Raw genomic sequence first — 72,089 nt, forward strand, 5'->3', positions numbered from 1 at the left:
TGACGACTGGGCGTCTGGTTGTTAATACACATTCCCAGGACGCCATCTACCAAAAACATAATCAGTTATCCAAAATCTAATGAAGTTATCAAACGTGTTGGTATGTCCACACGTTTCTGAGATATGGTTTTGAAACCATTTTATATGAATTTCCCATAGGCACCAAGTGCAAACGCTTCCAGGCGCTTTATATCCATCTATGGTCATCAATATCTCTAATAGCGCACACACGTGAGACAACGGGATATCTATGGTTATAATTAAAATGGACTTTGGCCCTGTGGGAGTATTAGGATACCATCTTTATATCATCACGATTTCAGTTGTATTTGATATAAAGCCTGCCCTCGGAAATTAGGCACATATTATATTCGCTTGCATTTACCCCATTATGCGACTGTGGCTAATGCGAGACAGTTTAATCCAATTTTACGTTAGGGAAATGGCAAACGTTAAACTCTCTAACGATGTTTCGTGGAGATCGTATTAAAACCTCTGTAATTGTTGATGAACTTTGAAAATGATACCAATTCTTTTAGTTTCATTTGAATTCGATAAAATGCGCATTTTATTTGCATTGAATCACAAAGCAAACAATAGAAAAAATAATACAAAAAAATATATATCCCGTTATTGTAATACGCATTTTCAACTTGTTTTAACAATAAAATGAAATTGTCACAAATGATTCAAAACAAAATAAGGATATGTGATAGTTTACCATTTTTGTGTTTTTTTATAAAAATATGATTTATTACTGATCGGCTGAACATGTTGTGGAGGAGTGCATTAAATTAACTAGCCATCACAGTCGTCGTTGTGTTGTATGAGATAACGCTGGCACGCTGTGGTAAATGCTCATATAATACAATTTCACTGAAATTTTGACTGTACTTCATTATCATATGATTTGACACAATGTGAAATTAATGTCAAATCTCATTGTCAAAATGGCTGGTGTAGTTATCCTAGATCGTTCAAATTTCATGTAATATTGGTTTCCATCGTTCTAACACTAAACTAAGAGTATCCATGCAAGGAAAACAGAATTAGTGTGACAGAAAATTGGGTTGTTTCCTGGCGAAGAAAAATATGACCCCCGAAATTTCGAGGCCAAGTTGGTTTATCGTTCCACCGATCCCACAACACAATTTTATCGCGATAAAAACTTCACAAGTTCCCAAATAATGTTAGAGTTATGACCGATCATATTGACGACAAAAAAGGTTAAGTGCATCGAAGCTTTGAATAGGGAAGGACAGACTCTACACGGTGCGAATCACACAAGCGGAAGTCCAGACAATTTGATGGATGACGGGAACTCCCGAAACCACAAAGCCAATATGGCGGATCAACGCGCTGTGACATCGGTTTAATGCACAAACAGACAATTTCATGTCGCGAGCTGACTTCACAGGCTGGTCAAGAAGTAACGGCGACTCGTTGTCATTCATCACCGTGATTACAGCAGGCGTGGAACTATTCGGGCGACCGCTGTCCTCTCTATGGTGTTCGCCTTCTCGCCATGCTCCCTTAGCAGTGGTTTCCTTCCACTGCCCGCTATAAATCACTGCGTCTGTTCGAGCGACAACTCGATTACACAGCTGACTAGTTTAAAATTGTTATTTTATTATATCGATGATGTTGCCAATAGGCTGAGAAAACTGAGGGTGGCTAACGGGTCCGACTAACGGGTCCAGCTACGAATTAAACATAGCTTCCGTCCCATAACTCGGTAGTCATTTTCCCGATTTGTGCAAAGTGAAGCATATCGTTAGATGTAAGCTCGTTAAACCTGCTGGCTCTTCTAGTACATGTCGATGTTTGTACGTCGTAAACGTAATTGATGGTCTCGACGTTGCGTGGTGATTCGTTCCCGTGTGAGAGATCTATATTCGTATGGCGAACCAGGGTAATTTGCACCGAATTCTAATCAGGAGTGTATCGATTGACAGTGGTGTAATGTATGATTTCTGCTGATCTCAACACGTGATAAGATATGATGATACGCTTAAGTACAGCGCCGCGAAGCTTGGTCAAGTGGAAGTTGCTCAAATATTCACATATTGCATTCTGAAATCAAAATTATTTCGGATCAGCTATGCAGTTTTTTTAGGATATCGAATGCAGAGTTCCAAGATGGATATGCAGGCGTTCCAATGAACTAAAGAAAATATTGAATGCACTGACGGGATTTATGAAAGAAGAGGATACCTGATTCATAAGTGCGCAATATTAGTACTACATTAGCATTATATTGTATGTATGATAACAGTATAATAACAGGCACAAAAGAACTGTTAACCGGACGTGGGCAAAGTGAGGTGAATGTTGTTGGTAGTCAAATCTGGGACCACCAAGTAGGGAGAGGGTGGCTGTTAATTGACATTCATTCATTCATTCATTCTGCTAACTGAGCTGAATATTTTATGTGGTGAAATCTCAAGTGGGCGGGGGCGGTCGGGCAGCCAAGTAGTTAAAGCCCATTTCTGGTGTCCCCCGCCGTGATATTGCTGGAATATTGCTAAAAGCGGCGTAAATCCATACTCACTCAATTGGGTGTGCGTGATGTAGTCTGAGAGAGGACGGTAAAATATCAATGTAATATTCTTTCAACTTTAAGTGGCATGTGTGTTGTAGTATGTAAGAAGACCTTATACTATCAATGTGATATTCTTTAAACTTTAAATAAAATCTATATGTTAACTAAGATTCTTTGAAAGTGTCATTGCATTGTTAAAGCAGTCATGACATATACATTTATATTTTCAGCTCCGTTAACAATGGCCACAGTTGAGCGCATATGGCGATGTCTTACAGTAATTTAACACTATTATTATTTATAATCTACTCAAAATTTCAATTAGATCACTATGATATTCGTAAATATTTGATGTTCTTTAAATGCAATATGTGTTGAATTATGTAAGAAGACCTTAAAATATCAATATAATATTCTTTAAACTTTAAATGAGTGTGTTGTAGTATGTGAGAAGACAGTATGATATCATACTTTTTTCAGCTCCGTTAACAATGGCCACAGCTGGGCGCATACGGCGATGTCTGAGAGTAATTTAAAACCATTATAATCTATATAAATTTCAGACAGATCATGATGATATTCGTAAATATTTGTTATTCTTTTCAACTCATAAATGAGTTCAGTTCCTAAATGCCATGGTTAAATCTGAGCCAAGTGTGGTACTACGTATACCCCCGTAGAGTGAGTGAGTGAGTGGGTTGGGTTTTACGCTGCTTTTAACAGTATTCCAGTTAAATCACGGCGTGACAGCTTAATGTGGGAGGAAAGCCCGAAGTATTGCAGGTCTCAGACGTTTACCACTTCGGTGAAACCCACGAGCACGGGTATGGTGCTGACAAACCTAGAAACATATTCGGGGCGAACCGGGATTCGAACCCACAATCATAGGTTTTCCGACGTGCCCAAGGGACGCAACTCTGCGCAGCGAATCGCGGCGCCTTAGACGACTGGGCCACCCGTGCCCCCTACTTCCGTAGAGTTAATTATGTTTGCACACTTTCCACAAGTGAAGAATATTTTTTTAATTTGTAAACCCCAAACAATTCTAAATTCCAATGCACACAACCCCATTGCTATCCGGGTTAGAAAAAAACGTACCAAAAATATCAAGAACTGGTTTGTCTGGCCCAGACACGAATATTACAGTTGCCATATAGCTGGACCTAGCTGAATGTGTCATTAAACAACATACATCGGGTCAAGTCTGAATAGGTCTGTCCTGTGTCATTGTACTCGTGGATCGGTGCATATGATAGTGGTCATATCTGCATATCGCACACAAGAGTGGTTTGGGTTAGCGTCCCTTCGAACAGAATTTCAGTTCCATCAGGCGTGTCAGCTTGTTTGGAGGAAAGTTCCACAAGCAACTAAACAATTCCAATCCGCGTCTTGGTCCTTCACATCCTCATGACGCTGGGGCTCTTTAGGTTTCCAGAAATGGTGTTTAGAATATAAATTTTATTCCTACCTTGTTTAACAATATATAACACTGTCATCATATCACTGTCTTTGAGGATGAAAGATTTGTAACAATTTTTACAGAATAAAAACTTTTTTTGTTAAATCACATTAAGACATAACCTGCGCCTTCTTATGGTGCTGAACCGTGAAGATTTCGGGTAGAATAGGTCTTCAGCAACCCATGCTTGCCGTAAAAGGTGACTAACGGGATCGGGTGGTCAGGCTCGCTGACTTGGTTGATGCATGTCATCGATCCCAATTGCGTGGATCGATGCTCATGATTTCAATCACTGGATTGTCTGGTCCAGACTCGATTATTTAGAGACTGCCGTAAAGCTGGAATATTGCTGAGTGCGGCGTTAAACAACAAATCAACTAAATCGTATGGTGCTAGCCACCCTTTTAATAGTTCATGCTAGTAGATATCATTTCAGCATGTTCATGAGATCTTAGGCCTTGGTGAGCTAAAAGCTCAGAAGGCACCACCCAGGGACTATGAGGGAACCCCACTCAGTACTCTAACTGACCGTCATTCCCCCTTCCTGATTCCGACAGCAGGTTTGTCTGCTGTGTGTGATGGAACCTATGTGTGTGTAATGACAAGGAAAAAGGGAACTTCTCAGATCTACGTACGGGGTACATAGTTTTATTGAAGAGCGCATTCACCCTGTGCTTGGTTTCAAATTTAAGTAAATTACCGGTCTCTATGTTTTTTATCACTTTCCATGTGCCTCGTTTAAGTACATTATCAGTTTCCATGTGCCTTGTTTAAGTAAATTATCAGTTTCCACGTGCTTAGTTTAAGTACATTACCAGTCTCTGTTTACTTAATTTAATTAAATTATCATTTTTGATGTACTTAGTTAAAGTAAATTATCAATATCCATGTGCCTCGTTTTAGTAAATTATCAATATCCATGTGCCTCGTTTAGGTAACTTATCAATATCCATGTGCCTCGTTTTAGTAAATTATCAATATCCATGTGCCTCGTTTAAGTAACTTATCAGTTTCCACGTGCCCAATTGAAGTAAATTATCACTTTCCATGTTCCTAGTTTGAGTACATGATCAGTTCTCATGTGCCTAGTTCAAGTAAACGATCAGTTTTCATGTGCCTTTTTCAAGTAAATGATCAGTTCTCATGTGCCTAGTTCAAGTAAACGATCAGTTTTCATGTGCCTAGTTCAAGTAAATGATCAGTTCTCATGTGCCTAGTTCAAGTAAACGATCAGTTTTCATGTGCCTAGTTCAAGTAAATGATCAGTTCTCATGTGCCTAGTCTAAGTAAACGATCAGTTTTCATGTGCCTAGTTCAAGTAAATGATCAGTTCTTATATGCCTAGTTCAAGTAAATGATAAGTTCTCATGTGCCTAGTTCAAGTAAATGATTAGATCTCATGGGCCTAGTTCAAGTAAAAGATCAGTTCTCATGTGCCTAGTTCAAGTAAATGATCAGTTCTCATGTGCCTAGTTCAAGTAAATGATCAGTTCTCATGTGCCTGGTCTAAGTAAACTATATATTCAGTCTCCATGTGCCCCATCAGTGTAAGTAAATTACCAGTTAAATTATCCGTCTGTCTGTGCCAAGTCTGGTACATTATCAGTCTCCACACAGTCTCAGACCCGTGAAGATTCCGGGGTAGAATAGGTCTTCAGCAACCCATGCTTGCCTTAAAAGGTGACTATGCTTGTCGCAAAAGGCGACTAACGGGATCGGGTGGTCAGGCTCGCTGACTTGGTTGATGCATGTCATCGATCCCAATTGCTTGGATCGATGCTCATGATATTAATCACTGGATTATCTGGTCTAGATCGATTATTTACAGACCGCCGTCATATAGCTGGAATATTGCTGAGTGCGGCGTTAAACAACAAACCAACCAAACCAACCAACCACACAGTCTCAACAACTTCTGTTCTTGTGTCGGTGTTAAAAACAATAAATAATACTTTATACGCATAACCAGTTTAGAAATACATAATTCAAAATGGGTTACATTTATTGATCCTTAGTTGTCCTTCCATTTTGGGAACATATTTGAAGCATCTTAACCTAATTCCACATTGGTGATTCTCCTCATGTCTCTATGTCACATATACCCCTGAAGTTCCCATGGAATTCGACCGCCACCGTGGTCTAATGGTATAGCGTCCGCCCGGAAAGCGGAAACTCCGGGGTTCGATCCCCGGTCGCTTCATACCAAAAGACGTTTAAAAAGGTACTTGTTGTTACTCTGCCTGGCGCTCGGCATTAAGGGGCTGGTCGGCTCGGAGTCAGGACACTGGATCTGAGTGGGGTATCCATGTTAAACTCGGCTTGGTATCTCAGTGGACTAGCACTATAAAAGTGGCATCACTTCGGACTAGTGAGTGACTGAGTGAGTGAGTTGGGTTTAACGCCGCTTTTAACATTATTCCAGTTATATCACGGCGTGTCAGCTTAATGTGGGAGGAAAGCCCGAAGTGATGCAGATCTAAGACGTTTACCACTTCGGTGAAACCAACGAGCACGGGTATGGTGCTGACAAACCTAGAAACATAATTGGGGCGAACCGGGATTCGAACCCCCAATCATAGGTTTCTGGCTTGCCCAAGGGACGCAACTCTGCACAGCGAATCGCGGCGGCTCAGACGACTGGGCCACCCGTGCCCCCTAGTTCGGACTAGTACAAGCAACCACACACACACACTTGCATGCACGTCGATATATAAGTGCACTAATCTTGGACGTGACGTTAAACGCATTTCACCTCTCCTCGCCCATGGAATTCCAATTTTGAATAGCTCTCCAGCAACCGATGCTGGTCGTAAAAGGCGACTAAAACTAATGGTCAGACTCGGTAACTTGGTTGACTGCGTGTCATCTTAAACAGACTGCGCGGATCGTTGTTCATAATATCAATCACTGAGTTGTCTGGTGCAGACTTGATTACTTACAGACTGGAATGCTTCGGCGTTAAATTACAAACGAACAAAATGAAACAGTTGGTCCAGTCGCTCGTGTTTCATGTAACAAACAAATGAGCCACGTGTAATCATCCATCAGTCGCTGCAAATGGCAGTGTGCTTTATCAATGTGGTAAATGTGATAAAAATTGAATAGGAATTAAACCGGCGTTAAACCCGACCGACTCACTCACTCACTCATACATGCACATACACAACACACGGACGATACAATAAAAACACACTTTAGTCATGTTCATTTTCTTTATTTAAAGAACAACTGATTCAGAAACATATCACATAAATTACAAACACATGTTCTTGATATGAAGATCCTTTTTACAGCGAGAATAGTGGTACAGAAACTCGCTTTACACGTGTATATGGAAGACATTTACAAACTTGATGAAATATTTACAAGTGATATATGACTATACATCATAAAGATTTGTATTTTCCTGTCGCTGTGTCTGTTTTCTGGTTGATTTGGAATGGAATCACAGCATGCCTATGTTGTGGTCACTTTGTGCATCCATCACGTGTTCACAGTTAACTAGTTAGTGAGTTTAGTTTGTCACCGCTTTTAGCAATACTCTAGCAAAATCACGGCATTTCCTTGACCCATTGTACCTATAAGGGCAATGGAACCCGGGTCGTCAGTGTGACGAACGAACGCTTAGACCACTATACTATGCCACCGCCCTCACAGTTAACTAATCGTTAATATTCGTGTTCTCATAAATCAATAGCCGGATAATTTACAGATACAATAAGGATAATAATAATAATAATCAAGTAGCTGGTCATTTCGAGAATCATAAATATTTCAATAATCAACAAATAGTCATTGACGACAATAATAAACTAAGATATCAGTTCTCGCGTTGTCTCGTGAGCTGATTAAATGTTCATGCAGTTCTGACTTCTTATATTACTCATAAAAAATTAACACAAATACTCATAAAATCTTCCCCGAAATAATCTGTGGTCAAATTCTGCACATAACAGCCATTATAGATGAAAGACATGTTCCCAACTGATGCCGTCTCCGACTCATTTCAATAACGACCGGAAGTGTAACATATCGGTGTGTGGAGCTTTCAAGTCACAATGTGAAGGTTATCAGGGGTGACAACCATCAACCACAGTTGAGTCTGGGCTTTTTAGTTTATCAGGCGACATATATGGATGGTATCGGTTGTACATGCCTAGGTGGTGATGAGGGCTTGGTGAGTGTTCCGAGGGGGCGACAGATGCACTGGGCTGGGTCATCTCCCTCATAGGCGGGTACCCGTTCACACCTGAAAGACCCGGATGAAACGCTACAGACGGAAAAGGTGCGCTCGAATTTGCAAGTCCAAGAAAGCCTCCATAGAATGTGTAAAACGGCCGACTGGCTGTGTAGTAGGACGAGTTCATCATTGTGGAGCAGATCGGACGCCATATTGACCAGGTAGGGGACGGGAACACACCGTTCTTATCCATAGACGACGGGTCATCTGAATAAACAAGATTCCGTTATTGGTATATAAACATACAGCCAGCATGGTTACTTTCACAAAAATTATTTTTATTTCACATTGATCAAGAATTACAACTTTCTAATGTGTATCGTACACTGCTGGGCAAAAGAAAATATACACCCATGCTTGATGGTGGCTAAAAATGTTCGCGAATGAGGGTCTATGATATTAGTGAAGTTTAACAACGCTTTGAACAATATTTCAGTTGTATCACAGCGTATGAACTTAAGACTTGGTAAATTTAATTTCCTGTTGACCCACCCGCTCATAAATATTATTTTTAAGCACTGTAAAGAAATATCGTTCAATTTCGTTCTAGCGCCAGTTTACGAAGTGTGTCTGTCAAATGGTAATTAGAAAGACTTTTTAATTTTCATAGAACATTCTAAAGAATGAAAATTAAAGAAAAAAATCCTCTCTCCTTTCCAAATAAGTTTTGATGAAAGTCGTGAGGAGCAAGACACTTAAGACATGAAACTTGTAATGGATAACAACTTCTGTATTCTTTGTAACGACGTTTACAACTTCCTTATTCTTAGAAATGATGTTTCAGGCTAGTTTTTGCCCCCGCTAAAGAATAGCAGAAGTCTTGATGTTCTTCCAACTTCTAATGCCTATCAAAGACTAAACATGAATAGTTTTTAACTCGTCACTATGTGAGGCAAGTTCGAAGTCGGACGTACATGTTTATCAACACGGAGCAAACTAAGTATCACAATCGAAGCAAATAATGTCTTAGATTTCTCAATCCTTTCATTGGATAATATTTTTTCCTGTGTAATTCTGACAATTGAAAACACTGTTAAGATGCTCCAAAGAAGGAAACCACAGTCTGTATCATATTTACGGAATGGCTGTTTCGATAAATGTGTTTGATCGTTATCGCCTTGATACGTAAATATGATCTAGACACCATTAAACTTCAAAGACTATCCAGACCACTGACTGCTTCGGTATTGCGTGACGCTTGGAATGAAGAAGTTGAGCTAACACCTGACTACACCTGGCCGGGTAGGCTACACAACCAGTTGGATCCCCAGCTCAACTGGGCTACATAAAATGCCATTGTCTCGCGCAGGATAGAACAATGGTGTCTTTATTAGGTGGTGTCTTTAATAGGCGTTGAATTCCAATACAGTGAATTAGAGTGGGATCGGTCGCTTAGCTGGGCAGGGGACACTGTGAGAGAACATTCTGTTCGTCAATGGTCATGCAAGGTAGGTATGTGGACGATTCGGAAAACAAAGACAAATCATAGGCTGGTATATAAAAACAAAATTGATACACCGCTTCTCTTAGTGACACATAAATGCTTGGATAAAGTGTATTAGTTCAGCTGCGTTTGTCACAAGTCATTTGTAACCCTTTGTTAAACTGTGATGAGGGACTTGTGGAGAAACTCAATAGTAGACTATGAATTAGTGATAATGGAGCTGGCAAATGAGCCAATTGATGGCAGATATAGCCTTGTCATCGAGCTGTGCTATCGGAGAGTATATCGCGTGTAGCACACAGGCTATTCCCTTAGTCTTAACGCGTCTTTTGTAAAATAACCTGGGTATTTCTTAGACAAGCATTCAAATATCTTGCTCCTCGTTTACGATTACAACCGAGGGCGTCGCTATCACGCAAGAAATACATTTAATATAACCGCCAGTGTGTTGCTTTTGACCAAGATGACAAACGGATGAGACCTACTTAACGACAACCAGTCCCCTTTACGACAAGGGTCAATCCACGTGACCTCTCGCGAGACCACCAGGAGGACATACGTACAGGTGTTGCTTTATCTCCCCCTGCCATCAAAACTACTGACAGAACTGATTCTAATAGTTCGTAAGGTATGGGTCAAGGATCGTTTCTTTGCCCCCTCTCATTTTGTATTTCATTTCTTATCAGGCTATGTTAGAATTCATGTGGCCGTGTGCGCACTCGCACACCACGCCGTTTAAAAGGCTCACAGAAACAATTTGGTGATCATCACAAAGCCAAAGTTGATAGCGAAGCTTAGAACAATACCACGAATGTTTGATCACATATTATCATTCAACGAAAGGTTACACGCGGTAATAATGTCATTAGAAATATGCAATGGTGTAAATTTAGACCTTACTCAAAAGAACAATAGCTGTTTCATAAGGTTTGGGGAGGCAAATGATCAGCGAGGATCGTTTACTTGAAGCTATTAGAAGAATACCTCAATGTGAAATATCAACCGTATACAAAGCCTAGCCCCGAACTATCAAGAAAATCGTGTTTATAAGGGTCAGGGGAGGCTATTAAGACTTGGTGGTAGGTGGGGAACTGGTAACCTCTGCTTATTCGGACAACTACCATGAGTGACAAAATACACGCAATATATGAATTAACGACACGGGAGTGTTGGCCTAGGAGCCAAGCCTTCACAGGGTATTTGACAGCTCATTGTCAGTATCATCAACGCTATACCAAGATGGTATTGTTCAAATGAGCATTTCCAACGATAATGCTTGAGTGTTATACTTGGCAATTATGTTCATATTAGCCTTAACACAGTGTGTGAACTGTACGTATAGTGCAGGGCAAACTGCCCGCCATCGTTCTTATATCGGACAATAGTACGCGAAGATCCTATAAAATCACTACGTCATTTACCTTCCATCTATGTAAGGCGTTGATATATGATGTCGTGTGTTCTTCCTTCATTGTTGAACATATGAATTATATGAATCACCCACATTAATAGGATTTAAAAATATGATATATATGTGTTTAATATACAGATACTAATCTCATTAAGCTTTCATCTGTCTGCGATAACTTATGGTGTTATATAACAACAGGGATTTATACATGTATTTTGTATGTATATGATTTAATTGATTTATATTTTGCTATCCCTTTTCCCCCTGATATTCGACAAGGTAATAATCTGCTGCGTATATGCCAAATCTATATACACTTCAACAATTAGAGTGTCGTGTAAATATCGCGTTTAAAGAATATCGAAATGTCGAGCTCGACATCTCCACAGAGAGTATCATCGCCATTATAATGAAGAGGATTTTATTGTTTAACACTGTCTCGCTACCAACATCTCCATGGTAAGTGAATGTACCAAGATAGTATCCAATCTTTAGCAATGTATCTAAAACATGTATTTAAACTGAGAATATGTATTATGCTATGTTCAAAATCACGTTGATTTTCATGTATCTGTTAAAACTGAACTGTACTATAGGCCATATGGCCTTGCATACCAATAAACTGTCCGCCTGTCTGAATGTACCAACACATCTATAGCACTCCAAAATTAACTTACCAAAATTATTTCTTAAATTAACATTATGTTGACATAATATTATATAGACGTGGAAAAGAGTTAAACACCGTTTACTTTACATAATAAACAAAAACGGTAAGGGATCATGAATATTTATGGGGATATTTTTTATGAAATTGTTTGTCTTCACTACAAAAAATATCCCCAAAATGTTCATAATCCCTAACTTTCTTGTTCAGTATATATCTGTATTAAATAATATTTTAAAAATGATTTTGTAACGAAAGCTATTTTTTCTGTTCACGATGTGACATATTATATTGTAGTACAGAAACGATATATCGATTATCGAATAACACGTGTTGTAACTGTGGCAACCGTTATTTGAGCACCATTTTAATTGTTTCCTCTGTTTATTCAGATCATATGATGTGAAACAGTACGGGTGTCCACCTAGCATGCCATACCGTGTTTCTCATCATATCGTACACATTGATATAATGAGATCAATGTCAATGTAAATGTAGCCAAATACACCATGGCAGTTTGGCTATGTGACAACGAATAATGAGTGGTCCTAAGCGTTGTTCCAGGTATACATATGCAATAACGTTATAACTGCAAACATATTATGATGGACTCAACCAGACTAACACATAGTCTATGAAATCTTTTATTACAAAATACATTTCTCCTCTAAAATTAATACAAATAATTTTCCCGATGTTGTGGAATACAGCTGGGTAGACTTGCTTTTATATAAATCCAGATTGGTTTTGTTTTCATAAAATACATATATTCCAAAGCCATGGTAAAGCTGGCTAGACTTGCTTTTATATAAATGGTTTTAAGTCTCTGAAAGGCATTTAGAAGTGATACACACAAGGAAGAGAATTTATGGATGTCAACGTCTTTATAATAAAGAAGTTGGCGTCCATAAATTCTCTTCCTTAGTTTTGTTTTCATAAAATACATATATTCCAAAGCCATGGTAAAGTTGGCTAGACTTGCTTTTATATAAATGGTTTTAAGTCTTTGAAAGGCATTTAGAAGTGATACACACAAGGAAGAGAATTTATGGATGTCAACGTCTTTATAATAAAGAAGTTGGCGTCCATAAATTCTCTTCCTTAGTTTTGTTTTCATAAAATACATATATTCCAAAGCCATGGTAAAGTTGGCTAGACTTGCTTTTATATAAATGGTTTTAAGTCTTTGAAAGGCATTTAGAAGTGATACACACAAGGAAGAGAATTTATGGATGTCAACGTCTTTATAATAAAGAAGTTGGCGTCCATAAATTCTCTTCCTTAGTTTTGTTTTCATAAAATACATATATTCCAAAGCCATGGTAAAGTTGGCTAGACTTGCTTTTATATAAATGGTTTTAAGTCTTTGAAAGGCATTTAGAAGTGATACACACAAGGAAGAGAATTTATGGATGTCAACGTCTTTATAATAAAGAAGTTGGCGTCCATAAATTCTCTTCCTTAGTTTTGTTTTCATAAAATACATATATTCCAAAGCCATGGTACGTGATAATGACTTACCCTTGGCCAGGAGGTATTCTCGCTGTTTGAGCATCACCTCTTCGAGCTCGGCGTCGGTGTAGGAGCGGATGGGGGAGCGGGCGTAGGTGTGGTTGTGGAGGAGGCTTTCCATGCTCTCTCGGAATATTGGGCTGGAAGAACGAGCCCACATATACAAAATGTTGCTGACAAACTGCTTCTTTATAAATTAATAGAGGCGGTAGGTAGCCGTGTTCGATTCCGAATATTGGTATGCAGTGTGTAATTTCTGATGTCCTGATGGGACATTGCTAAAAACGGCTTTGCGCCCAACCCACTCACTTACACAAATTATACCCTGTTTACCGTTCAGACAATCCTATCTGTTAATACCACTACGACATCGGATAGTCCAATTATAATCACTCCCAGATCAAACAGTCCTCTATTATATTTTTTATCCTTTCCTGTATAGATTTTACATTTCGTTTAAAACAATCAACTTCCTTATGTCGTATCTGTAAACGACAGATGGTGAACGTGCTAACGTTCTGGGAAGGATCACAACAGGTTTTCCGCAACATACCTTATGTCGAAAGAATAATACTTTTTTTATTCATTTGGACATTTAAAGTTATCATAAAATATGGAAAGTTAGAAGGTAGTCACAAAATGGCTGAAGTAAAATTTAAACGTTAAATTTTAACCCACTCATCCACCAAAAAGGCAGATTTGCGTACTTTATTACACCCACTGAATGACGCGGTCTTAGGCTGCATTAGGGCGATGTCACCTATATCAAACATAGATTGCATTCCTAATTGTCAAAGTACAAACAAGATACAATTACTTCTATTTCAAGATGAATCTTTTATTCATCTTTTAGTATCGAGTCTGGTACACGTATGGTAAAAACACGTCTCTACACCGCTCAACAAGCAGACAGCTCGCGTGTTGTAATGAAGCTGTTACAAAGATATCTTCTCACTTCAATAGAAACGTATTCTCCCAAGACTTTTCTTCAATGTGATTCGGTAAATCTTTTGTCAAATTTGGTTTTATAAATCATACGTCAAAAGTTTAAGCCATATAAACATCAAGCAGTTCCGTTTACCCGAAGCAGTTTTCCCTCTCCAAACACCACGGACGTCCATTTCAAAGAATTTTTATATATTTTTTTACATATAAAATATTCCCGGTTGTCCACAGTGTGTATTTGTGAAGAGAAATAAATTACAAGCACGTCGCCAGTGAACATAATCTTGACAAGAAAATAACAATTTGGAAGAAGGATCGCAAATCCCCCACTTTCACATTCACTTTCAAACACGGTCTTCATCTTCCTATTTGCATTTCCAATGTGGCGCCCGCCCTTATTCCCTCTCATATCGCTCATCCTATATCTTGACGTTAGTTATAGAACGGCTGCATGCTGTAATTCCTAATAGTAAGTATATAGATAAAGACCAGATGACTCCTATTACCGTCATTTATCATGTCTTGTTTAAAAGCAGACAAGCTGTCTGTAGATTATCACCTCCCGTCAATGTCAAATCACATCCGACACAATTGCCAGGCAACGCTGGCTTCGTGTGTTTATCACAATTTCAGCATTTCGCCAATATTTTGCATAATAACATTTTACGACAAAAAATATAGGATCGGTTTTAACTAAACACCCCTCCTGTCAAAATGTGCAAATGTGTCTGGTATGTTATTTCACATGAATAGGAGTTATAGACAGAAACCGTGATGTCTCGAGACAGTAGTAATTGTTGGACAATGCTAGTAAATCAATTACTGTACATAGTATAGGTACGATGTTATTCCACGAGCGTAGAGCAGGAGACGAGAGAGAGGTATGTATTTACACTTGCATGCGTAAAATAATTATAATATGTCAAGGAGGATACTAAATGATAGCAAGCGTCTAGCCATGTTAGGGAGTATTTCATATAAATGTGAGGTTTGTGTAGTGTGCATAACCAGTTCAGTTTAATACCTTTCAAATTCCGTCAGCCGAGTCGAGTCACGGAATCCTTTGGCAAATGGGTTACTGTCGATCTTCAGTTTTGTTATCTAAAATGTTAAAAAAATATTAACGTAATATTTTACATGTTTATATACCGACACTGGTTAGTTATACATTCTACATTCATGTATGATTCATTCCAACTTGAAATAATAATTAGCCTTGAGAATCAGTTACAAACTAATGATCCGTAGTTTAATTAATGTGAGCGAAGACCACTCGCATTAATTTCACTCGCATTATTTTCAAGATATACGGTATACAGTGAAACCGTTATTCCGGAAACCCAGCCTTTCGGACGAATATTGCTGCGGACGTCTCTGTACGCACAAATAATCATTACTCTGTACACTTACTATTTGTTTATCCGGACAATTTCCCCGGAATGGTACTGTCTGGATTAAGGAGGTTTCGTTGTATTTTAATAAAGGTTCGTGCAAGTTATCAATTATTATCAATTATTAATATTTAAATATTACTGTAAGTAATGGGTAAACCAATAATTAAAAAATATTCAATTTTGAACTTTGACATAATCATTAATCGAAACGTTACAAGGCGATGTGTGGGACATAGACAACTCACCAGCTGGTTCTGGTAAGCCGTGACGGCGATGAAGACACACTCGGGGAACACGAACGTCCTGAACTCCTCGGCGTCGAGACTTGTCAAGGATGGCTGATTGGGCGTGGCATCCCGCTTCTTCACTATATGGATACGAGGCTGGTATTTGTGCATCGAGTTTAAGATGATCTGCAATTAAATTTCGAAATTGCTTAATTTTATTTATGCATTGACGAATCACTGCATATGTCCCGATGGTAATTGTTTATAATGTTTGAATTTTAAAATTAGACAAATGATAGATGTATAACAAACTAAACTATGAAAATAATTAATACATAATAATAGTCCCCATGTTAACAATATCTTTATTATACAGCATATGTATTATTTATAGAACATGAGGTGAGGACGAAACCACACATTGGCATTTAAGTTAATACCATCCACGTTTCTAAGGCTATCCACTTTTCATTTTAAGCTATCCACCATTCACTTAAGGCTATCCACTTTTCATTAAAGGCTATCCACTTTTCACTTATGGCTATTCGTTTTTCTCTTATGGCTTTCCACTTTTCATTTAAGGCTATGCACTTTTCACTTAAGGCTATCTTCTTTTTATTTAAGGCTATACACTTTTCACTTAAGGTTATCCATTTTTCATTTAAGGCTATCCACTTTTCACTTAAGGCTATCCATTTTTCGTTTAAGGTTATCCACTTTTCACTTAAGGCTATCCACTTTTCACTAAAGGCTATCCAAATGTCTTGGGGCAGAATATACAACCTAAAACCTTAACCGTAACATACCTTAAGCGAAAACAAATGTATGAGGATTTGAAATAAGCAAACTTTAAAAGAATGCAGCACTGTTTCACATGTATATTGTTTTAATCTCAGGGAAATTTGAACCAAACTCAATAAAATATTACATGTTTCTGTTGTCAATGCTACGTAAATCTGAAAAAGAATACATCATCGCTACATTGCCAAATGAAATAATTAAGAAATTCATTATTATTAGTTTGTTCATATAAAAAACTAAAAAATACAATAGTATGTTGAACATAAAATCACAAACAACAAATAGATTAGTTTAAAACACGCTTACACCTACATGTCCATTTTTGTCCAACATGTTATTGGTCAGTTTCAGCTTTTCAAACGAGACTGTCTGCTTCTGAAGCTGGTCTCCTGTAAAGGGGGAGTCGGGATGCACGTGAAATCTGGTGGGAAGAGGGGGGTCAGCTTTCCCCGCCACTAGCCACGATGACCGGTGATAGGCGTATCGGTAGCGCTTGTTGTCCACAGGGATGATGTCCATCAACACGATGTACTTGGTGTCGGGCTCCAGCCCCGTGAACGACACCCTCAACGTCGGAAACATACGTCTGGAACGGATAAAAGAACCATTTACAATAAGACAACCGTGAAATACTCATATCCTTCGCCTACAGCCATTTCCAGTCTAAGTCAGTTCAGTTCACCACTAGTCCTACCTATATGCCAAGTTTGGTTAAGATATATCTCATGGTTTTTAGGTTCTGCTCCTTAAAGGAAACGTGACGGACGGACGTGCGGACATCAACCATTCCTATATCCCCCTTCCCCCTTCCACTTCGTTATTCATATACACCCACTGAGGGCTGGGTACACACGGTGGAGGCATCATGCATAAAATAAAACAAAATAGTACTTTATAATTGCAATAATGATAATAAATATGATACACAGAATAATGACCACGTGACGCAATCCACGTTCAGTGGGTAACACTTGCTGTGCACTAGACGCGTTAATACAGAAACGCATTTTGGTAAATGGTTTAATATACTAGTATATGATAAGACTATTCAAATACTTAGTGAAGTTCTATTCGTTCCGACAAACATTTTTTTATCAAACACTCGTTGATTTTTTCAGAAAATGTAATATTCGTTGTATATAATAGTTGTGTCGGTACATATATACTTATACACACATTTTCGATTCTTTATCAATCATGAACACTTGCTCACTGATTATTCCAATAATAACGATGACACGGCATCCATTGATTGATTTCTCTGAATTGAGTTAGTATTGTCTGAGACCAAAACCCTGAAAGCTACAAATTATCTTTGAAATGTATTTATTCCAGAATTTTCATAAAATGCTTTCTATAATTGCATGGTATTTGTACATTCCATTTTTCATTTCTGGTTTATATCTAGTGTTAAATATACTGTAGTAGTTTCACTAATAATGTACCATCGATTCTCGAAACGCCTTCAAGGAGATAATACCACTGTGATTTTCCAGCATTTTTCACCTTTACCAAGTTCGTATTGTCAAATTATTCTCTGAATCATACTTAAATATCCTTTCCTTGTCATACAGATAAATCAGTTTGCAACAAAAAATCCTTGAAAACGTCAGAAAAATCTGAACAGCATATATCCGCAATCTTCTATCAATCAAAATGTTGCACTCAGCGTTTACTGCGAAAAGAAATCCTGAAATAATCACGCAGAGATGGAAAATCAAGTTCATATTACGATATCAAAAACCCAATAAATAATTCCGAGTATCTTGCCACAAGGCGAACCCGTAAACAGTGGAAGGGGTTAAGACAGAACTCCCCAAGCCCTCTCCTCCCTTCATAGATTTCGTTCCACCCTCTTCCCAGATAAACAATGTGTTTGATAGACTAAATCATCTAGCACGTTGACGCCGAGATCTACCGCCCCGCAGGGCAAAACTTCCCAGAATGGATGATACATATTTCTCAATGCACTTAGCAGATCTAAATCAAGTAATCAAAGATCAGCTCGCAGACAAAGTGTGGCTAAAAGTCCATAAGGCGATACATAACAGATATCACTACCCGCTGTGAAATGTGATGTTTTAGAGATACATTATATCATAGCTTTATTTACCGCCTGTCGCTGCATTGAGAAATGTATTTCAAAACCATCAAGCGAATTAAAACAATATACAACTCTCAGTAGATTTATCCTACCGAAACGACGTGCCCCGTGGATATAGGAGGAAACGCTCTTTGGATTATGGCCGCTTTTGGACGGTTGAGTAAAACCCGAACGCATAAAAAGTCGAAATGATCTCCTATATGTGTAAATCGATTATGTTCAAAATACGGCGAAATTTTTATTTAATAATTCTCAAATGTCTAAATATGTTTGTTATATAGTTTCTTCCTTTCGTTGCCTAATTTATATTTCATTGACAGATTGTGACTATGGGAAGGCAGGAAGGCAGGTCAATCTATGTCGACTAAGAAAATAGATTTTAAACGAAATTTATTATATTTTAAAATTTATTTTAACATATCATCCTCTTATGCAATATGTGCTTTATGAAGATGACAGTTACTTTGTCTAGACAACAACCAACCATTTGATGTTGATAAAAGAAAATATGAATTCCATATTTTTGAATAGTTATAAAACGGTTTATGCTTGTTTGTTTTTATTAAAAAATGTCTTTATTTATTTCTTATGTCTACATGTTATAACGTTACTAAGAGTGGTTAAGAAGTGGAAGTAATATTGAATATCGGTTGTTCCGACAAGTCGTGAAGTCTACGTCGAGAGAGGAGTATCTCCTTCTGAACTATACCACTCTATCTCGGTACGTGAAGTTAGGGAAGTTCATGCAGAAACACACTGGGAAGTTCGCCGACAACTGACGGCAAATGAGGTTTGAAATCGATCTATTCTGCCTGTAATCTGCACATCTTTCGGTCATTACATCTTTGGCGTTTGAAGCATCCTTGTTCGTTTCCGTGTTGACGGAACAAATTCCGCATTTTAGATTGATCCTCGTCAGCGATGTGGTGATAAGCGAGCCTTGGGCGGCAAGTTCTGATTTTAATTCAGTTGTAGTCAATTTATGGCAATGGAAAGGGCAGCAGCGCGCGTTACAGCCATGCCGGACCGGTGAAATCATAATGGTCTTTGTCATATCATAATAAAAGGATAACGAATGAGAGTGATAAAAGTACGATTACACACCAACATCAACAGCCTTCCAAAGGAGAACGGTCGGCGAAGTCGTCATGGAGACGTGGCCCCATCAGGGCAGCCGTGTTGGACGGTCCGGGAGGGACGATGGCACAAGTAGGCACAGCAATTTACACTTTGATATTGATTTTTACACTCGACAAAGACGCGACCCTCAAATTGATATAAGATTGCTGATAAAATTCTATATTCTCCGGATAATACATCCATTATCGGTTTGTTTGCCAGCGACTTCCAAATGCGACCCTATGACTATGCGGCCTATGAGGTACGATGCTATTTCGACGAAAACTGACAGAGAGATTTATACCATCAGCTTCCTGTGCCGGAAAACCCAATAATCGCAAACTATACTATCTCTTGTGCCTCAGTGAGAAAGTGGAAACTCCGTTAGTTAGATCTGCTTATTTCACGTTTTAATCAACTGTCGGTTTTTTGTTGTTTAGATTAACGTTTTAAAGATTCTATACAACAAAATCATATTTCTAAAAACTAAACATAAAATATGTCTCCAGAGTACTTTATTGTAAAAAGCACATTTATATAGAAAAAAATGCTCAAAGAATATTCGTCGCCACGTTGAAGGGGCTGGGAGAGGGGCTGGGAGGTGGGAGAGAGGGGATGGAGTAGGGGTGGGGGGTGGATATTAGCGGCGAGTCACCTGTAAACCTGTTTGAAATACCCACATAGGTAAATATGAAGCCCATTGTTCGTGTGCCCATCCGTGATATAGCTGGAATATTACCAAAAGCGGCATTTCTCTAAATATGAAAGATATAAACTGCATCGTAAATGAAAGTATACACTTGAAAAATTGATTTGACAAAAAAAAATCAAATGTTATCAAAACGTTTTTAGGCTGACAACAGTCGCTGAAACTCTTCAAACATGACAATGACACCCGTGTCAAATACATCACCATCGAACATCCATTTCTTGTTTAAAACCTTTTTAACCCACCATTAAACATGGGTTTATATTTTCTTTTACCCGCAGTTTATTGCAATTATTCCAAAGATGATATAATGTAATAGTCTGAAATTAGCTCTTTCCCTTTTTGTCTACGCAGCTGGTGAACAAGCCGATGGTAGATTTATTCCCTTTAAGCATGTTAACCGCACATGAATCAGCTTGGCGGAAACTCGTCCCCGTATTAAAGTACTGAGATGCGACATCGTAAGCCGTGATGTAACCTGTTCTGCTATAACGACTTCTACAACTATTCACGTGCGTGTCTCACAATAGCAGCACGCAGATCTGGTCACCCTGTATCAGTCCTCTTCTTGACATCAATGATGATGCTTTAATAGACACTCTCCTATTACAATCAAGTACCCGGTCACGTGATAACTACGACTCCCCGATTTGAAATTGACGAGACTTGACCCCTGTTTTATACAGTTCGCGGAATCACGTCGTTCAGAGTTCGCTAATGTTCACCATGAAGAAAATAAAGCCGTCGATCTACTTACTCGGCCAGGATCAATAGAAAATTACCAGAGGTTGTTTCGGTGCAGCAGCCTACCCGTATTGAAAACAAAATTGAGCAGGAAACATAAAAAGAAACGGTAGAACTATCGCGATTTTTACAGGAATCACTGATGTAATACTATACGTCTAATACCCGCAGATATGCGTCTTCCAATTATTTACTGTAATCATCTGAAAATTAAACTTTAATTGCGGAATCATTGGCTCGGCTCGCTCCCAACCACGCTGCTGGCTCGTCGCAAGTCGTCAACGAGAAGCGTAATAAACTAAGATTAATAGCCTCGACTCCGCGCAGCCCCATCCGTGGAAAGTAGGGTTAGGCAAGGGTGGCTTTTGAAACCCTGTCCGTTCACAAGGATCGTATACTGGCCTTGCGTGTAGGCTGGCTTTCAAGCCTGAAGATTTACGGTCTACCACTGTCTAATGACGCTCGTATTTTTTGCACCGCTTCGACGGGTAAAAATTAGTCGGAGGTCGAATTTCAAGGTGTAGATGTTGAAACATATCATTATTTGCCCAATCTAAGCCTTCAACCAACTTCAAAACTGAGCAATTTTCCGGCCGGTCTTCACAGGTGCAAGAACCACGGTTGGTGCTTAATTGTCAGCCAGGGTTAAATGCAAGTTTACCAGGTAGAAGAGGTGCGTATGCTTATTTCACCTTGTGCTCGAGTCTAATATCACTTAAATAACACGTATTTGATAATAACACACCGCGCAAAGCCAGCCAGTTTGCAAGCATCGAGTGCCGTCTTTGACTCTACCCGTTAATATAAGGGAAAAGATTTGACATAGGATCAGGGTTCGCACATTGGATAATCTCAGGTAAACCGGGCCCCAGCGCTAAGGTATGGTTCACATAAGCCCGGGGGTAGATCGAATTCCCCCTCACCTGTCCCTGGGCAGGCTGCTGTCTGTTCTGGGGGGTATAAGGTCTCTGATAAACGCCTTCCCCCGCCCCAGACCCCGAGAACGACATCATCCATCTAACATGGCGCTGACCCTTGGGACCCCACCCGCTAAATCTTTCCTCTTGGTGAATTTATACTGTATCTTTAAAATTAAATTAGAAATTGAAACTATGTATCAGCTCATTGAAAACACGCTACACTACTATTATCACCCTCTCGTCGTGGAATAATGTTATCTTGGATGTGTATATGGTTTGGCAGGTCGAAGATTAAAATTTGATAACATCGCCTGGATTATCAAATTACATATGCGAATATTCAGTGTGTTGAAGACAAAACGACCACAGCTATCGTCTTGGCTGAATCGGATGCGAGAGTGTACAACCGGGCTGCCTGTTAAAAGATCATGATTTGGTATGTAGATATTAACGTATGCATAAACAAACTAGTGGTCGTATATTTGAAAAAGAATCTAATAAATTCCTGACATATTCCCTCATTTTCTGGACTAATCATTCTTCGCTTGTGAAATCAAGAAGTTGTCATCGTACTTCTTAAATGTTGTCTGTTTATGTTTATATCTATCGTTAAAAAGCTGTCTAAATGATGTTAACCTTATCGGTACATTGAGCTCTTCATAAACAGATAACCTCAAACTGCCTGACAGCCAAACATCCTGTCTACACTCAGTCGATGCTGTCATTACATACACGGCATATCACTCTCACTAAACATGGGTCGTGATAGGAGATGAAAGCAGGGGTGGGGGAGAAGTGCTCGATGTGTAAACTGAAAAGGAATGGGTGATGGTTAGAGCGACGCTTTGGACATTGGATTTGTTCAGACAGGGACTGGGATGATGTTGATCGGATCACCCTGTGTGTGAGGTTATCCTTGATGGAGGTTGGGGGAGGGGGTGTGTGTGTGTGTGTGTGTGGGGGGGGGGGGGGGGGGGGGGGCATCGTGAGGCTGTAGGAGGGTGTGGTCCGACCTTGATGGAGGTTTGGGGAAAGGCACCGTGCGGTTGTTTTTGTTTTGTTTTGTTTTTTTTGGGGGGGAGGTTCGAACATGATGGTGGAATCACGTGCTGGTGTTAGGGGTGGAATCACGTGGTGGTGTTAGAGGGTGGAATCACGTTGTGGTGTTAGAGGGTGGAATCACATGGTGGTGCTTAGGGATGAAATCACGTGGTGGTGTTAGAGGGTAGAATCACGTGGTGGTGTTAGAGGGTGGAATCACATGGTGGTGTTAGAGGGTGGAATCACGGTGTTAGAGGGTAGAATAAAGTGGTGGTGTTAGAGGGTTGAATCACATGGTGGTGTTAGAGGGTAGAATCAAGTGGTGGTGTTAGAGGGTGGAATCACGTGGTGTTAGAGGGTAGAATCACGGTGTTAGAGGGTAGAATCAAGTGGTGGTGTTAGAGGGTGGAATCACGTGGTGTTAGAGGGTGGAATCACGGTGTTAGAGGGTAGAATCACGTGGTGGTGTTAGAGGGTGGAATCACGTGGTGGTGTTAGAGGGTGGAATCACGTGGTGTTAGAGGGTAGAATCAAGTGGTGGTGTTAGAGGGTGGAATCACGTGGTGTTAGAGGGTGGAATCACGTGGTGGTGTTAGAGGGGGCAATCAAGTGGTGGTGTTAGAGGGTAGAATCAAGTTGTGGTGTTAGAGGGTGGAATCACGTGGTGTTAGAGGGTAGAATCAAGTGGTGGTGTTAGAGGGTGGAATCAAGTGGTGGTGTTAGAGGGTAGAATCAAGTGGTGGGTTTAGAGGGGGCAATCAAGTGGTGGATTCGTAAATCATCGTCTTGTCTAGAAAGTTTCACATAAGCCAAAGATCTGTGTCTCCCGTGACAGGGGTTGCCCAGTCGTCTAAGGCGAAACAATTCGCTGTGCACAGTTACGTCCCTTGGGTTATTGTACGATCGTGTGTTCGAATCCAAGCATCACTTGGGCTTTCCTCTCACACCAAGCTGACACGTTGTGCTGCAGCTGAATACCGTTCAAAGCGCTACCTCAGACTGAGCCACAGAAAAGTGTTCAAAATACAACGATGCACACTACCGGAAAATGTAATCGCTCTAATAGAGGCGAAAAAACAATACACGTGGTTCCAGATATTTAATCTGTTCCCTTCTAACCGTTCCAGTTTCGATAAACAGTTTCAATTTTTAATCGTTCTACAGCATTCATTGCCATGAATATGAACATGCCTCTATATTCCCTACACTCGTTCACCGAGGAAAATGGAAACTATATTTACTCGACAAGGTGCTGTTTAGTGTCTACGACAATCAAATTAGTATAGCAACGAGGCGGTTAATGCATGTCGATGTCAGACAGAGGGGAGGGGGACTTGGGGTGGGGTTAGGCTGCACAGTCGACACTTTAATACGATGATCTGACATGGAACATTTCACTTGTGTATACAATCATAGGATATGTCGTTAGGGTTACCATGTGGTGAAAGTGTATAGCCTGGAAGATAAGATAGCGTCGGACCTCTCTCCCGCCATCAGGGGTACGGCAAGGTCCTAGCCTCGGCCCGTATCTCTCTCTCTCTCTCTCTCTCTCTCGCTCTCTCTCTCTCTCTCTCTCTCTCTCTCTCTCTCTCTCTCTCCCTCTCTCTCTCTCCCTCTCTTTCTCTCTCTCTCTCTCTCTCTCCAGGGGAACTTCACCAGTCTAAAGTTAATGTCTGTACTGGATATGTGTATTTCAACAGCATTACACAAAAAGGAATCTTTACTTAGAGTCACTGAGAGATTTCACGGCCGTCCGTTGAAGAAATCCTGTATGGGTCTTGATATTGTACTGAGTGACACCGTAGCAAGGGTCATCATCAACTCTGCGATTGATATATACTACTAAAAAGAAGTTAAAGAACACCCAATTCGTTCATATAACTATAGTTAATCTGCAATACTCAAAAGAAGTTAAAGAACAACAGATTCGTTCATATTACGATAGTTTATCTCTGATGCAATGGACCGCCTCCGTGGTCTAGTGGTAGAGCGTCCGCCCGGAGAGCGGTAGGTCCGGGGTTCGATCCCCAGCCGCGTCATACCAAAAGACGTTAAAAGATGGTACTTGTTGTTACCCTGTCTGGCGCTCGGCATTAAGGGGCTAAAACAAGGACTGGTCGGCTCGGAGTCAGTATACTGTGTCTGAGTGGGGTATTCATGTTAAACTGCGGCATGGTATCTCAGTGAGCTAGCACTATAAATCGGCATCAGTACGGACTAGTACAAGCGGCCACACAAACACACACACGTGCATGCACGTCGCTATATAAGTGCAATAATCTTGGACGCGACGTTAAACCCCATTTCACCTCACCTCTGATGCCATGATAGATCAATTATAGTAATATGACAGAATCGCGTGTTCTTTAACTTCTTTTGAGTAGTATGCATAATATAATTTGAGTTTAAGTCAATGTGGGTTTTGAATTATTTTTTATAAAAATGGACTAAGTTTAGTTCCTCTTTTAGTGAAAGATAATTAATGTTAAAATAAATTGTCGCAGATGAACCAGGTAATGTGTCAGATTTAAATAGAGAGAAAGGCATTCATGTCACACAGTTATGTGAGTGTGTATATAGCAGGGCACAAAGTGTTTTTGCCGATTAATATAGACCATATATTGCAAACGACTCTTAACCAACTCCATTGTCGCACTGTCTCAATCTATGTAGAACAGGAACGTAAGCTTGAACCTACAGACATACGTTATGTTAGATTGTCCCTCCAGCAGATTAAGTATATCTGGGATGGCCCCCAGTCTCTACTCAACCCTCATCCCAGTTTTAACCTTTCCTCCTAAGATGCCCTAGTCTATACCACGACTCTTCCCACAACTCTCTGAATTCTGATACCTTTTAATTAAATGGCGTCAAACAATTACTCCTTGCTATCCTCCTCAGATTAAAGACGTCTTGCTGTAATGGTGGGCTAAATGGACCCGGTGGTGGCCTTTCCCTGCCTCTTCTCCCCTAGGGAACCTCTAGCCCACATCCCAAACACATTGCCCAGAGGGTGAGTTATGGCTTCATGACCCCTTCTGAAGTCCAAACCATGGCGCCATCTTGAGGCATTATGGCCGAGGATCTACCCCTTCTTCTTCGTTAACGACCCAAGATTTGGTTGTTAATTAATGACAGGGCAGGTCATCTTCGAGGCCTGTTTGGTTTACACATGCTAATTCCTTGCCACGCATGCTCAAACGCGCGTGCTTCCACTTAGGTGACAAAATGGCGACTAGTTGTCGTCTGCTCTCCTGGATGACGCCTCTTTACGACTTCACGGGAATTTAACGAAGGCTGTTAACTACTCTCGGACGTGGGTTTGAAAGAAATACAGATAGTGATAACCTACGACTGATTGTCTATGGGAAAACATAGATTCGTCACCTAATGAAGCGAGTCTTCAGGAAAACATGATAATGTCCCTGTTGTCTCCTCGTGGGCTGGAGATAATGTTGTGTGACTCTTCACATTAAGATTGTCCTGGCTCCTTTTACCCCGCATCCTTTTTGATAAACAGGGTAATTGTCATCCAAGCCGGGATAGCCTACCCTACTATCATGAACTTGCACAAAGGCTAACATGCGGACATTCGTTAAAGTTTCTTTTTATTTCAGGATGCAAATAATTGCCTTTCAAACAAGATATAAAACTTAACTGACCCTTTGAAGATTTAATATGACTATTCCTGTTTCAATAATGTTCCGATCAAACAACAGAGTGAAAGGATCCGGCAAAAGAACAAATTAAAACGTGTGGATTACATAGCATCGTTGCAAAATAGCTAGTCCTGCGCCATGACTGTGGAATATATATATATACTGTATGAAAACAAAACCAGATCTAGATTATAAAAAAGACCAAGTGGATTCAGCTCTATTCCATCAGCATCGGGAAACAAATTAGAGGAGAAAACGTATTGTGTAACAAAAGAGTTAATAGACTATGTTAGTTAATTAATATATTTGTTAATAAATACAAATATGTTAGTGGTCTGAAGCGGTCAAGCACGATGTTCGACAGAACTTGGTGACAATTGTTGAGTGAGTTCACATTAATAACTTTACTTTCTAATATTTAAGTAGTTGTTTAACAAATACATACACTTTAGTAACTTTCATCCCGATTATTTCCTACACAGTGACACCTCGTTAATCCGGACAATGAAATCCGTTAATCCAGACAATGAAACCCGTTAATCTCTTCAGCGTCGTGAAACCATCCCCCATTGCAAATTTCCTATTTAACGAATTACGGGTACTGAATAATGTGCTTTGTACATATTTAGACAATCCAAACAGAAAGTGGAGTTTCGGAATTAACAGAATCCGGAATAGCGGGGTTTCATGGTATTTTACACGTAATTCTCAGATGATTTTAACCTAGTAACTATTTGAGGGCGGAAATAAAATGCAGTGAAGAATTTAACAAAGAGTTTTGAGTTACCGGAAACAATCTTGCTCTCCAGATGCTCCCTTTAAACTTCTCATGTCGTTTAACTGTGGTTTAAAACATTTTTACAGGCATTAAACGTGTGAACTCGAAGTCCGTTAAGAAAATTCAAACAATGGAAAAAATGGAAAGACACGGTGTAATTGAGCAAAACGAAGCTGAAATCAACCTCTCCAATCGATGAAATGAGTAATCAACTTGAAACTTTTTGTTCAAATCGAAAAGGACAAAATTGGGTGTTATTTTTTCAAATGAATTTTAATTGTAGTTCGTCTTGTTTTCAGTGCACGTAATGCCATATCACACTTCACTAACCTCTTCCACGAGTGGCTATTTTCCGACCACGCTTTAACCGAGCCATTGTTTCATTTCTAATTAAAAGCGGTGTATTATCATCAGTTATTAATATTATTATGGTCAAAGACTTAAGGACATGTGAGAAAGGCAGAGTTCCTGTTGTAGTCAGACGTTGCCCCTGCACGACAACCTAATGACTATCGAGGGCTGTTATTCACTGAAATTTACATATCATTTAACGCAATTCTCGTGACGACTAATGGATTAAAATGAGCAGAAACTCGCAATTTTTAAATCAGCGCTGGTGAAAGCTATAGTTAGTGCTATCAAATCCGCGCCTTCTTCGCGCCAGATCTCAAGAAAATTACACGTCTATTGCAATACCTTCTCGATCACACTTCTAAACTAATGGGCCTCGCCTCGGCCTTGCTTTAGGCAACATGTACCATCTTGGAATTAACTTAAGAGATTTGTTTATGTTTCACGTGTTAAAAGTCCTTAAGACGCCCGATATCTCGCAAGCGCATTTATCACAAGTACGATGATGCTGGCGTTACCACCACTGCTATTATACAACACCCCATGATTCCGACCCTCGTTCAAGCCTAAACAGTCTTTCGCCAACTGTCTAATCCCCGACCATTGCTTGGGTTAATTACCTTTTTAACTCCGTTCATTTGTTACCGTTGATGACGTTGCCACAAAGGGTTCGGGACGTTGGACGACGCATGGGGTCGCACACGCTATCTATTTGTTCAATGGTTTCATTTTCAGTTTGTTTTCTCTTCACACGTTTCAGATACTAACGCGCTGTGAAACCGTCCGTCGCTTGCTCTGTCGTGTAACCGGGGTGAAAATTGGTGTTTGTTTTGAAAGCTTACATCCAAATGACGTCCCTGCTGGGAGCTTAGACCAACACACGTCATCAGTGGCACCCAACACACGTCAATGTGTGTCACTCTCCCACCACCAAGTCAGACCATCAGGAAAATTACCTGTCACCCTGGACAAAGCAGGGTTAGAGTGAGAAAATAGTCGTTAACAGGGGCTAGTTAGACAGACACCCCTTAACCTATTGTCAATGACCCCAGGGGACAAAACCCCGACCCCAAAACGCTCCCCTCCCTCCAGATCGCCGGGAGGGAAAGTCCGGTTAAATATGTCCGACCCCAGCAGCTTGGGGCATTTATTGTCTTCATGCACCGTCCTCGCCTGGCATCGGCTGAACAGACTTCGTCAAGTGGACGATTGTTTCAATTTGTTCAGCTCAAGAGCTAATTCAGTCATTAGATCGAAAGTCAGTAAGTGTTGTCCCTAGGGTACCCTGCTTCTCATTGTGCATGGGCTATCATTTCCTGGTTAGATGCTCAGCGGGCCAGCCACTTGATGGTCGATTCGATAACGCGGTGTGCGAATAAATATACAAACGCTGCGCGTGGTAATTTGTTTACAAACGTAATTAAACTGTTAATATTCCGCATTATTTCGTCATCAAAATTCCATAGATTCTGTGTTTATTTAGCTTCGGTAATATCACACTATTTGATAGCACCCACATTGCGGGGAAATTCTAACATGGCATGAAAGACGTGTTGGGGTGTCCATAATGACGTTCAAGTCGCCAGCCTTTCTCGTAATATTATCAAGCCGATATAGATTAGGACATCAATTTGTCTAGAGGCAAGTTTTTGCTTGTAAGTGGAAGGGCTGTACAGGGATCCACTGTACTCGTCGTGTCAAATATTCCCTGGCTGATATGACTGTACATAACGTTTCTGTTTACTGCACCATTGTGTCTTTGTTACTGTGTCGAGACGAGAGTTTATATATAAGTCAGGGAAAATAAACTTTTTTATTGGCACACAACTGGTTAGTTGAGACGGAGTGGAACATAATGGGCTGCTGTTTCCTACAGCTGATATAAATATGCTGATTTTCATCTCCCGAGAGAGATTTTGTTTCTCTCGTCGCTTTTCAATATGCTGTGTATAAGTCAATACACTATCTCATTATTGCAAATACGCATAAGTGACCAACTATATTTATTTGTAATATTAATTTAATCTTAAATATCTCACAGACCCGTGCATCTCTCTTGCTGATGCAGCGTCAAGCAATAATTGCTCACTCAGTAAGTATATATTTATATATTCTGCTATACGTTCATGTATTCTACATAATTCATTTGAAAACGACAAAGCCAGTTTCAATTATCTGCCCAAACAGACACACACACACACACACACACTCTCCCTCTCTCTCTCTCTCTCTCTCTCTCTCTCTCTCTCTCCATACGTCTGCCTCTTCATCTACTCTCCACCCCGCACCCTTTCACCGTGTTCTACCTTTTTCCCCAACTTCGTTTCTCGCCTGAATTATTTCTCCTTCTGTCCCTCTATACCCACCCCAAGTATTTCCTTCCCTCACTCCTCACGACCACCCTACTTATTGTTTACCATTCCCTTTATCTGTAAACCCTCTAAAAAAGCCAACATATCGACACACGCATATACTGCTGACTGAAGACTCTCTGGGAGGGCCATAAGGGATTAATCCAAAATCACCCAAATAAAGATGGCTACTTCTTGAAGAGCGGTGGTCAGCTGATTTACTGCCAGGGCATTAAATGACCAGCGCCTCAAACAGGCCATCACATACGTCTCGGTGACCATTCATCGGTAACAAGTACACTTCCTAAGATAAACACGCCATATTGTATTTCCCAATTTAACTATCCCATAATCTGTCAGCATTAAATAAAAGATGTCGTAGAGAGATTACGAGGGTGAAAAAGTTCGGATTTCTGTTTAACACAAAAGGCGATGATGTGCCCTGTTCAAGGATACTCGACTGTTCTTCAGTAAACACTTCACAATAAAATGGTCAATTAAACTATGATGTTTCACCCTTAAAGTCAGATACGAGTGTAAATGTCCCACCGCCAGTTAACCCAAGCTCTGTGAAACTTAGAATGGCGCAAATTGGCGATGCCAGATTCTCCAAAATCTCATCCCTTTATAAGGATTCAGAGGAAATATCTTGTCTGTATAAATGCACCAGATCACCTCAAGCACCGCCATAATTTATTGGTCATCCGAGAGTTTAATGTGAGGATTCAAACACAGGATACATTCAGAGAGGGCTAAACGTTCTGTTAACCCACACTTGGAGGAAACAATACCGTGACAACGCCTTCGCTATTGTCTCGTGGGATTACCGCTTTCACGGTGTCGTTGATGCTTGGGTTTACAGTCGGGATAGACATGGTTTACATATTGTTCGTGTTGTTGGGTATTGTCCAGCGAAGATATAACTGACAAAAAGTCGTTGAGAGGTTATGTGTGAGTTTTACGTTAGTTAACAGTAAGGAGGCATCTTGACGTGTGACAATCTGTGTCTTGTTAACTAAATATCTCATTTAATGATCATATTTTCTCAGTTTGCAACTGTGATCTTGTTCAAAGGAGATTAATATGCCATTCACGCACTGACACTGTGAGTCCTTCTGCGAGGCAAGAGGATTGAGGTGTCCCCCATAGTCAACAATGAACCAGTGCTCAGAAATACAGGCGACTTTTATGATCGGTAGAATAGGTGTTGAAGTAAAATGAAAAAAATATTATTCTTTGGACGTTAATGTTAGATATTGTCTACGACAAAGGATTTTCTTTCATTCTCATTGGTTGAAAAACAATATGAAATACATTTTCTTGGATATATACAGAGCTTTGTCGCTTTTATCCGAAATTGTATCTCCATAAATATATTTCTTTGAATTGTCTATTTTGTGAACTCATTAAGTCGTAATATATTTACGTTTCACACTCCTGAATATATGCAACACTGAATATCAATGTTCAAAATTTCTTTACATTGGTTTCTTTCTGCTGATGCGTCTTTGTGTCCACCGTGGTATGGTTGGAATATGAACCCCAACTCACTCACTCACTCACTCACTCACTCACTCACTCTTTCTCTAAAAAATGGTTTAAGCAAACAGCAGTCTCATTATGACTGTAAAGTATCTGCTCGTGTTTGTATGCATGTGTAGTTGACTACTCATGATTAGTGACTGCAGAACAGTTTGCGCACGTGCCAACTTAGTCTGTCATGCCATTTCAGAGACAAGATGTTAGTCTAGTGCCTACCTCGTCTGTCATACCATTCAGAGACAAGATGTTAGTCTAGTGCCTACCTCGTCTGTCATACCATTCAGAGACAAGATGTTAGTCTAGTGCCTACCTCGTCTGTCATACCATTCAGAGACAAGATGTTAGTCTAGTGCCTACCTCGTCTGTCATACCATTCAGAGACAAGATGTTAGTCTAGTGCCTACCTCGTCTGTCATACCATTCAGAGACAAGGTGTTAGTCTAGTGCCTACCTCGTCTGTCATACCATTCAGAGACAAGGTGTTAGTCTAGTGCCTACCTCGTCTGTCATACCATTCAGAGACAATATGTTTATTTAGTGCCTACCTTCCACTCTTTGTTATTATCATCTCCGTGCCGAGTTCGTGGAACTTGTCCCAGAGTTCCTTGGTCTCCAGCCTACAGTTGACGTTCTCCAGTTCCTTGCTACCGCTAGAGGTCACTGTGGTCTTCTCAACCTTCTCCTTTTTGATGACCTTTATGTCTGGCTGAGGAGATACCGGACCATCGCTGGGCTCGACCAGACGCTCTGGACACAGAGATATATGCGGCTATACACATAGAGAATACCATATATACAGAGACGCATACACTCTCGGGTACAAAGAAACCCATGCACAATCATATATGCACAGATGCAAATATACATAATATAAACTGAGACACAATGACAATCATATATGCATAAACACATATGCAATGACAGAGACACATTCACAATCATACGTGCAGAGACACATACACAATCATACGTGCAGAGACACATACACAATCATACGTGCAGAGACACATACACGATCATACGTGCAGAGACACATACACAATCATACGTGCAGAGACACATACACAATCATACGTGCAGAGACACATACACAATCATACGTGCAGAGACACATACACAATCAATAACAGAGACACAAGCACAATCTTACAAAGACACCTACACACAATCATATAAGCGCAGACACATACACAGTCATACATACATACATTCACATGTATACACATAGACACATACTCAATCATATAGACAGAGATATATTCACAATCATACACAGAGAAACATACACAATCATCTGTACAGAGAAACATACACAATCATCTGCACAGAGAAACATACACAATCAACTGCACAGAGAAACATACACAATCACATACATATTCACTGCTCAATCATACACAGACACATACACAGTCATATACACAAAGGCACATTCACAATCATACACAGAGAAAAGCATATACGCAGATATGTGTGGATGTGTTCACAGATACATGCCGATACACAGATACACACAGACAATCATTTACATAGAGACAAAAGGACACACAAACACACACACATACATACAGACACACACACACAAACACACACGTACATACAGACACACACACAAACACACACGTATACACAGACACACAGACACAAACACACACACACGTACACACACAAACACACACTACATACATATGCAAACACACACACACACGTACATACACACACAAACACACACGTACATACACACCACACACACAAACACACACTACATACATATGCAAACACAGACACACACACACACACACACACACACACACACACACACACACACACACGTACATACAGACAACACAGTTACTTTATCAGAGACATGCACACAATCATATACATAGAGAGAGAGAGAGAGACAATCATATACACATACACACGATCGTACTCATTCAATCATACACAGACACATACGCAGTCATTTCCACAAAGACACATTCACAATCATACACAGAGACAAGCATATACACAGATATATGTGGGTGTGTTCACAGATACATACCGTATACACAGATATACACAGACAATCATTTGCATAGAGACAAACGGACACACAAACACACACACGTACATACACACACGTTCATACAGACACACACACAAACACACATGTATATACAGACACACATAGACACAAACAAACACACACACACAAACACACAATACATACATATGCAAACACACACACACACACACACACACACACACACACACGTACATACAGACAACACAGTGACTTTATCAGAGACATGCACACAATCATATACATAGACACAGAGAGACATATACAATTATATACACATACACACGATCGTATAAAAGGAGAGACACGCACAATCGTATGCACAAACACACAAATGTTCATACATATAGACACGCATAATCCAGTTGACACATACATTTGTAAACACAGACACACATTCATGTACACAGAAACAAGCATACACACATACACACTCATGTACACAAGTATGCTTAAACGTTACTGTTTGCAAATAACTTTACACTTTATTCTACACAGTCTATCAAGACATTTTTAACTCACTCCAAAACGTTTTGAATAATACAAATCCATGGCTCTCTGAACAATTGAAAGTTCATCCATATGTGTGAGTGACTCATCTAGTATCATATGTGTCTTTGTCACAGACGTGTTAGCCAAGCATCTCCATCCCGGGGTGAACGATTCTTTGCAGAAATGAAATCTTTTATTACACAATACAAGTCTCTCGTCTAAAATAAATTTCCTGATGATGATTTCATATGAGGCGAGACTTGCTTTGCTATAATTGTAATCCAGACAGGCTTGGGTTTCATAAGATACATATACTCCGGTCATGGTGCAGTGTTAGACTATTTTATCTCTTGCTAATTTGTTAACAGTGGGTATTAATCACTGCATCACTGGAGTTGAAACAGTGAACAGTGTTTCAACATTATATTCCTGTAGTTGATGAGGAGTACTCGGGTGGAGGAGGGCTGGGAAGACAGGGAATATCCAAAACAGACATCTTAAGATGCTGACACAAATGATATCATATTCACATTGTGACAAAATATTTGCATTAGTGAAGAATGTTTAAGAGAGTTTCAATGGATGATTTGAAAAAAGATTATTTATAATAAATGTGACTGTGATCATGTCTTTGCTTTTGTTGGAATGTTATAACCACTCTGTGATATATTATCAAGAAGGAAACATCATGGTGTACTGTACATAACTGAGTAATAACTTGAATAAATCATGTTATAACTTTCATAAAAAAGAATTATTTGAAATTATTCACGTTTACAACCGATCTCATAATATTAAAATAGGTTCCATGAGTAAATACTTTATCTCACATCAGTCTGGACTTAAGGAAGCTTAATCCCAACCCTTCCGCATTCACATTAGTATTACAGGAAATACTAGTTAAGCATATTGCTTTAAATGTTTGTAACACTGTCAATGAAGTATTATTATCACACATTATATGTACACATGTAATAGTGGAGGAGATACTTTTTTACAATGATAATCTATATCTACTTAAGACACTGATATAAATGCTGAAGCACAATTGGACAGAATATTTGTAGATTTTCATTTAATCAGAAATTAGAAAATAATTGTCTCACTAGCGGATATGTTCTCTTTACGATGTCTTATCCGAAAATAGTAAGAGTATGTAGTCATTCTAGAAGCGTGTATTGCAACAGGCGACAGGGTTATGGTGTATAATGCACATGTTTTAAATTAGAAAGAATTAGATTAAACAGAGAATCAGAACCACTGATATTGCCTCTCAATTCATTATCAGTCAGGCATAACGCATGCATTTCTTAATACATACATATTTCAATTTATACACATACATCCTCTTTCTTAATTTCGCTAGAAACATGTTTGGAATATGTAGCATATTAAATGAAATATAAAATGTCAACGCCAGAAGATAACCAGTCTCGATTATCTGCCGAAACAAATTCAATTGTGGGTAAAAGGCAAAATAGCGGTGAAAATTATATGGATGGATCACCGAAATTAGTGATGAGACCAGGCGAAAAAAGTATGGATGTCGTGACTACCGGTTGCTCTTTCTACAATTATTACTTAACTTAAAAGTATCTCCTTTTTCGTGCTCTATTATTTTTTTTATTTTCAAAAGATAATATCATTACATAGCTTTCTTTAAAAACATACCAAACGATTCGCCAAACAACCATTACGACCGATACACTTCGGTAAACAACAGAGGATACGATAAGGAGAGAAAAACGGAGGCAAAAAACAGACAAAAAAATCAGAGCAAAATTGAAACAGGAGCTTGGCAGTTTTGGTGGGTTAACAAACCGTCTCCTGTATCATCAGACTCAACGTATGACAAGTTTTGCAAGTGAGACAGTCATAATATTTTCCTTCAAGGAAATGCGTTTCATTTTACACTAATTCCTAGTGCTCGGAGAATCATTGCCTTGTGTAAATGTAGACTTATAGTGGGGATTGTGTTGGAAAATGAAGCGGATAAAAAAGGACTGTACATAATATGTATTTAATATTTTGTATTGATATTTATTCTTGGCGTATTCAGTGTTGGCATGAATTATATATATGTTGATGACGATATAATGAATCGTATGCACAGTGGTTGTTTTGTTTGTGTTGTATTTTTAAATATTCTACAGGGCTGCACACAAATATGCACTAATTGCATGAAATGGAAACAAAAGATCGTTGTCTTCATATAACAGAATACTAGAAAACATCCACATCTGAGAAAATAAACAATACTTTTATTTGAATATATTTTCTTGACGAAATGAGGAAACACGAATTATCATTTATTTGGTATATAGTCTCAAAGCTATATATATATGAATTATGGCTATAAATATTATGGTTGTAATTATAGTTTCTTGCATTTATGCATGACTTCTTTAACGCCTCCCATGCAAGTATAAACATTGCCGGATCAAATGTATATATATCTAGATCGCATCACACTGATGATCACAGCATTCGCTATTTTTATATACACGTAAAGTTCATTTCTTGGTGTTTGTTTTAATGCATGCATACAGTAGTAATATTGTGAGGGAGTGTAACGCATCATTTAAGAGAACGGAAAGTGAAATTAATAAACGTACCTAATGGTGAAATTTGAACCTTGCTTTCAGGAATAACTTTATCAGTGTCGTCTGCTTCCTGGGAGCCGATGATAGCAGCTATAGAAAACGCCGTGGCTTTAGACGAAAGCTGGGGTTTAACACTTGGGGGAGAATGCGGCAGTGCATCTTTCTGTCTGTCCATACTTTCAGGTGTCCGTGGATTTTCTGAGACACTCATTCTCAAACAGGCGTGCTTTTTACAATCAGACTGCGTCGCATGAGGAGTCGGGTTTCGACTAGCAGACGACACTTGTGTCTGACAACGCAAGAGGCAAGCTGTTCGGTCGCGAGGATCGTCTTTTAGACAAGACACTGACAATTCGTCCAACGGTCGTAATGAAGGTGCCAAAATTTGCACTCCCAATGGCATTCGGAATACACTCGGAACTGTAAAATCGAACCATGTATATCTCCTACTGTTATCCCTGTCAAGTATGGCACCGACAGCCGAAGTAAGCCTTGTTGTGATTGGTCCATCCGGCCGAACCCTTCGCCAACCATAAAGCACTTGAGGGAGGGTCTGAAAGCAAACAGTTGTATTGGGTAGCTATTAATTGGCAGAGAGAACAGCAAGATTTTCAACACTTAGTGTAGCAGTAACTACCCCAGGCAACCCCGGGGAGGAGAAGGGGGAGGTTTGTGGTCTTTAAAACTGGCTGTTTGATTTGAAACAGATCAGTGAGATCTCCCAACACTAGTCAGAAACCACCCTCCATCTGTTCGCGAAAATTCAATACCCTCCCTTAACCCCGGCCGCGCTGAGCGTCGAAATCAAGACAAATTGATCATCAAACAAAAGCTATTGTAATACAATCATCTCGATGTAATTTTCTAAAAACGGTTAGTTTTGTTCCAGGAATTTTCTTCAATGTAAAATCATTAGTTATTGTCCTTTATACAATTTTTATTTTAGCTATAAATTCATTTTATCTGTCAATTTCACATATTGTATCGCCAATACTGTATAAATCACAGCCATTTATTTCTCCAGTGTAAACGGTCCAGTAAGGTTTACCCGACCCCCAGGATATCATTGTTACATATTCACATTGTGATTAAACCTTTGTTTCTTAATTAACACAATCATGCATTGTTGCTTGCAATCGTGTAATAGTACATCTACCCCGCGTTAAATCCGACACGTGACATACTGCCGAGACGATTCAAATAATCAGGACAGTTTCTGCGTCTAAAACCTGCCATTTTTCAACGAGGAGACACATTTCAGAATCAATTAAAGATTTATCCATACCCCTTTTCAGCTTCCATCCGCATTCCCTGAGGTATATACCATTATAAAAATCAACCTTTGTGTAACGTGATCCGATCCATACACAATGAAGATGCATTGCATCTGGATGTAATTAGAGAGAGGTAAATACTATTAACAAAGATTATCTTATTTGCGTCGGTTACAATAGTTTGCAATATGAAACAACAGAAACCATTTTTTAATTACCCGTATGTCTGTACGGATATATTATTTCATTATTGATAGCCTCGAAATACGGATACTGATCAAGCTGATAAAATTGATACATAGGTCAAATCAATATTTGTCAGAGGTATCTAATCTTGTACTAAGGTAATAATTAACGATGAAGTATATCATTGTCACGCTCCTGCACCACACCACTGTCCATGACGGTAGCTAAATGACTAACCTCGACATGAGTAATTACCAACGCGGAAATATATTTCTATCTTCGCTTACCCTACATGTTTGCGAATGTAGCGAATTGCTAAGCAGGAACGGAAGGTTATATATATTTCAGTCTCCATTTACACGTTCACAAAAGTAGTGTATTTCAAACGTTGAAATACAATGATACACACAACGTGTGTCCGTCATTGTCACAGGTTATTGATTAAAAAGCAAGGATACTGACGTGTACTTTTTAGGAGTAAGGCAAACTCGAAATACACGCGTTCTATCCGCCAACTAGTAGTACACATCCACTAAGATGCGGCCATCGATCAGAGTTGCCTCACACCATATTGACGTCACTCAAATTAATAACTAAGTTTTTATCTTGAATATTCGATATAAAAATGTTCTGAAAAACTGTGGTTTAACTTTGTATGTATAAAAAATGCACTTAATAATAACTCGCACATGGTGTTTCGGTGAGAAGATAATTCAAACAGGATATTAATGTGATCTAACTTAGGATATAGAATATTATGAAAATGTTACCCTCACAATGGTGACAATACAATTGTACAATAAAAGTACAATTATACAATAACAGCGACAAAACGCTCTCCATATAGTCAAAGAAATATCTGCCAAAAGCAGAGCCGATTGTTCGATTCCGAACGTGTGTGAGCATGTGTTTATGAATCACCATCAAAAAGTGATGATAAGTGTTCGCGAAAAGGTGAGCGAATCCTGCCTCACCGGTGGCACCCGTCACAAACACATGCAAAGGCAAGTCAGTTGTCACCTGAAAAAACACGGGAACATATGAAAACAAGTCTAAATATGGAATCGAAACGGACATCATTTTTGTCACTGATGCGTCAGATTTGGAAATGTCCTCTATATGTCTATCATAAAACTTTCAAAATTCATCTAACCATCGTCACACACGGGGCACATGTCCACTCTTCATATATCAGCATCCAGTTCACAATGGTCCTTCTTATCGCATATGCCATGTGCTTTTATTTATCAGGATCTTGAATATATAAAGTTAAATCTAATAATTAGGTCTGAAATCCATGAATCTGAAAATATCTCCGCTGATGCACATTCAAACGAAACGCCGTTACAAATACCAATATACCTATGTAATGACAGCTTAGTGTCAGCGTGATAAACAACCCTTTTGATATTGCAGCAATCAAACGTGAACTTTAATTATTAGCCGGACAATGACGTAGACACTAACACACTGACTTAATCCTGATACATCAAACACCGGCCTAATACGGTCAATTTAATGAATACAGCACACTGTATATAAATATTTTAAAAATATTTATACCACTCGTGAGACCGCTCATGCTAAAAACAGTAGCAGGTTTTATTTTACAGGAGTTTATGCAGATCTATATTCAGACGTACGTCGTAGTAGTGTGTATAACAAACAAACTTCCAACATATTTTCAAAATGAAAAATTTAATTCTGAACATTTGATAGTACATTACCATATATGGTGAAATATTGTACTATCCCAATTATACAAGGTCACAGTTGTATGATCAATACTTCTCATATGGTTTCAAATAGTTTCTTCTTCCAAATGTGAGTTTAATTTGTGGATTGGCAGTGGCAGTAACTCGGCATACTCTGTGTCAGTTGACATATGTTCTGAAACATTTTAAATTTGGCAGCTGCATCAAATCAAATTTTAACAATTATCATGTAAGTCATATAAATCGCCGATTTTGAGTCACTTTGTTTTCAAATATAAAGCGTTTATGATGTCTAAGCATACACAATTATGAATTTATATATTTTCTGATATGCTATATTTTCCATATATTGTTATACGGATCGTAAATAAGGGAACATTTTCTAATATGCTATCCTATAATTCTGCTTATGTTTAACTTTCTACGATACATTTAGCATTTTTTTCATATACTTTTCACCGCTATTTTTGCCTTTTAAGCCCAATGGAACCTGTTTCGGTGAATAAGCGAGACTGGTTATTATCTGCCGTTGACGTTATACATGTATGTGTGATCATACACGCGCCAGATATTTATATTAGTGTACACCCTAAGCCTAACCAACATGTCATCATGTCCTTTTAATATTGTCTAATACTAATTACAAATCAAACAGTTTCTACCAATGGGGTGGTGGGGTAGCCTTGTGGTTAAAGCGCTCGCCGAAGAGCCGGGTTCAATTCCCCTCATTGGTACAATGTGTGAATCCCATTTCTGGTGTCCCCTGCCCTGATATTGCTGCAATAGTGCTGAAAGCATAACCCTCAGTAGCGCTTTGTTTCTTATCCGGAAAGGGCGTAATATGATCATATAATGTATTAGCCATACATTCAAGGCATTTATAGGCATACTCTGAATGTATGTAATATGCATCCGCCATGTTATAAAGCAGTTCTACACGGCCGATATATTCACAATGAGAAGTGTAACCTGTATGAATTATTAGATATATTCTGCAATACTATTGCACCTGTAATGTCAGAATTGATCGGTTGTGTTTATTTTCATTTAACCAGCAATGCTATTTTCCTAACAAACGTGCACGTAATTTAGGGGAAAGAATTGCACAGTTGATTCAAAGCCCTGTGTATATATGATGATAAATGTATAAAATATTATCCTAATTATTAACATGTCAATACTAAACTGATGGACAAAATAACATTTACCGAGGTTTTTTTTGTAATTGAAAATTGAAAGAACTGTTGTTAACTTTGTTTATGTCTGTTTAATCATCACACTCGTTGGTAAAACGTCATCTGTGGCTGGTTAGTTTAGTGTAAAAATCATCTGTTTCAATTATGACTGGGGTAAGAGATGAATCAACAACCCCATTACCCTTACAGGATCTGCAATGTTGAAAATTTGCGCCTAAACAAATCAAATTTATTGCCTATCAAAGATAAAATGCCTACTTTACCCATCAGCAGTTGTGTATTTAGGTGAGGTGAAATTCGCGTCCAAGATTATTGCACTTATATAGCGACGTGCATGCACGTGTGTGTGTGGCTGCTTTTACTAGTCCGGACTGATGCCGATTTATAGTGCTAGCTCACTGAGATACCATGCCGCAGTTTAACATGAATACCCCACTCAGACACAGTATACTGACTCCGAGCCGACCAGTCCTTGTTTTAGCCCCTTAATGCCGAGCGCCAGACGCGAACCCCGGACCTTCCGCTCTCCGGGCGGACGCTCTACCACTAGGCCACGGATGCGGTCTGTTGTGTATTTAGGCTTATGCAAAGCATTATATATATATAAGGCATAAGTGAAAAACTTATGCGGAACATGGTTTTAGTTTATAAAAGTTTTTAATACAATTCTATTTTGAAAAATAAAACCAGACAGTATTCTTTGAGTGCCGACTTATTGACCGTCCACTTCAGTTTTTGGATATAATATGGTCAACTTTAGATATTTTTAATTGAGAATCAAACACTTGATAAAATCAACTGAGGGGTGTAGTATATTTTCCTCCTCGGCTCATTGCGATGTTCACAACAGAGTTATTATATACCAAGTATCAAGGAACGGTCAACATGTCAAGTGTATGTGTGTGCTGTGCCAAACTATATTTTTAAATTCCCATGAAAAGGTGTAGACATTATATAGTTTCAAAGCCGGAATATATAATCATTTTCGTATATATTGACTGTGTCTTTATTTGAAGACTCGGGGTACAACACATTATAATGAAAAGGTTTAAAAGTATTCTCCATTTGAGGCTCGGAGACTCGCATAAATACACGCTATTCTCCACATAGTATTTGAAGACTCACAAGTTTGAAGCTGACACGTTGTTATATATCTGAAGTTATGTTTAATGCGGCGTTAAACCCACCCACTTACTCTTTTGACGACAGATTAACTCCCCATTAGATAACGAGGGACGCGTACAGGAGTAAGCTTTCTGGTTGTGAATATGTGGTTACAACTGTGCCATCCATTTACAGACTGAAACATCTAAAAGCAAGTGTCAAATGTAAAATGATTTACAATATACACAAACCAATTTCATTATGTATTGACTATGTAATAACAAAACCCTTCTGGTAAGAAAATAGTTGAAAACGCCATTACATATTATCCTAAATAAATATTTAAAGTTGATACACATAATTTCAGTCAAATAGTCAAAAATATGTTACATATATCATAACGAATAAGTCTTATATATTCTAGAACTTTACATTCAAATGGTATTGTTCTTTACAGAAATTACTAAGCCGCTTTGTAATTATTGCAATTGATAAAGACTCAAATTACAACAGTATTCGTGGTCTAAAACACAGCGTTGAGCTACGGTACCCCGATAATCGGTAACACAAGCCGGGTGCATTCTGTGGCAGGTCGAGCGGAAAAACGGTAGGGTAAAGAATGCAATGTTCCTTCCGTCGGCCACAGGTGCGTGCTGACCAAGGCTAGATCAAAGCGCCGATAGTGAGATCAAAGCGCTGATAACATTATGAGACAGGTAAGTCTCTCTGTTGTAATGATGGGGGGTTGTAACATGTATACGGGTGTCGTCTTGTGGGGAACGTCACGGACGTTGGCAACATCGTCATTTTAACCGCTTTTATGATAGATTGCACCCTGAAGTAATTACAGTGTTTGTTGGTCATGCATATGTGACTTTACAACTGCTATTAGTAACTTAGCACGATCTGTCTTCACCACCATACCACGTTGTATACAGTAACAGCGTACCCTCTATTATCAGATGTTTGTGTTTCAATTTTCTCAAAAAGCTATGCGTTTTTACGTGATTATTTCATTTAATGGCTGGAAAAACTCCTATACATGTTATTTGAATGGGTGGCAATTCTGACTTGATAAAAACTGCTGAGAAAAAGAAAGTATACACTTGATTTTGGATTTACGCAAACAATTACAAACGTTATCGAAACTTTACTGGGATGAAAACAATCGCTGAAACACTGCAAACTTAAGTCCCAAAACACAACAATGATACCCGTATCAATTACATCGCCATTGAATAACAATTTCTTGATTGTTTCATTTTTAGCCATCATCAAACTTTGGCGTCTACTTTCTCTTTCCCGGCAGTTTATTGAAACTATTTTTTTTATTTGAAGACTCGGGGTATAACACATTATAATGAAAAAAAATGAAACTATTCTCAATTTGAAGATTCAGATACTCGCATAAATACACGCTATTCTCCACGTGCACATAGATTTGAAGACTCACAAGTTCGAAGCTGACACGTTGTTATATATCTGAAGTAATGTTTAAAGCGGCGTTAAACTCACCCACTTACACTTTTGACGACAGATTAACTCCCCATTAGATAACGAGGGCCGCGTACAGGAGTAAGCTTTCTGGTTGTGAATATGTGGTTACAACTGTGTCATCCATTTACAGACTGAAACATCTAAAAGCAAGTGTCAAATGTAAAATGATTTACAATATACACAAACTAATTTCTTGCATTTCTGTCATAGGAGGGGCCCATCTTCAAGAAAAGCATCTTCCCCGCATTTAAATCTTTTAAAGATAAGCACTGGCTGATTAAGCCCCACCTTGCTACATGCTGCATGTACTATTGCCATGCTGCTTTGAGATAAGGGGACACAAAGTTATTATTCACACACACACACACACACACACACACACACACGTTAGTTCCAGCGGTGATTTCTATGTCTCACACAGTTTTGCAAACATTGGTCGTTGAACGACTATGTATTGTATATACAACTTAAACCATCAAAAGTGACTGCGGGGATGTTTAACGTCACATTGATCATACTTTACCCATTGATAAAAAACACATGATGTAGATTGATCCTTATACTGTCTATCGTTACAATTACACGCCAAACTGTAGCATATGAGTGTATTTTTCTTAAAATATTCTTTATTGTAAAATTAAACCAAACCAAACAATTGAACAATATATACATGTTAACCCCGTTAATCCGGACGGAACTGTGAGTGAAATACCCGGATGTATACATTTCCGGTTTACAAGTCATGGGCACGATGCAGCACATCTCTATTGCGCACAGACACCGAACAGTAATCGTCTAAATTCAAAAGCAGGGTTTCCGAACTGAAAAGATTTCGAACTAGCGGGATTTCATGCTACAATATGGCACCTTATCTACCATCTTAAGGACTGTGGTCATTCTTTTGTGGTGTTCTTAGTTGCAAGAATGGTATGCAGCATACCGAGATCCTATAGGATATGTCGCTATGTTTACCACTGACTGTCTGTGTGTGTGTATATCGCCGGTATCTTACTGCCGAACATCCACAACGATCCACTGTACGCACTTACTTCAGACTGGCCCTAGGAATGTGTCTTTTGAATTATCATTTTACGCAAGATCTAATTACCATAGGAATTTCATTAAACACGATCTAAACTAACAAGTTTTATCTCATGCGATCGCATCACACGACAAAAGGTTCTCTGTACACTTTAAAGGCTTATCTGTGGCTTCTAGCCAATTGTCTTCAACGACCAACTATTCCAAGTCAGCGAGGATCAGATAGTACGGTAGATCTTGACAGACCATGCAAATATATTCAGAACAATCATAGATGTGTGTCATATTGCTAACTCAGCACGTTTTCAGACACGCTAGGGGACTAATATTAGACCGTGTCATGAGTTGGGTTCAACGCCGATTTGAACAGTTTTAAAGCCATATCACGTTATGTGGGAGAAAGTCCGAAGTGATGTAGGTTCGTTTACAAGTTACCACTTTGGTAAAAACCTACGAGTACGGGTATGGACCAAGAAACATAATCAGGGCGAACCTGCGATTATTGGCTTCTGGCATCCTAAAGGGACGCAACTCTGCACAGGGCCAACCGCACCACTGAGCTCTGTTTTAAAGGGCCTCTCCTCCATAGGCTGGTGGCTATTTCCAGCCTTGGTTTAGAGGTTGTAAGTAGTGTCATGTGTGAGACATTGTCACAGTTTAAATGTTGGTATTTCAGCAATTGATAGATTGATAGATATGTTAAAATAGGAAATTGAAGACAAACAAAGTGGGTTTTGACTGATTTGAAGGAAATTTGCTACGGCTGCTAATTCAACAAAGCCTAGTTCCCTTTTATTCTCGATGGGATTTGGGGAAACGGGTGGCCCAGTCGTTTAAGGCGCCTGCTGTATAGAGTTACGTCCCTTTTGCACGCCAGATTTGTGGGTTCGAATCTCGGTTCGCGCCAAATGTGTTTCTAGGTATGTCAGCACCATCGCCAGTTTTGCCAAAGTGGTAAAGGTCTGAGACATGCATCACTTCGAGGTTTCCTCACACATCAAGCTGACACGTCGTGATATAATTGGAATTCTGTTCGAAACGGCGTTAAACCCAGCTCACTCACTCACTCGATTTGATTCATGATCACAGTTTTTTTCGGGTGAATGTTTTTTATTATGTATGCTTGGCAACACATGACGGTCGAACTGGTCACATAAAACACATAAATACTCAACTAGACACGACACCCTTAGTCTGTTGTCTTCCCCTGAACGCAATGTAAAATTATGCCCCATTAAGCAGTATTGAAAGATCATCTAAACTGCCGCATGGGTTCATAGGTTTCCTTTCGAACTGAGGCATGCGTACACAATATAGCAACACGGTATATCAACGCCCTGCATTGAATGTAAACGTTTCGGAACCGCAAAACATTTGTAATAACATTTCTGTATGATATAGTACAATGGACTCTGCTTTTAGTAGATATTTCTTATGATTATTTCAATGGTTTTATTTATTGTAACTGAGAACATATCTACGCATTTGTGAAGCACCAGTGCAGTATATGATATATAAGTAATATCAGTTTACTTGGATATACGTAGTTTCACATCAACGGTTCTAAATAACGTCATTTTAATTCTATCAATTCCATGAATCAACAACAAGACAGTAGTTGCTAACATTTTAATTTCAAGGCAGTGTTCTGTGTTCGAAAACTCTTTCAATACCTATCCTTTAAGGATTGGATAAATGCGGAGAAAGTGATTCAAAACGATGACTTGTATGCAGGAGAAAACAATTTAAGATAGAATTATATATCAAAACGTTTTCAACACAACAGTGGATATCGTTTTCCTATGAAGAATTACAGACCTGGGGTGATGCCTTGAGATCGTCACATGAGCGATGTTGGCAACATAGGGTACTGTATAGTTCTCTATTTAACTCAAGATAATATACATGGACATTTATTGCAACAAGATGGCGTCTAGCGCTTTTTGACGTATGTTTCGTTTCTGCACCAATGAAAGTGGCTGTGATGTAATGTTTGGGTTCAGTGAAACGCCAGCACCTTCTGAATCCAGGCGCCTCGTTATCAGGCAAGACTGCAAGAACGGCTCGCAGACGATTGGAAAATTGTTTCGATTCGAGTGACCAAATGTTTGGGTCCAGCATCAGTTTACACCGAAATTGACAAAAAGGGCTCATTACTGCCCGGCTTTGGCGACGTTGTGGATCGTAGAGGTTCTTCAATCAAATTACGGCAAAACACGAGAAACTGTTTAGACCTATGGCATCAAAACAGAGCTAAATGGCCAGGTATTGCTTTCCGCCATCGACGTCTAGTCTCGGTATAGTGGTGTAGGAGAACTTATCACTGCGGAATTCGAATCTGGCAAGATCGAGGTTAGTTTCACTCCAACTTGTGGGCAAAGTGGTCCCCGGCGCCATGATTTCGCTTCCCAGTTACCCAATACGACTCCTCGAGACTAGTCCGACTAAAAGTTGATGTAAGTCAACGTAAATAAGATCGTCATCATATACCAAGGGCAAGTGCGTGGAAGCTGGGTCGTCTGCTTTCTGTCAGCCGCCAAACGTCATCGCGTGTGATGTAATAGCGCGTGACCGGATATCGTCTGCTCACTTGTGTCGTCTGCGGTGCGATGGTCTTCACAGCCTTTCCGTGATTTTCCAATGGGTTTTATTTCCTAATTACACAAAAATATCGACTCGAAATTAGGAGATGAGTACGACCGACACACTAACTATTTTGAGAGCTTCCCGAAGTGGCCAAGCGGCTTTGATATTGTTTGGAAACACTTGACGTGAAATTCAAAGCGACAGCCATTTAAGAATTAGGCGTTCTCCGATCCGCCATCCTAATCAGTTAATCACGTTAGCAGTCTCCCTCCGTGATGCACAAGGCAAAATAAACGAGCCTGTGCTTTTATTTCTCGCCAAACTTTGAGGTCAAGGGTGACGAATGCACCAGTAAGATCACAAAATGGAGAGATCGCGGCTTGGCCAGCCTTTGCGGGCGTGTCAGGTTTGGTCAGGGACGGGGAAATGGCCCTATGTTAATTACAGTGCTTCAAACTGCTGGCGAAATTTTCACTTTTGGTTTAGTGTGCTAAGTAGCCCAACTCTCGTCGTGTGACTCACGCTTCGCCAGTGGTAATCACGATTCCCCCGAGACTTGATCAGTTGTCCCCACAAACATTTAAAACGATTTGATAGCAATTGAAGATAATCGGAGCATTAACATTTTCAATATCTTTCATGGACTTGGTGATTTGAGGCAAGGAAAATTCATTTAGCTTCTGATAAAAAGATGAAAATTAATGAATGGGGTGCCGTTTTTATTCATATTTATCGTTCATGACATCGCCTCCTTCTCTTCACAGAACACACCCTTTCTTGTTGCGGGTATGAGAATAGACACAATGCATATTAATTAGAAAGTCACACATTAGTATCAATTTGAATTACTGCAAACAATATCATAAAATCAAATTCAAATCCCCAAGAAGTGCGATTCGCGGTCCTAAACTGATTGCGCTCAATTATATTTTTACAACACCGGGCACGTCATATCGACATAAGACCTAATCATTATTACTGTGCTGATAAACTTGTTTGATAGTAGATTAAAATCCCTAGCCAACCAACAGGAATCGCCCTGTGATCGTTTGGCGGAGATGTCCCATATGCCATTGACAGACTGCTATGATAAAATGATCTTGTGACAAAATAATAAAGTTTTCTAAGAGGGTATTATAAACTCTCCTATTTTTTTTGTCCAGAATTTCAGTATGTTTGCTTAACATATGCTTGTTGAGTTTCTTACCATCAAATTTGTTACAGTGTGTTCATTTACGAATGGAATATGAGCAATGTATTAAGGTGAGGTGAGATGAAATTGGGTTTAACGTCGCGTCCAAGATTTTTGCACTTATATAGCGACGTGCATGCACGCGTGTGTGTATGTGGCTGCTTGTACTAGTCCGGACTGATACCGATGTATAGTGCTAGCTCACTGAGATACCATGCCGCAGTTTAACATGAATACCCCACTCAGACACAGCATACTGACTTTGAGCCGACCAGTTCTTGTTTTAGCCCCTTAATACCGCCAGACAGGGTAACAGTAAGACCTTCCGCTCTCCGGGCGGACGATCTACCACTAGACCACGGAGGCGGTAGCAATGTATTAAGCTTTATTAAGCTGTATTAATGTATTACACCCATGTTTGCTGGTGGCTAAAATGAAACAAACAAGAAATAGTTGTTCGATGGTGATGTATTTGATACGGTATCGTAGTTGTGTTTTGGACCTTCAGTTAGCAGTGTTTCCCTGTTTTAACGTAGTAAAGTTTTCATAAAGTTTGTAAAATTTTAGTCAGATCTAATTTCCAAATATATACATTCTTTTACCCGTTGTTAATGTTATGCATGGTAGTTTCAGTGTAACATGGTACGTATGGTTGATCAGCAGGTTTAATCTTTGCACAACGTTACATGTAACATGGTATAGGAACAGCTTAGTTACTCTCTCACCGGCAGGATACGCTCACCTTTTCGCGAACACCTGGTATCATCACTATTGATAGTGATTCATAAACTCTCATGATACAGACGGAATCTCTCTCCATAACTTCCTTGTCAATAAATATCGTAGAACCAAGGATAGTGATTTTGTAAATTGTATATGTACTAACTGTACCAACCGGGAGATTGAAGACGAGTTTCATGTTCTTTTTATATGTGGAAAATATAAAACGTTGAGTTTAAAGTTTCTATCTTATTTCGATATTACACACAAAGACAATCAATTAATGACCAGATTGTTGAATTCGACCAATGAAGATGTTATCAAATCTTTAGCAATGTATCTAAAACATGTATTTAGACTGTGAATATGTATTATGCTATGTTCAAGATCACGTTGATTTTCATGTATTTTTAAAAAACTGAACTGTACTATGGGTCATATGGCCTTGCATACTGAATAAACTGTCCGTCTGTCTGTCTGTCTGTCGGAATCGAACTATCGACTCTGCTTTATGCAGAGATTTCTGTTCGATATAGAAAGGGTTTTGTCGCGAAATTTACGTATTACACACAAAAAACCTTGTTACGGTATCCCGTAAGGTATAAAGCTATTGCTGCATTAATCTTTTCTTTTGTTGTCTAACAGCTGCAAGCCATGGCACCATCTCCTGCTATAAGATTCGACAAAGATGGAAAAAGTTCTTCCCAGTGTATATATGGGGGCTGCGTGTTTGTAGCACGTGTATATGTGAGTACAGAACCAATCTGATATCGTTGGACTATTACTGTTTAACACTGCAGACAGCAATATTCAAACTGTATGACGGCTGTTTGTAAATAATCATGTCTGGACCAGACAAACCAGAGATTGATATCATGAGCAACGTCCCACAACGTCGGTGTGCGACGATAACCACCACACTAGCCATGCAGTCGCTTTAGTACGACAAACAGGCGTATTTAGACCAACTGTATGCCAGAGTTCCCACAGGGTTTGGTATTACTGACTTTTGCGTAAAACAACATGCACTCACTCACTTTCTTTCTTATATTGGAGGGCGGTCGGGTAGCCTAGTGGTTAAAGCATTCGCTCGTCACGCCGAAGACCCGGGTTCGATTCCCGACATGGGTACAATGTGTGAAGCCCATTTCTGGTGTTCCCCGCCGTGATATTGCTGGGATATTGCTAAAAGCGGCGTAAAACCATACTCACTCACTCTTATATTGGATAAATTATACATGCGATACCTTTGATTTCGAAATGAAATGAAAAATACATGTTGGCCCTATCTGAGTCTATTTTGGTGAAACTCAAAAGTACGTATATAAAAAGTGAGATTTGTTTATGTGTTGTATGAGGATGTAAACCGTTTCTTAACTTCGGGTTATCGCTTAAGGGATTTAAGGCCCAAATGCCACTGTCTGCAGAGTTTCTTATAAAGCAACACCTTCTCACCACTGTTTGTCTGTGGACTAAAGATCATCTCTCTCCGTCCTTATTACACTATTCGCGGCTTAAACGGCGCATTGCGTAGTCGAGACCAATTCAGATGAAGAACAGGATGACTATCGCATCACCCGAGAATCGACTTATTTTGTTTAAAGTGACAAACAACATTCGTCTCTGCAATGGACCACGATCAGCTGCGATCATCAATAGACAGCAGTAATTTGATGTAATACCCTGGGGTTGGTTTTACCTCTCTTTAGTCAGTGGCCTCAGTAATGATAACTTAGGGACAGAGCTTTTGTCTTCCATTGTCGTGATTTACAGAAGCACTTATAAGTTCATAAATACAAACGGACAAACTATCTCTACCAGCTTCGTTGTGCGTTGCCATGAAAGATGTTGATACAAAGCATCTTATGTTGCATATGAATGAATGCATTTTATATGTAAATGTGCACTGTATGTATAACAAAACTTTTCAACATTTTTTACATTTTGTCCAACCTCCCCCTCCTCTCCCCCGTCCCCTCGAGGTGCGTGATGGGCCTGTCATTGTGCTAATAAGGCCACACTCGGCGATTTGCATGAGCACTTCTGGTATTACCACATCTCACGACATATTTCCACATTTCTGGTTTTCGCCAAATTTTGACAGATTGGAGCATTAGGGTGGCCTGACAAGAAATAGACCCTTTCAGAAGAATAAATGCACAAAATATACCTTTCCCCAGCACCCAACGCGAAACCAGTAATTTCTTGCTTACTGAAAGTCTAATATCTTGCTAATAAGCTAATTGAGAGTGGGGCTAGGTCAAACCAAGGCATTTATTCCCAAAGTCTGATGGATTTTAAATTCTTCTTGATCGCCCTATTGTGATAGCTTTTCAATCAGCATAGGCTGGAAACATAAAACCTATTTATTACCATACCTATCAAACAGTCGTTCCTCCAGCGTAATTTTTGTAATCACCAGATTGTATACGGCAGCATCTGAAGCCTTGCATTATCCCCAGTGTTGGTGATTTTGTGGTTGCGTGTCTAAATATCAAATATCTAAATAATATCTTCAAGCGCCAAAACGTAACAACGAAGCACATTTTTATTCCAGATTTACCATGAGATTAATATCAGAATTCGCTACCTCTCGACGTACGCATGATGGATCCAACTTTCCCAAAGTGCTCTCTATACAGATGGTCGTTTTGAGTACATTAAGAAATGAAACGGATTTATGCCGGAGAATGAGAGTTGATAATGTATTGAATAAATACAATTTTGTGGTTGTTTCCTCACGTGCATCCGGGCTCGGACACCCTGGACTCCCCCCTCCACCACAAGCACCCCCCACCCCCACCCCCACCCCCACCCCCCACAAACACACACTTCCTCTGCGGATCATATCGATGTTGGTAGTCTTGTTGAAATGTCCCGTCCCGCAGTGACGCACGCCACCCTAGTAGAGGCATGGAACTGTCACTTCGCCCATAGCACGGTGTAATTTGGGGAATAATTCTCATGTTATTGTGGCCCATTACCAATATCCCAGCCAAGTCTGGCGCCAACGGAAGCAAGCAAAGCTTCAATTTGGTGATATTATCCAAGTATGGTATTTTTCACTGCAGTTAAATTACTACTTTCTCTTTGCCGGACACAGTGAACGTTGAATACACGAAATATGAGCGAATATGAAAATTTTCTCAAGTCAGATCAGAAGATTTTAAGATGGCAGAATGTATGCCACTCCCCCAACGACAAGTCGTTATCCGCAGACCACACCGTGCATTAAGAGTGAGTAGTGTGTTTGTCCAGAGCCAATACCACCATTGTTTTGGGGTACCCTTAACGCGACTAATGTGGCACGTAAATGGCACCGTACTTATCAAATATTTGTATATTGTCAGCTGAATTGACGAATTGTCATATCGTCGGTGGTTTGACACTGGGCATATGTACTGATGTGTGATTATGTTGTCCTAACTACTACTTACAAGTTGTTTATCGCTGCTGCCATGGCGCAAAGCACCTCCATTGCTTATAATTATACTCACCTCTTTGAAGCTTCGCACATCCAATTCCATCTTCCAGCTCATTCTGGTCTCCGATAAAAGTAAAATGTGGCGGCGAATTTAAATGTGATTTTTTTTGTGGTGATGGGGAATCGGGGTTTAACGTCGTGTTGAAGATTATTGCATTTATTTAGCGACGTTCATGCTCTGTGTGTGTATGTGTGTGGCAACTGTGATTTCATGCCGCAGTTTAACATGAATACCCCTAGCAGACACAGTATACTATAACAACGTGTACCAATGTTGATGAGGTCATCCATGGATGGCTACGGGGTAATAAGGTAAATAAAAACGATATTTTCCTTTGTAAACTGTCTACCAATAGAGGTCTTTGTAAAGACTTTATCAAGAATTAGTATGCACGGTATTATTGTTCTGAATGGGTGTTGAAAATTGACCAAGGGCTAAGCAAGCAGGGGTATTTGCTAAAACTCTTTATATTCTGTGACGTGTCCGGTGAACAATTGAGATGCCTTTGCATGTGTTTGTGACAATTGGGCAGGATGTGCACACCTTTTGGCGAAAACCTGGTATAATCACTTTTTGATAGTGATTTATGAACGCATGCTCACGATATAGTCGGAATCATACAATAGACTCTGCTTTCAGAATATATTACTTATATTTAATGAAAGGGTTTTTGTCCTTTTAATTATCCCAACATTATATGCAGTGGAATGTTTACAGATTTTTTCAGAACGCATTTTCCTTCGTTTAAAAATGGGCATGACCCATTCTGATCTTCTTAGGAAGGGCACGTTAAGACAGAACAAGGCGTTGTGGCGAAAACCTCATTGGAGGTGCCAGACCTGTCATGGTACTTACATATGTGGAAGTTCCTATGCCACGTTTATTACTTAGCTTGCCAAAAGTATTAACGTATATATTACACCTGCAGGCTGTCGACCCGTATACATTGATACAAGTACTGTCAGACAAGCATTTCGTATACAATTAGCGTAGTAAATGTACAAAAGCTAGTTATTTGATTGTAGGGTATACAGAGACTCGTATATTGTAATAAACTGGCGGCTTTAAGCGTGATTTTTGTTAGAGGGTTGTTTGTTAAGTTCTGAACCTCACATAGAATGAATTGAGGAAATTGTTGCGCTTTGACAAGTCAGTAAAATATGCAGATGTGTGTGACCAATGGCAAATGGACACACTTGAGGTGCAGTGATCAAGTTGGTACAGAAAAAAGGTTCAACACCTAAAGCCATCCATGAAGATATGAGTTCACTGGAGAATGATGCCCCTTCATAATAATGTTGGGCAGCGGAGATGAACCTTGGAAGAGCTTGGTACATCATCACAGACACTTTGGCAATGAATAAAGCAACATCTGATTAAAAAAATCACCAGGCAAATATGTCTCGTGAAAGGTTCTCCAGAAAGGTTCTTGCAACGACTTGTGACTATGAATGAAACATAGGCTCACCATTTCCAATCAACAATCTTAACAGTGGAAGAAGTTGCACTACAACCACCAAAGGAGGCAAAGACTGTCCCAGAAACTGGACAGGTTATGGCCTTCGTGTTGTGGGATATAGAGGGTGTCATCATCGTGGACTATTTTGCGAAAGGACATGCAATAAACGGAGCTGCACATTTGGGGAAATTTCGGGATGAAATTCAGACTAAGAGACGTGGGAAGCTGAGAAAAGGTGTGTTCGTCTACCAGGACAATGCGCCAGTGCACATATCAGTCATTGCCATGGCTTCACTCCACGAGTGTGGCTTTGAACTCCTTCAGCACCAACCACATTCTCCTGATCTGGTTCCGTCACACTTCCATCTGTTCCCAAACATGAAGAGAGCTCTAACCAGAAGCCATTTCAAATCGAACGATGATGTCATAGCAGCTGTGGAGAATTCTTTGGCCATCCATGAGAACTACCTTTAATATTAAAAAAACCCAATACCAAAGTGTGTACATGGGGAGGGGGATAATGTTGAACCAGAGGTTTGCAACATCTTGAACACACAAATAGACCCAATACAAATGATCTAATATTCTATAGATACCCTCTTAAACATGATCGGAACAATACACAACTCACAATACACAGATTCTGAAATACAATAGACAACTTATGGAACAAAATAGAAACTATCTGATATGTTAAAGAAAGCATTAAATCACAATACAAAATATTAATCATCTGATACATGATAGAAATCACCTAATACACAATAGGAATAATCAAATACACAATAGAAATCACCTGATACACAATAGAAATCACCTGATACACAATATGAATCATCTAATACACAATAGAAACCATCTAGTACACAATAAACACCATCTGGTCCACAATAGAATCACCTAATACACAATAGAAATCACCTGCTACACAATATGAATAATCTAATACACAATAGAAACCATCTAGTTAACAATAAAAACCATCTGGTCCACAATAGAAACCATCTGGTCCACAATAGAATCACATAATACACAATAAAAATCATATGATAAACAAACTATAAAAAATCACCTGATACTCAATATGAATCATCTAATACATAATAGAAATCACCTGATACACAATATGAATAATCTAATACACAATAGAAACCATCTAGTAAACAATAAAAACCATCTGGTCCACAATAGAATCATCTAATACACAATAGAAATCACCTGATACACAATAGAATCATCTAGTACACAAAATAAATTATCTGATACACAATAGAAACCATCTAGTACACAATAAAAAAACATTTTGTCAACAATGGATACCATCTGGTCCACAATAGAAGCCATCTAGTACACAATAGAAGCCATCAAGTACACAATAGAAGCCATCTAGTACACAGTAGAATCATCTAGTACACAATAGAAACCATCTGGTACACAATAAAAACCATCTGGTCCACAATAGAAACCATCTAGTACACAATGAAAAACACCTGGTCTACAATAGAATCACCTAATACACAATTAAATCGATCTGATAAACAAACTATGAAAGGAAATAAAATCATATGATACACAATAGAAACCACATATTACACAGTCACAATGAATCATGTGATATACAAACACACCAGAAATCATCTGATACACAGTATAAGTCATGATACACAATAGATACCTTCTAGTTCACAATAGAAATAATTTAATACAAAACAGACATTATCCAGAAGGCAATGAAAACTATCTCTTACACAATCGGTATGATCCAATGCACCATGTAAATAATTCAATGCACAATTTAAATCCCCTTTTATACAAACACAATCATAACACTCAACCGAAATAGGGGCGGTCGGGTAGCCCAGTGGTTTAAGCGTTCGCTCGTCACGCCGAAGACCCGGGTTCGATTCCCGACATGGGTACAATGTGTGAAACCCATTTCTGGTGTTCCTCGTCGTTTAGCTGGAATATTGCTAAAAGCGCCATAAAACCATACCCACTCACTCAACCGAAATAATACAAAAACTAGAAATCATTGAAAATACAATAGAATTTGTCTGTTGTTTAACGCCGCATTCAGCAATATTCCAGCTTATGACGACGGTGTGTAAATAATCGAGTCGGGACCAGACAGTACAGTGATTGATATCATGAGCATCGATCCACGCAATACGGATACGATGACGGGCATCAACCAAGTCAGTGAGTCTGACCACCCGGTCCGTTAGTCGCCTTCTACGTCAGTCATGGGTTGCTGAAGAACTATGCTAACCCGGATCTTCACGGGTCAAATATTCTGATGCACTAAAGAAGATGACACATATTATTCCGCAGCATTTCATGTCACACTGAATTAATATTCAAATAAAAACGATTCATATTTCAGCGCAATGAAATACAATGTATCCGTCTCAGTTCTTGATTAGTCGATAGAAAAGTTTGCGAGCGTGATCTTATTAGTTCATGAAACCCTAATGGTGTATTTGTGTTTGGCCACAAAAGGATTTCCTAAAGTGGTGAAGTATGTGTGAAATTCGCAGGCCATTAATTCAGCTCAAACTGCTCCGAAGCGCTAATCAATGGATCAAACACCAGAATCCAACTTAGCGTGACGTCATTGTTTCCGTGGCGGAACCGCCACCAAGGCTCACCCCGTAGATGAACATTCGCCCGAACGTAACCTCCCTGATTTCATTGTTTGTCGTCATCATGAGAAATTAAAATAAGTATTATATATTAAATAATTAAATGTAGATAATAAACGGTTTATTACCACGTTCTTTTACCTAATATGCAAGTACAACGAAACCCTTTAATCCAGACTGTATCGTTTCCGTTAGTTTTCCGGATTAACGGGGTCCGTATGACATATATGTATTGTACGTAACAAACTTGTTTCAACTTAGGATTCTATTGTAAATAAAATGTCCCCGAAATATATATCAAATTTATCATCATCTTAAATGGATTTAGTCTTGTTGTTACAGCGTTCGCTAGTCATGCCGAAGGCACGAGTTCGATTCCCCCACATGGGTACAGTGTGATATTGCTGGAATATTGCTAAAAGCGCCTTAAGACCATACTCAGTCACTCACTTACTCTGTCACACAGTATCCTGCAACTGGCTTTCACATTAGATTGGAATCTGGACAAGAACACCAGTGGTTGATAGTATGAACACACGGTCGCATACGAAGACACGCAAACAACCAAGTTACCGCGTCTGACCACTAGAATAAGTCGCCTCGTCCAAGCAAAGGGTTACCGGAGAATCCCAAATGACTCTCCCGGAGTTTTATAATCTTGAATATTTTCATATTGACCATCTCGTGGAAGGTCAGTCCCATACTTACTTAGGGGCGCAGGTTAGGAGCAAACTCCAGAAAGGCCATAACATCATAACTTCAAGGACAAACTTCGTCCAGAGTACAAATGTAAACTTAAGAAAATCTGGAGTTCAGAGCTGAACGCTCGCAATAAAGTCAAAGCCACAAATACTTTTCTGTTCCCGTCCTTTCCGTCCTTTTGGTGTTGTTGATAGGACGAAACAAGAAATTCTGGGTATTGACACCCTCACACAAAGAATCATGTCACACAATTGATCCACCACCCTCGCTCTTCAATCGCTGTATTTACTAATTATAATGGGAGGGCGTGGTTTAATTGAAGTTAAGGCTCTTCATGATAGAGTTGTATTGTGACTCATGATGGAAACAAGGCATTCCACGGCTTTCTTAAACGAGCCAAGGATGTGGGACAATGTAACCTCAATGCCAATGTTGATTTTGTTGATGGTTCTGTACTGCTAGACGGTACAGAAATGAGTGTCAACCAAGCGAATACCATGTCAAATGGACCCTCAGTTTTTCAAAGAGAGGCTGTCTGAACGTCCACTGCATCGTGTTTATGTGCAGTTTGTTGAGAAATAGGCAATCCTGCAGAGTCATTCGCTTGGATGAAATCGGCTGGACTGAAAAGCGAAACAGAAGGTTTTCTGTTTTCTGCTCAGGACCAGTCACTTACCTCTCGAAACCGTCAATGTGTGAGTTTGCATCAAAATGTAAATATGAAATGTAGAATATGGAATGAATTTAATGAGACTTCCAACACATTGCCAGTGGCTTTAGCACGAACACACACGAAGAATCATGTCAGACAATAGATCCCACCACCCTCGCTCTTCCCTAAATCGCTCATATTTACCAATCACAGTACCCTAAGCGACATGATGGAGTGGCTCGATCATTTTATTACCGTCTTCATCGTGTTTGTGGTTTTGACACAGAGGCCCATCCATGGTACGACCCGGAATATGTAGAGGGCGTCATGGAAAATGATAAATACAAAATTCTTTGGAATAGGCCCGTTTACAGCCTCTGACGTATCCAGGCCAACAAACCTGATCTTGTCCTTTTTGATAAATCCAATGAAATAATTTATATCATTGAATTTTCTGTCCCTAATGTGACAAGATTCGGGAAAACATGGCAAATGATCGGACCTCGCTTTCGAAACGTCACGCTTGCATCCCAAGTACCAAGTTGTCCGACTCCCCATTGTTCTCGGTGCCTTAGGTTTGGTACCTCCAAATCTGTTGACTGGCATTGGGAGAGAGTCCGGGTTTGCTACCAGGAATACAACCCTTCTGTCAATCTGAGTAATGCTGAAGGCTGCAGTGTTGGGGAGTCTTCACATTCTCCAAAAAGTTCTGGGTGGGTTTGACTAGGCAGCGCGTCCTGGGAGACGTCCCATTCGCTGTCTGGGCTGCGTGTGGAGGGGACGAGGGCCCTGAGCTGATGATGAACCTATCCAGCCTGACTGTGCCAGGATCACCCAAACCCTCTTTGCGGCATTTTGTATTTTAATATTCATATAATAATACAAAATAAAACAAAACAAAATATAAAAAATATTAGATCAATAAGGTGTTTATTATATTAGGCCAAAACAAAACCGTATGAACGGAAAATTTCTCCGTTGCATCAACTGTGTTTCTGTCAATCGATCTGTTAACGTTGTTTTTTTCGCGGTACATATTAATAGCTAATTGTGTCTAACATACCCCACTGAGCGAGTACACAATCAGCACTGGCTGAATATCGCCATCCGATAAATATGTATAGTGGATTTTTTCAGCTATCAATTCTCGGCTCCTTTTCAAGAATGAATGTTGTGTCAATTTAGAAGCAGATTTGCTTTGGAAGTGGCCACAATCTTGTTTGATTAACCACAGATAATGGAATTGTTCCTGGCACTTGTCGCAAGCAAGGTGTTCTGTTTGGATCCAAGCTTGGCGTTTTTAATCCGTACAAGGCCCAAAAGTCCTAAGAAGTGGCGAAATAAATTGAGCTTTTATCGACAGGCACCGAGGCAGAAAATTTTTCACGATTTTCTGATGACACAACTAAGATAAACGTGTTCCTGTGACGATAACATCATTGAAACAGTTCAAGTCGTTTTCTCAACGCACCCAGCTGTGTAATAGAGGATCGTCTCGACAAGGCGCACGTTGGATTAAACTCTCCGGGCAGTCGTGGAGATATTCCCAGGTTTCGACCTGCCCTTCAAAGTGTGGCGTGAAGACGTTAGGTTAGGGAACAGACATTTTGAACTGCTCCTAATGCGGTGTCGTCACGCGTAGGGATTCCTGGATAGATCGCCACCACGCAGTGAATATAAGCGAACCTACTGATATAAAATTTGATAGTAACAATGTATCACTTGGTTCTTATGTGGTATATATATCATGCAAACATTGATTGTGATTCATGCTATCAAGCTTTTGTTGTCTTGTCCGGACTCGATTATTTGGCGAATCGTTAAGATTAGTTCAAGGAATTTAAAGCGATAAGATGTGGTTAGGTGTGAGGGCAGAGTGACGGAGGTCCTATGGCTCCACAAATAGACCCCAATTTGGGGATGTAAGACAATTGAACTAAAACCCATTGGGTGTGAATTCACACTAGGGCAACCACGTAGCGAGATCCTGAAGCGATTATGATCCTTGTATTTTCAGCATTTACCGTGATAGTACATGTACATGTAGGTTTCAAAAAGTGATAAATGACTACTGTCTCCTTTTTTGGATGATCTAATTGGTATAATTAAATGTCGTTTTAAATACTGTGAACCCAACTCACTCATGTCTTCATCAGCCAAAGGTGTCGTACGTGTTCTCAAAACTACATTCTGAATGTGACAGACAGGCAGTGGATGCTGCGACACACACCTTATATCCTGTATCAAAACCTGACCTCTCTTTTAATCGTAACTCGGGGCGGTCGGGTAGCCTAGTGGTTAAAGCGTTCGCTCGTCACGCCGAAGACGTTTCTATTCCCGACAAGGGTACAATGTGTGAAGCCCATTTGTGGTGTCCCCTGCCGTGATATTGCTGGAATATTGCTAAAAGCGGCATAAAACCTCACTCACTCACTAATCGTAACTCCTATGCTTAACAGAGTTATCACAGACGTAGCATTAACATAGCTTCGTCGCATTGGTCCCAGTGATCGAACGCTGATCGTAAGTCATTTTAAGATAGTCACAGCATACGGATCGTAACTAACAAACTTCAACACTGACTTACGAATACCGCAGCGCTGAGATCACATCGTGCACGGGACCCAGGTTTTCATCTGATGATTCACTCCCATTACATCTGATTCCCAGAAAGCCTAGACTACCCGTCACAGATAAGGTTCGGGTCTCAAATAACAGTCAGTCTCCATGACCGGGCTTTTAATAGAAGAAATATGGTATACAACATGTTAACAAAATATCTACCACGCAAAACATGTAATTATTGTCAATTTACCTTAGTTTAGATGTCTTTTTAATCTCGCACCAACGATTCTTTTATCAGCTGTTGGCTGCAGGAACAACTGAAACATCGACCAAGTTCGACATCACGCACTAGCAACGGTACAGACTTGGAGGGACCAAATCAAGATCCTGACAAAGGTCACCCCTGTCTGTGTGGCAGGGAATCATGGGAAGTTGTGTAGGCAAATGCAATATAAAGACCATTGATTGGGTATAAAAAAAACTTTACTTGAAAAAAATGGACTAAAAACGATTGAAACTGAGCGATCAGCTATGTCAACTGTTGAACTATTAGATTTGGTTGGTTGGTTGGTTTGTTGTTTAACGTCGCACTCAGCAGTATTCCAGCTATATGACGGCGGTCTGTAAATAATCGAGTCTGGACCAGACAATCCAGTGATTGATATCATGAGCATCGATCCACGCAATTGGGATCGATGACATGCATCAACCAAGTCAGCGAGCCTGACCACCCGATCCCGTTAGTCGCCTTTTACGACAAGCATGTCACCTTTTACGGCAAGCATGGGTTGCTGAAGACCTATTCTACCCCGGAATCTTCACGGGTCTGAACTATTTGATAAAGAGCACATTACTGGAAGAACGGACTGCAAGTTCTGATGCCCTTCTCCAGTCTAAGGAGTCTAAGGCCACAACAGATGAATTGTATGTTCTCTGGCCTCTTGTCGTGTCCTTGTCGGGGCGGTCGGGTAGCCTAATGGTTAAAGCGTTGGCTCGTCACGCCGAAGTCCCGGGTTCGATTCCCGACATGGGTACAATGTGTGAAGCCCATTTTCCGTGTCCTCCGCCGTGATATTGCTGGAATATTGCTAAAAACGGCGTAAAACCATACTCACTCACTTGTCCTTGTCGTATCAGGTACAAGTTACCGTATTTAGTTATTAAATTGCAAAATGTAATTCGATAAAATTATTGTCAAAATGTTGGTGATGCCATAATGAACTCTCAACTAGGGTTATCGGAAAGAAAACTTTATAATAAACTAAATAAATAATATCTAATTAACTGCAGTGTGAGAGAAAGTATATTGTTTGATGCACAAATGGAACGAACAAGAAATGGTTATTCGATGGTGATGTTTTTGATACGGGTGTAATAGTTGTGTTTTGGACCTAAAGTTGGCAGTGTTTCGCCGACTGTTTTTATCCTGGTAAAGTTTTTATACCGTTTGAATTCTTTGAATCCAATTTTGAAGGGTATGCTTTCCTTTGCCCGGCAAATAATGGTATGTCTTTAAATCAAGAGGTATTGACAACTGCCACGAGAAAATATCAAATCTTTGCGAAAAAAAGAACGTATTATTAACTTGTTTTGGTCTTAGTATGTATATTCCAGATAACGTTTCTATTTGAACGAGCGATTATTGCTTATTCTCACCAGATCGATACGCAGTCGAGTTAGGTCTTACTTTAAATTATTTGATACGTCAAAAATATCAAGATTTCAATTTTGCTAGGCGAGTTCATGTTTAAAATCTTGATTCAAAGAATGTCCGCTTGTGAGGTGATGGTTTGTCTGGCAAACATAGACCCGGGTCGGTAATCAAATACGCCCCTCAGTGTAGCACTTTCTCGCCCGGTGTTGTGGAACGAAGTTGACTCGCGGAAGAGATAGGAAAATTAGGCGAGTGTGCTTGAGCGTTTGAGATCCCTGTCACATCGGCCTGTCTCTATCAGTGACAAGACGGATTAGACAACTTATCGCATCAAGTGGACCTGTAGTTTGCCGTAAGATGCCTTGCAGTCCGATTGACAGCTATTGGACTGCTCCAATTGTCAAAACAAATTAAGTTTGAGTTAACAAAGACCTGAAATGTACATTTAGCGCGAGATAAGTGCGGACTGAGATCACAACAGCTGATTACAGGATCTCGATGTTGACGAAAAGAAAATCGGGTGTCATTTTGTCGGCATCTGGTTTTGTTGCGTTTAAGGTATTGTTTACATACGCCATCGGATCAGACTTGTAGATATTCCAACCATTAACTGTTAAAACTCAACAGTGCTCACATGAGCCAACGCCTTATGTCAGTAACACACTGTGTCTATGATTATGATTACTTGTTCGCTTATAAAAAATGTGTGATTACTTGATACACAGCATACATTCCACGTAACACTCCTAGAACCACGTTCCGCGTATTATTCCTATTACCAAATTCCCCGTAATATTCCTAGTATCACATTCCACGTACTATTCATTGCACCACATTCCACGTACTATTCCTAGTACCAAATTCCAAGTACTATTCCTAGTACCACATTCCACGTACTATTCCTAGTATCACATGCCACGTACTATTCCTAGTACCAAATTCCAAGTACTATTCCTAGTACCACATTCCACGTACTATTCCTAGTATCACATGCCACGTACTATTCCTAGTATCACATGCCACGTACTATTCCTAGTACCAAATTCCAAGTACTATTCCTTGTACCACATTCCACGTACTATTCCTTGTACCACATTCCACGTACTATTCCTAGTACCACATTCCACGTACTATTCCTAGTATCACATGCCACGTACTATTCCTTGTACCACATTCCACGTATTATTCCTAGTACCACATTCCACGTACTATTCCTTGTACCACATTCCACGTACTATTCCTTGTACCACATTCCACGTACTATTCCTAGCACCACATTCCACGTACTATTCCTAGTACCAAATTCCAAGTACTATTCCTTGTACCACATTCCACGTACTATTCCTTGTACCACATTCCACGTACTATTCCTATTACCACATTCCACGTACTATTCCTAGTATCACATGCCACGTACTATTCCTTGTACCACATTCCACGTACTATTCCTAGTACCACATTCCACGTACTATTCCTAGTATCACATGCCACGTACTATTCCTAGTACCATATTCCACGTACTATTCCTAGTATCACATGCCACTTACTATTCCTAGTATCACATGCCACGTACTATTCCTAGTACCACATTCCAGGTACTATTCCTTGTACCACATTCCACGTACTATTCCTAGTCCCACATTCCGCGTACTATTCCTAGTCCCACATTCCACGTACTATTCCTTGTACCACATTCCACGTCCTATTCCTAATACCATATTCTAAAAGTTTGTTACCTAAGCCACACACTTTTTATTCACTTGTATTACGAAGGAGAAAAGGCAATCATTGAAATATCTTATTATCTTTTACAAAGAAGGCAGAATTTCTTTCCTGCGTAGAATGTGTATCTCATACGTAGGCCATTCTGTCTACGTAGACGTTATCTCCTACGTAGGTCATTCGTACTTATACTAAAGACTTGTTATCTCCATCAGAGGCCGCTCTGGCTCTTACTAAGGACTTGTTATCTCCTACATAGGCTGCTCCATCTCATGCTAAGGACTTGTAATCGCCTACGTGTGCCACTCTGTCTCTTACTAAGTACTTGTTATCTCCTACGTGTGCCGCTCCATCTCATACTAAGGACTTGTTATCTCCTACGTATGCCGTTCCATCTCATACTTAGGACTTATTATCTCCTACGAAGGCCGCTCCATCTCATACTAAGTACTTGTTATCTCCTACGTATGCAACTCCATCTCATACTTAGGACTTGTTATCTCCTACGTATGCAACTCCATCTCATACTAAGGACTTTTTATCTCCTACGTATGCCGCTCCATCTCAAACTAAGGACTTGTTATCTCCTACGTGTGCCGTTCCATCTCATACTTAGGACTTGTTATCTCCTACGTAGGCCGCTCCATCCCATACTTAGGACTTGTTATCTCCTACGTATGCCGTTCCATCTCATACTTAGGACTTGTTATCTCCTACGAAGGCCGCTCCATCTCATACTAAGTACTTGTTATCTCCTACGTATGCAACTCCATCTCATACTTAGGACTTGTTATCTCCTACGTATGCAACTCCATCTCATACTAAGGACTTTTTATCTCCTACGTATGCCGCTCCATCTCAAACTAAGGACTTGTTATCTCCTACGTGTGCCGTTCCATCTCATACTTAGGACTTGTTACCTCCTACGTAGGCCGCTCCATCCCATACTTAGGACTTGTTATCTCCTACGTATGCAACTCCATCTCATACTAAGGACTTTTTATCTCCTACGTATGCCGCTCCATCTCAAACTAAGGACTTGTTATCTCCTACGTGTGCCGTTCCATCTCATACTTAGGACTTGTTATCTCCTACGTAGGCCGCTCCATCTCATACTTAGGACTTGTTATCTCCTACATATGCAACTCTATCTCAAACGAAGGACTTGTTATCCCCTACGTAGGCCGCTCCATGTCATACTAAGGACTTGTTATCTCCTACGTAGGCCATTCTATTTCAAAATAAATACTTGTTATCTCCAACGTAGGTAATTCTGTATCATACTAAGGACTTGTTATCACCTACGTTGGACATTCTATCTAAAAAAGATTACTAGTTATCTCCTACGTATGCCACTGTATCTCATACTAAGTACTTGCTATCTCCTACGTAGGCCACTCTATCTCATACTAAGTTCGATGACATGCAAGCCTGGTACCCAATCCCGCTAGCCGTCTCTTACAACAAGTGCAGTCGACTCTTACGACAAACATGGGCTGCTGAAGACCCATTCCACCCCAGATCTTCACGGACCCATCATGCAGGAGACACGCCAGGAGAGTGTAACATTACGTTGTCTGTGTGAAGGTATTTTGTTAGATCGAGTGAGAACAGTAAAAACCATGCTCAACACCTACACGACTATCAAATATCGGGATGTTCGGCATCGTTTTCTACATAAATGCACAAGAATTCGTAGCTGTACATAAATAGACATAGTTTATATTGACCCATGTATCCTTCGGCCTCGTAGGATACAGGGTCATAAAAATATGTTTCTTTGTTTACAACCACGAATTCCCGTGCTAAATGATGTACGTCATGCGACCAATGTTAAGAGACTTCTTGTTTATTGTGAGGGCGGGGGCGTAGAGACGCAGGGCTGGGTCACCGAAACAAGGAGGGGGGTATGAAACTATTTACACTGTTTTGGGGGAGAGTCACTGGGAGATATAGGACAGTTATTTTACTTAAAGTAGTGCTAATAATGGTATGAATAGTAACAATGTTTAATACGTGCCACACAAAAATGCTTAAATTAAACCAAACGTATATAAAATATATGTTAATACTGAGATTATCACGGGAAACCAACATATACTCTGCAAAAAAAGAAACGCAAAGTGATTTTAGATGTATATTTTATATATTATATAAATAATCAACAGATGGTAATCGTTTGTTCAAAATTGGCACACATCATTGTCATTGACGCAGGTTCAGTATGGCACACATGGAACAGTAGATTTTCAAGATTTTCCCGATCCATGCTGAAATTACCAATTCATTTTTGGTATGAATTTTGTATGGGTGTCGGCAACACAGATTTTTAAACTTTTATTACAGCATATATTATAGTGACCAAGTTATCTAATACGTCGCAATTCGATGTGCAGAGTTGCGTCCCTTAGTCTTGTCACATTGCTTTGGTCTTGAGTTCGAATGGGGCCGATTATCATCTTTACTATTTGGGAATACCCATGCTCGTGGGTTCCATTGAAGTGGTAAATGTAGCCGTCTCTTATAAATAGGGCTTAAGTTGACAAATACTGTTTTGAATATGATAGTCGCGTTATTTCCAACTCACTCAATCACCGTGAAATAAAACATAGATTTACTATCGTTCACGAGGATTTCAAAACGCCCATTCGATGTACATTAGAAGTTCAGATTTTAGTGTGAGTGAGATAAATGATACAGTTTTCATTTTCTTTTCCAGCAACGGCGTCACTTGATTCTTGTATGCCACTGCTATCACAGCAAGTGGCCTATGTCCAAATAAACATTATTCGTAAAATAATGTGACTTTCTGTCTCAGAATCTGCTGCTGAGATCTAGTCTGCCCTACACCCATTAATAAAAGTTGACGTTCTAAATCACTTCTATCTCCGCCGAACACTTATTAACAGAAAACCTTTTCTCAGCTCCGTATCCATTTACAAAAACATGTAGTTCATTAAAGTGTCATCAAAATAGTTTGTTATGGTAAGTTTGGTTTTTCACAGTAGGGGATCTATTGGCACCTTACTTATGCGGCTGTTAGTCTTCAAAGCGTTGTTATTTTGACGTTAAGCGTCTTAACTGTATTTACATCTACAAGCACATTGGCAACTCAGTTTTGTATTTGTTGACGAATCGTGATAAGACCATGGAAACGTTTCATATTTTCCTCATTTATTTTATTCCATACAAGTGGAACTCTCATGTTTATGTTTCCATGGTTACTGTAGCCCCTTCAAGGAAAAACATAGGTTGATTGTGTAGCGATAATGTATAGAATGTTAAACCAATATTTATGTCGTTGGCAGTAACAAAGTGATAAGTGTTCTCATGAGCTAAGGGTGTTGAATTGGGTCATATGTCCCAATCCTTTAGCTGTGAAGTGTATCGACGCGCCAATAAAATGTTCGTAGAATATTTTTAGGGTCAGCTGATTGGTGACCTCGACCTCGACGACGGCTGGTGTCGTTGAAGCAGGACACGCTCGCTCTGTTCGCGAACCCCAGGTGTCATCATGGTAAGTATAATTACTCTGTTTCGTTAATTCTCTTCTAATTTTCAACATTATTTGGAATCTGTGTCTAATTCTGTCACAGAGATTACAAACGTGATGCACCGTAAATCACGGACCTTTTCTAATTGGCATTAAACGGTAGAATCAGTGTGTTAGGTTCAACGTCGCTTTGAACGACATTTCAGTGATATCAGGGTGTTGGAATGAAAGCGATAAATCTGCCCATAACCACAAGAAACATGAAACATGAAAGCAGAGTCAATTATATGAATCCGATGGTATCATGAGTGAGTGAGTGAGTTTGGTTTTACGCCGCTTTTAGCAATATTCCAGCCATATCACGGCGGGGGACACCAGAAATGGGCTTCAAGCATTGTATCCATGTCGGGATTCGAACCCGGGTCTTCAACGCTTTAACCACTAGGCTACCCGACCGCCCCGATGGTATCATGAGCATGTGTTTATGACTCACAATGAAATAGTGATGAGATGGGAGTTTGCAAAAAAGGTGAGCGTGTCCTGCCCCACGGTGGCACGCGACACAAACACATGCAAAGGCAAGTCAATTGAAAAAAACACACGTGAACACATGGTATAAGTGATGAAGAAAGCGCGAAGTGATGTAGGTCTTAGACGTTTACCATTTTGTTAAAACCTGCGAGCACGGGTATGGTGCTGACAAACCTTAACACATACTGGAACAATCTGGGATTCGAACTCACGATCACAGACACACCTCCAAACTCTACACAGGCCTAAACGTAGAGATACGGGGAGCCATGTTGTATTTCTGTAAATATATGTATATATTCATGATTATGAATATAATATGTTATAATAAATTTTTTTTATCATTTTTCGAGTCATTAATGTCTCGAAAACTAAAACTTCATGTGATGTTTCTTTCTTGAAGTCCTGGAGAGTCGTGTAAAACATGTGTTAGTACTTTCGTTCTCCAGCGTCGATGAGATGTTTAACCGTTGATGTTCAAACATCATCGTCTTCTTTATTGTCACACTTGTTCTCAGTACGTGACGACGAAAAGCTGAGAAAAAGATAAAATATTACTTTCTTTCACACACAATGGCGTAATCCCCATTCTGATTTCAGTCAGGTTTTGTTTACGTATTTTGAAATCAATTTTAATTACATTTCCTCCGAACGAACCGACACGATGACGTCAATTTATTATATTGTGAAGCGTGCCTTGGTTGATGGGTATTTATGATGTTGAAATGTCATCATCACATGTTTTGTTTAGGGACCGACCATTTAATGTTAAGGGGAGGAGGGGGGTTGGGAATTGTCCAAGAAAATGCTTAACAAAATGAAATATTATTGTGACTGTTGAAAACAAAAAAGAATTAAAGAATTTGTATGCCACAAAAAAACACATTGTTGCAAGATATTTCTGTTTTGAATTTATAGTCTCACCCCCACCCTATAACACCCCGCACCCTCACCCCCAAAATATCAAATGGTAGGTCCCTTATGCTGAGTAATATTAAGCAGCATAAAATAATTAAACAAGAGAATGTCCAGACATCATGTATTGTGTGGGACAAGATTACTAGTATATTGACGTCATAATTCTTTTCTCTCGCTTAACTACAATTTATTTTATTGTGCTTGTTATATTATATTTCTTAAGTACAATGTTGTTCACCAATATGTTAACGATTCTAGATTCGAATTGTTGAAAATGTGCATTGATGTGTACACTTTAGAAGAGAAGCTGATGTAGCCTGCGGTTGTGGTTAAAGCGTTTGAGGGTTCGATTGGCCACATTTGTGCAATGTGAAGACCATTCTCTGTGTTCCCCTTCGTGATGATGATAGAGTTGTGTTAAAAACGGCGTAAAACGAAGACAAGCATCCCACCCCACCCCACCCCACAAATGATAAGGGACGGTGGGTAGCGTCGTGGTTAAAGTGTTTGCTCGTCACGCCTAAGGCTCGGGTTTGATTCTCTTCATGGATCAATGTGTGATGTCCATTTCTCGGGGTATTGCTGGGATATTGCTAAAAGCGGCGTAAAACCTATACTCACTCAGGCATGGTAAATGCTTCTAACAAAATTGGATGAGAGTTACTTTTTATCTGAAACTTTCAAAAACTCTTGCAATATTTTTTTAACATCCCCGTGGAGACATACCGGTTTCAAACACACTACATGATTCACTAGCAGTTTGTGTGTGTGTTTGAAATCAGTATACGTCTTGAAATAAAGTTGGCCAAAGTTGAGATCATTAGCTTTTTTCATTTGCTTACATAGTACCTTAAGTCGTAAAGTGACTCGCTTCTCTCATAAACAGCTTAGAGTTGATATTGGATTAGCATTCATCCTCTCTGAATATGGCTTTCAATGTGCGTGAGAAACGCCATCGAAAACTAAACGAAAAAAATTATATAATATCCCGCGTTCCAAGAATTCTTAAAAACAAGGCATACTTGATAAAGTTAACCATAATTTGTCAAATAATCCCTGTAAAATAACAGGTCTCAATTTCAAGGAATTATTGCCTCATGGTGAGTGCTTAACGGACCACCAGAGTATATGGGACATTACATGTCTCGAGTTTGCTGCAGCTATCTCCAGTTATCGTTTCACTGCTGTGAATGCGGATTGTATAACAGTGTATCACCCGAGTCATCTTGCCCAAGAGCCATATCGTCATGACTTTTGTTTCCAAACTACGAAAAATCACAACAAACTGAAGTTATATGCAAGACATGGAACCGTTGTTGCCGCGAATCTAGCTTTGATACATGGGGGGACAAAGTAAACTTTGAAGTGGCGATTTGAGATGAGCGCTGAGAGACATACCCACACTGACGCCATTGAACCGTGTGCTTATCTCCACTTTACGCGGTTTCTGCTCGTGGAGATTCGTTATCTCCCCCACACCACAATGTTGGTGCCACTGGGATGGGGCAATTGTCTAGGAGGCTCGGAACGCTCTAGCAGAGATCTTATCACTTGAGTAAAGTTGAAAACAGTAATTCTTCATGACTTGTATTAGAAGACTCTCATGAGAACTGCTTTCTCTTATGCATGCAAAGTGTTGCGCTGATTAGGATGCGCGTGTATCAGATAGTGTTCAGACAGGAAGCATTAGTAATCAGAACCTGTATTTCAGACTCGGAGTGTTTATTCCGATGATTCTTCAATGACTTTGTGAGTGAATATTGTTTTACGCGCTGTCTGCAATATTCCATCCATTTCATGACAGTGTGTAAATAAAACCCTTCAGCGGGCAAATCAATGACTGAAACAAGATAGGAATCAACGTTATCGGATACAGTGATTTGCAATCAGCGACGTCACATGACCTTGCAACCCGATCCACAGTTGTGTCGGCTATTGCGCCAAGCATGAGGTCATGTTCCAACAGACCCGTGAAGATCCGGGGAAGAAAAGGTCTTCAGCAACCCATGCTTGCAGTGAAAGGCGACTATGCTTATCGTAAGAGGCGACTAACGGGATCGATCCGGTGGTCAGACTTGCTGACTTGGTTGATGCATGTCATCGTATCCCAATTGCATGGATCGATGCTCATGATGTCAATCACTGGATTGTCTGGTCCAGACTCTATTATTTACAGACCGCCGTCATATAGCTTGAATATTGCTGAGTGTGGCGTTAAACAAGAAAATGTTCCAACACGGAAACCCAAACTGAATGTACTTAATCATGCCGATAGTACTGTTCGTCGCTTGTGCTTCAGTTAGTGATTTGCATCCTAGACTAACAACTAGTCTCTGAAATGAAATATATTTTACAGAAACCAAATATAATAAAATATAATAAGAAGGAGTCCCAAAAGTCTTTATTTTCAGAAACTGCAGTAACCTATACTTGCCAACTACTATAGACTTGCATGGGCTGTATTGAACATATTTCTTTCAGAGTCTGTATAACAGTAATCTAGACTTGCCAACTACTATAGACATGCATGGGTTGTATTGGATATATTTGTTTCAGGGTCTGTATAACAGTAATCTAGACTTGCCAACTTCTATAGACTTGCATGGGCTGTATTGGATATATTTGTTCCAGA

At 39.6% G+C, this 72,089-nt stretch overlaps 1 protein-coding gene and 1 long non-coding RNA gene across 3 annotated transcripts in view; one reads left to right on the plus strand and one right to left on the minus strand.

Moving 5' to 3' along the window:
* Positions 1 to 7,199: 7,199 nt before the first annotated feature.
* LOC124140905 (T-box transcription factor TBX20-like) lies at positions 7,200 to 37,586 on the minus strand. Of its 2 annotated transcripts, none has more exons than XM_046508769.2 (7): positions 37,136 to 37,586; positions 32,506 to 32,707; positions 16,949 to 17,228; positions 15,860 to 16,027; positions 15,245 to 15,321; positions 13,285 to 13,415; positions 7,200 to 8,448 (listed from the first exon to the last, which is right to left on the minus strand). In XM_046508769.2, the coding sequence occupies exons 1-7, from the start codon at positions 37,524 to 37,526 to the stop codon at positions 8,072 to 8,074; spliced, it is 1,626 nt and encodes a 541-aa protein (XP_046364725.2). In that variant the 5' UTR covers positions 37,527 to 37,586; the 3' UTR covers positions 7,200 to 8,071. The 2 variants fall into 2 exon arrangements, with proteins under 2 accessions (XP_046364725.2, XP_046364793.2); XM_046508837.2 differs by having other exon boundaries at positions 16,955 to 17,228; positions 37,136 to 37,585.
* A 30,353-nt stretch (positions 37,587 to 67,939) lies between these two features.
* The window catches only part of LOC124123991, a 20,339-nt gene continuing 16,189 nt past the window's right edge, over positions 67,940 to 72,089 (plus strand). Inside the window, exon 1 of the long non-coding RNA XR_006859378.2 lies at positions 67,940 to 68,032. This is a non-coding gene — a long non-coding RNA (uncharacterized LOC124123991). The remainder of the gene's footprint in view (positions 68,033 to 72,089) is intronic.

This window comes from Haliotis rufescens, unplaced genomic scaffold, assembly GCF_023055435.1.
Source record: "Haliotis rufescens isolate VD_foot unplaced genomic scaffold, xgHalRufe1.0.p SCAF_17, whole genome shotgun sequence".
NCBI lineage: Eukaryota > Metazoa > Mollusca > Gastropoda > Lepetellida > Haliotidae > Haliotis > Haliotis rufescens.

What these genes read in the sequence shown, in the direction of transcription:
- LOC124140905 (XM_046508769.2), bottom strand. Translation starts at nt 37,526, where the DNA reads ATGCCATTGGGAGTGCAAATTTTGGCACCTTCATTACGACCGTTGGAC. An exon ending in ATAATAACAAAGAGTGGAAG is followed by an intron (nt 17,229 to 32,505) that starts GTAGGCACTAAA and finishes TATCCGTTCCAG; the next exon opens with ACGTATGTTTCCGACGTTGA. An exon ending in AGAATACCTCCTGGCCAAGG is followed by an intron (nt 8,449 to 13,284) that starts GTAAGTCATTAT and finishes TTGTTTATTCAG; the next exon opens with ATGACCCGTCGTCTATGGAT.